Here is a 64,550-nt window from a genome sequence, read left to right on the forward strand (position 1 = left end):
ACATTTTTTGTAAATTGTTCATTGATTCCTGAGTGCGATTTGAATTCAATGGACAGTGATTGCAATTCATTTAGGGCCTTCGTTAGAAATCCATCAGGTGCTGTAATTGTTGGGAATAAAAGAACAACAAACCTCTCCAAAAACACCACACAACCTTCTTCTTTTGCTCGGATCATATCCATAGCTATTCTATCTTGACAAGAAATAATTTCAACATCCTGTTTACACAGCCTTCAGCTGTCTCTCCTGTTTTGCCTGTCATTTAAAAAGATTAGAATCGATTATAACAGGAAGCAGTTTGTATTCTAGCAGACATATCAAATTCAAAAACGCATTTTCTGAAAGGTTCCCCTTGATGAAGTGGGCCAATCGGTGTCAGGGCATCCTGGATGGAGAGGGAAACCAGGGCACATCTTTCCTATCCAGTCAATAGCAATTATTATTAATTATTAAAGCAATTATTCCCCATAAATCAGTTCTGTTCAGCAGCAAGTAAATGTTCAAGGCCTTGTATCAAGTTCATTTACAATCTAAGTTGCAAACAACATCATCTATAAATAAATAACTCAGGAGCAAATAGGAAGTTATAATTTCTATTCATCAAGTTATTTGAATTGATTAAATAGTTAAACACTCCTTTAACCCTTCATGCAAATTATTCCACAATTTCCCACATTCACAGAATTAAACATTTGTTTGTTGATTATTCACACAGTTTTACTTTAGAAATCCTTCTCCCTTCTGTGATTTTTGATTTTGTGAAATTTACCAGGACATACTCTTTCAAGCTTTAACCCAACAAACAGAATTTTTATTGTTTAATCTTTATCTCGTTCCCTCTGTTGAAGTAACCCAGCCCCCTCAAACATTTATGAAACAGGTTCCACATAATTGTATTTTGTTAGTTGAAAGCAAAAAGATGAGTTAATCTCACCGTTTGATGTTATGGTTACGGGAATAAATTTATTAAATTCCACCAGCACATTTTTGATGTGTTAGCTTGAAATGAAATGTTAAGTCAAAAGATATCCAATCGAACCTATTCGTATGTTCTTCCTCAGGTGCTTTCTGATTTCTCCGAGGTCTCTTTTGGATGATTGCTCTCCTTTCCTACAATGTGATTTGTGCCAAAATCTGCTTACCTTAGATTTGCCCTCATCCAGAGTTCCATTTGTTTCTCCTGTTGGTTCTTTGGTTAGAGCCTCCTGTGTGTTATGAGACAAAAACTTCACAGCAGATTAAAATCTTTGAACATGTCAGTTGCTCTCTCTGTGAATCCAGACTGGGTGTACACCCGACTAAAGAGAGGAAGTGAAAGGTCAGGGCATGATTCTTCCTGTCAGCAGCTCATGGGGAGTCAATCCCATGCACTCAGTGGGTGATGATCAGATGTAAAACATCACCAAGGGCAGCGCATCCAGCCACTACATTTTTGTATCAGCACAAACTTTAGCCAATCGTTTTTTGATTGTGTGATTAGCTCTCTTAGCCAACCAGGTGAATGTGTCAAGCACATCTCTACATCCTTCCACTCTGTTGTCAGTACCCATGAAATCAATAACAGTTTCCTTTAGGGCTTGTTGGGAACAGGAAATGCTCCAATACCTGTTTTCATGAGAATCTTATATGTACAGGGGTTGGACAATGAAACTGAAACACCTGTCATTTTAGTGTGGGAGGTTTCATGGCTAAATTGGACCAGCCTGGTAGCCAGTCTTCATTGATTGCACATTGCACCAGTAAGAGCAGAGTGTGAAGGTTCAATTAGCAGGGTAAGAGCACAGTTTTGCTCAAAATATTGAAATGCACACAACATTATGGGTGACATACCAGAGTTCAAAAGAGGACAAATTGTTGGTGCACGTCTTGCTGGCGCATCTGTGACCAAGACAGCAAGTCTTTGTGATGTATCAAGAGCCACGGTATCCAGGGTAATGTGAGCATACCACCAAGAAGGACGAACCACATCCAACAGGATTAACTGTGGATGCAAGAGGAAGCTGTCTGAAAGGGATGTTCGGGTGCTAACCCGGATTGTATCCAAAAAACATAAAACCACGGCGGCCCAAATCACGGCAGAATTAAATGTGCACCTCAACTCTCCTGTTTCCACCAGAACTGTCCGTCGGGAGCTCCACAGGGTCAATATACACGGCCGGGCTGCTATAGCCAAACCTTTGGTCACTCATGCCAATGCCAAACCTTTGGTCACTCATGCCAATGCCAAACGTCGGTTTCAATGGTGCAAGGAGAACAAATCTTGTGGTTGCGATACAGCTTTTTCAGTATCGACAAGAACGGTGCTCGTTTTGTCTTCTGTCAAAATAAGGTGAGATCTTTCCATGTAATCCATGCAACATTTAGTAACTACTCACAGTTAACTCCATAAAAGTTATAATAAATATCCTTATATTCTTATGTCTAATCTATGCAATAATGATTAAAACACACAGTTGAAGCAGTGAGGAGTGAAACAAGCATGTTCTCATATTCTGGAGCTGAGAGACTGGAGAGGCCTGTGTGGAGCCACATATTATCTGCCACATGGTTATCTGTCTTATCTTTTGCAAAAATATAAACAGGTTTATCCAAAGAAATGATGTATGATGATTTTATATTCTTTCACATGTATTGAATAAAATTAGTAGTCTTTGATTAACAAGTTAAAAGTTGTATGATTGAAATGTGGTTAAGAACTGAGAATTAGAGGAAAAACATTAATGTTTGACATTCTCAATCAGCTATATATGAAAGAAATATAACATTAAAACATGAATAAAGAGAATGAAGTGATGGTTTTGCCACTGTGTTTTATAGTAAATGCTGGAAGCTGAAGAATGAAATGTGTAATACTGTGTAAAGTTTAAAACTGAGCAGATTAGGGAAAGAACTGTAGGATGACTAGGAGAGACGAGAGCCAGCTGCATGCTGACAGCGACGGGAGGATGCGACTACAGACCAGCGTGGCTATTATTGGCATCTCCAAGGCTGAGAAGCAGAATCAGTAGGTCACAATGACCATGACTAAAGTATTGAGCAATAATCAAGAAGCTGAGCTGAATAAGTTGCGCAGTAACTAAGAAGCCTAATAAGGGCCTGACCAGGGAAAGAATCAAGCGCTATAAAAACAATGCTGAGAGCAGAAACGGGGTTGTTTCCTCGCAGAAGACCAGCGAACAAGATCGGACGGAGAAAATAAGCTAGGTTGGAAAAGGAACAGACACAGCCCTACTGATCGACTGCATTGAAAAAGAGGATCAACCCGTGGGCCCAGAAAGGACTGTGCCTCAAAATTAAGAATCTGATTTCATCTAAAGCCTTTTTATCCAGACAACAGAAGTTAACTTGATCGGTGAACAGCTGATTGCTCTAAGTTTCAGGCTTCTGGAAGTCCTGAATCAACTTCATTTATGTCCCTGGGTTTCCTTCAACTCTTCAGCCTCTGGAAACTACTGTCTTCGGAGACAAATAGCAACAAAGATCCTGTTTAACCATCGAAGCCTGGAGCATCAGTGCCTGCCACTTAAAGGAAGAAACCTGAAGATTAAGTCGTATTCCCTTCAAGAAACCACTCGTTACCAGAGGGGTTTGTAAACTGAGTAGAGACTTTCTGTGGTTTTGTTTTTAAATATGGTTTTCTTGACACTCCTAAAAAATGGCCACATGTGAAGACTTCAGCTTTTTCTGTCAACAGATTATAGCACTTGAACTGTGTTGGTCATCTCCATGTTTGACCAGTTTATATTTGTAACTACAACTGCTCTGAAGTCTAAACCTGTTTTAAAAATAGATATTTTACATTTTCTGCTCATTTATAATCTAATTCAGTTTAAGTGTCCTAATTTACTTCACACTATGCTTGGCAGAATAATGTTTACGAATAAAATCAACACTCATGATCTGAACCACGCATAAAGAAACACATTAATCTGCTCATTTTAAAACTACTATCAACCTGGAACACATAGTGCGCAACAGAGCCAATGAAGAACTGGTTTCACAAGAATCTGTATTCATTTAGCATCTGTGTGTTTCTCTCACATAGCTGACCTTGTCTTTTTGGTCTCCGAGGTAAACTCATTATGCCCTCAGCAGATTGCACCTGCTAGCTGAGTCTCTTCTGCACAGAGTCTAACAAGATTAAACATTTCATCACAATCATTCCTGAGGAGACAGATACAAAGTCCTTGTGTCTCTTTGTGAAGAGAAAATCTCATATTTGCGAGGGAAGGTTACTTCATTATTTCGGGGGCCCTTCTGGATCGGTTTATGTGAAAGGAAATGAACTTGTGTGTGTCAGTTAACGGGCTTAAAGTAGCCAAGCAGAACTGAAGTGCAGATGTTAAGGAAGGGGTGAAGCTGAATAAATTCTTATGCTTATAAAATAAAGGCAACAGAATTAGTGTAAAAAATATTGCAGACATGAGACAGACTCCACCCAACATGAAAAAAAAAAAAAAAAAAATATATATATATATATATAAATATATATATATATATATATATATATATTATAAATGCTAAAACTGAACTTCAATACAGTCTTCATACAGTCTGGCGGACTGAGCTGTGATTTATGCAGATATTTTATTTCCCTGAACTTTACAGAAATGTCTCTCAGCAAGTTTTATTTCCCCACCCACGTCCACCTACCATCAACTGGGAAAAGAAGCCTCAAACCATCTTTGGTAGGAAAAAGCAAATACATTTGGCAAAGACAACAGGCCAAACCACAGTGAAAATGCATAATCCTCCCCGAGTTAAAAACAAATACAGATTAGGGTGAATGCCCATTGCAAAAGCCACTGGAAAGTCCAGAGTACGTATAACAACCTGATAGTCCTTAATACTCTTGTCTTGTTTAATCAGAATCAGAATCAGAATCAGAATCAGAAAAGCTTTATTGCCAAGTACGTTTTTGGACATACAAGGAATTTGTTTTGGCGTAGTCGGTGCAATACAATACAAATTAAACAGTATAAACATATCTACAATATAATATAAATATATGTGCACAGTTTTAAGTGAGTGAGAGTAAGTATAGAGCAGTATAAGATGCAAGAGCAATACAACAGTGCAGGTGATCATTGTGCAAGTATGGCAGTGCAAGTAAAGCAGGAGTCCAAGCTGAGCATTAATGTAACGCATAGAGTTACAGTTTACAGGTGTCCTGTCAGCAAAAAAAAAGGGGGGTGGGGGGGAAGGGAGAGTGTCAGTGTGGTTTCCGGGCTTTGTTAACAAGGCTGGTGGCAGATGGGGAAAAAACTGTTCTTGTGGCGTGAGGTTTTGGTCCGGATGGACCGCAGCCTCCTGCCAGAGGGGAGAGTCTCAAAGAGTCTGTGACCGGGGTGGGAGGGATCAGCCAGAATCTTCCCTGCCCGCTTCAGGGTCCTGGAGGTGTACAGTTCCTGGAGCGACAGTAGACTGCAGCCAATCACCTTCTCTGCAGACCGAATGACACGCTGCAGCCTGCCCTTATCCTTGGCTGTAGCAGCGGCGTACCAGATGGTGATGGAGGAGGTGAGGATGGACTCAATGATGGCTGTATAGAAGTGCACCATCATAGTCTTTGGCAGGTTGAATTTATTCAGCTGCCGCAGGAAGAACATCCTCTGCTGGGCTTTCTTGATGAGGGAGCTGATGTTTGGCTCCCACTTGAGATCCTGGGAGATGATGGTTCCCAGGAAGCGGAAAGATTCCACAGTGTCAATTGTGGAGTCACAGAGGGTGATGGGGGCAGGTGGGGCTGGGTTCTGCCTGAAGTCCACAACCATCTCCACTGTCTTTAGAGCGTTGAGCTCAAGGTTGTTCTGGCTGCACCAGTCCAACAGATGGTCCACCTCCCATCTGTACGCAGACTCGTCACCATCAGAGAAGCTAATAACAATGTATGATACTATATATACAGTCAATGGGCTTAAGTAAATGAAAGGTAGATTTTGGTTTGGCCCTGATTCCTCAACCTGTTCTCATTTTACAGTAAGCTCCATTTTTCTAAGTGTCAGAACATTTCTGGGAAAGTCACTGATTCTGCAACAAACATCTGACTTTTGTCCTCTTTTGCCCATCTATGATCTCTTCTACCTTGGTCTCCTTCATTCGTCTTATATCACACAGTGTGAAGGAGTTACCATTAACATGTTATATCATCAGCCTCGCACCATGTTTAATCTCACAGTGTCTGCTGGGCTTTAAGCAATCGTGCACTGCTCACTAATACAAAATAGGCTATTCTGGAAAAGCTGTTGTTGGGAGAAACATGGTGGCACACAAGTAACATTCCTGGTCAAAGTTAGAGTAGAAACTGAAATAAATTGTCTAAATGCAGCTATAGTTTTTGTTTTCTTTCCTTAAGGGGTAATTCATCACTGTGGTTAATTACAGATACGCTCAGTTTGCCACTTTTAAATCTCTGGGTAGGGTGCTGGTCTGATAGATCTCCAAGGTAGTGTCTCAGACAATCTTTCACCTAATTTCCTCCTTCTCTGTGGGTAAATGACCATATTTTTCTTTGCCTCACGTTTTCATGTTGGACATTTTGGAATTGGCTGACACTACTTTTGTCCTGGATGACCACTTTGTTATGCACTGATGCCCAAGCTTGTCTGGTTTATGCTAGCCTTTAATGTGAGGAATCCAGCAACACGATTAACAGACCAATGCGTTTCGAGGTGTGACGTCCATGAGGTCACACGTCGAAAAGCATTGGTCTGTTAATAAAGTTTCTTTCTCAGTCCTTTAATTGAGGAACAGTACTTCTCCATTCACCATTTACCTGGGATGCAGAGGAAGTTGTGCTAGAAAATTTAGGATTTTTATGCTTTTTTTGTGATTTCATACTTTTTACATACTTCTCGACTGCAGACAAAGAAATGGATAGAACCACTCTTAACTACAAGCCCAAACACAAATGAAAATGAATTTTTTTTTAAGATCTTTAAGCATTTTAATGCATCACATGCAAGATATTGGACAAAAAATACTTTTTTTTCCTGGTGCACCATGCTTTAACTCTTAATAATAACTCAAAAATGCTATGTGTATATGACTTTCCCACTATGCAAAGTTACCATCTATTCGTAAAACTTAAAACAAACAAATACCATGTCATAAAATACATGTCCAAAGTTGTCCTCATACATTTACTCCTCCTCCTCATCTTCTTCTCACAAATCCCCCCCCCCCCCCCCCCCCCCCCCCCCTTTCCTGTTTGCCTTTCTGCTGGGCTGTGTTAAAACCTGCTCCACGTTTGCCCTGAAAAAAAAAAAAACAATAAAACAAGGCTTTTTGTTATGGGAAGCAATTCAACAACTCCACTGTTATCAAGTTGATGGCGGGAGGGAAAAAGCCCGGGGGTTTGTTCGCTCTGTGGAGGAACAGGCTTAACGAGAGAGGTGGAACATAGAAAGATAAGAGCCATGAATAACGATGATTACTATGATGCCTGAAATTAACTTGGATGCAAGCTTTAAGCTGCAGTGTTTATTGCCTGAAACACAAAGGATAAGAATGATTTAGAGAAACTCTCATGAAGTGAAATTGAAACAGGCTGACTAGAACAAGGAGTGGGCGAGCAAATGAAAAACAGCAAAGAAAGAGACGTTGGAGGTAGAATAAGAGAAGCCACGTAATTAAAGCTGACAAGGACATGAGATGTGAAACCCAAAATAGACCAATACTCCAAACAGACCCTTTCTTGTATAAGTGGGCATAAAGAGGGTGGTCAAAGCCTGTTCCTGCAGGGGTAAAACGTCACATGTTAAAGAGGTGAAAGGTCAGGCTGAAAAAGCCCTGCAGCAGTGAAGTGATTAGAGAAAAATGAGACATAGCATTAAAAGTAGATGCTGTTCATTGATTTTTGCAAATACAACTTAAATTCCCCTCCTGCTTCAGAGAAATTCTGTCAGCACTGCGTTATCTTTGTATTACAAGTGGCCATTACACAACCTTTAAATAACAACTATAACAGTTGTTAAACTCATTAAAAAGGTGATTAAAGATTATAGACCCATATATATATATATATGGTGCAAGGAGCGCAAATCTTGGGCTGTGGACAATGTGAAACATGTATTGTTCTCTGATGAGTCCACCTTTACTGTTTTCCCCACATCTGGGAGAGTTACGGTGTGGAGAAGCCCCAAAGAAGCGTACCACCCAGACTGTTGCATGCCCAGAGTGAAGCATGGGGGAGGATCAGTGATGGTTTGGGCTGCCATATCATGGCATTCCCTTGGTCCAATACTTGTGCTAGATGGGCGCGTCACTGCCAAGGACTACCGAACCATTCTTGAGGACCATGTGCATCCAATGGTTCAAACATTGTATCCTGAAGGCGGTGCCGTGTATCAGGATGACAATGCACCAATACACACAGCAAGACTGGTGAAAGATTGGTTTGATGAACATGAAAGTGAAGTTGAACATCTCCCATGGCCTGCACAGTCACCTGATCTAAATATTATTGAGCCACTTTGGGGTGTTTTGGAGGAGCGAGTCAGGAAACGTTTTCCTCCTCTAGTATCACGTAGTGACCTGGCCACAAGAAGAATGGATAAAAATCCCTCTGACCACTGTGTAGGACTTGTATATGTCATTCCCAAGACGAATTGACGCTGTATTGGCCGCAAAAGAAGGCTCTACACCATACTAATAAATTATTGTGGTCTAAAACCAGGTGTTTCAGTTTCATTGTCCAACCCTTGTATATATACCTAAAAAAGCTGCAAATAGTGCCACAGCTATTTTCTTTTTTGTTAGTTGAGCTGTAGTCCTGCATGTGTCATCATCATGCTTGCCGTCCGTTCACCTGACAGGGAGTCCATATCCGTCTTTTGTCGCCATCTTGGCAGTCCCTCACACAACTAGTCACTGTAATGGGTAGTTAACACAACATTAAGAATCTATTGTCCAAAATGTTAGTGATGTTTAATTCAGCAAATGACTTTTGAAACATTATTTCATTAAAATTATGTTTTTTTTATTTTCCCTCTGCTTTGCATTATGAGCTGTATGTTTGAACATGTAGCAATTGTTGTTCTTGCTCTTCCTTATAACACACTCGGGTTCTTAAACATATATTCACACTGAATTGTGTTATCCCTGCATTGTAATTTTATTAGGGTTTTAGTTTTATTCTTATTTTTTACAATTTTTTAGCATTGTTCGGTAGATTTCCTTGTTCTTTTCATTTTTACTTAGTAGTTTAGCTGAATGTGACTGGCCTAGGTAAAGTCTTTTTTGTTGGTAGTACTGTTGCCTTTGCAGCAAGAAGGTCCTGGGTTCGACTCCCGGCCAGGGGTCTTTCTGCATGGAGGTTGCATGTTCGCTCCGTGCATGCGTGGCTTCTCACCGGGTACTCAGGCTTCCTCCCACAGTCGACATGCCTGTGAGGTTAATTGGTCTCTCTCAATTGCCCTTAGTTTGAATGAGTGTGTGCATGGTTGTTTGTGTGTTGCCCTGTGATGGACTGGTGACCTGTCCAGGGTTTACCCCGCTTCCTGCCCATAGACTGCTGGAGATAGGCACCAGCTTCCCCGGGTCCCACTATAGAAGAAGTGGTAGAAAATGACTGACTGACTGCTTTTAAGACCTTAGCCTTAGGACTAAGGAAGACATTTTGCTTTGTGTTATTTCTGGCATATTAACATTTATGTGTATTGTTGATTAATCAACTATATATATATATTATTGGCAGGGTTTTTTTATGGTTGTGCAGTACTACTCTACTATATTGGTTTTCATACTAGTTAGTTTTAAAACTTAATTGTTCTTGATTGAGAGAATGTGAATGCTTACAAGCAGCCGTGTTGTTTTTCTCTCCATATTTCGATCAGAGCTTTTAATCTTTCCTCACTCCACGTTTGCCGGCGAGCCACTTCTATCTTGCTGCATGTGCGTTTATTTTGATTCTGTTTACCCATAATGCACTACGTTCTAGTCCACTTCAGGCATTTGATTCACTTGAAGCAGATTTAAACCTGTGTTTTTTAAGGCAGACCACAAACATTTACCATTTAAGAAAAGTTTTATTACCTTTAAATCTGTTCATTGATTCTGTGTTTCAGATACATGAGCAACAGCAAACCTTTTCAGTGATTGCTTTCATGCATTTAGATGTTATAGTATGTGGCTTATAAGCAAAGAATCCTCAGTGTGGTGAGATATGTCCTGGCTGTTTTTCTACTGGAGGCCTGAAAATGTAACCCCTGCTCTGCACATTCATGTCATCTCCTATCACAACATGACCCTACCTGGCCTCGATGCTTCGTTGTTTGCAGCAAAGACAACAGAACCAAGTCCCGTGTTTCGCTGTTTCTTAACACATCTCGTTACATCCTTTCATTTTTATGGTCTTTTACTATATATATTTTTTTTATCACAAAGCAAAATTAAAAGGAAGCTTGCTGTGTAAAATGATACATTTACAATTAAAAGGTATTGAAATAAAGGATTAAATGATAAAAGCGATTTTTTCCATTCTCTTTTCTGCTTTGATTGTCATTTTAATTTAAGTTAACTACTATTTGCAACAGAATTGATAAAAGTTCTGGTTTGCATGCTTAAAAAATAATAGTAATTTACTGGGAGATAAAAAAAAAGAGTGAAATCTTGGGTGGGCCTGCATAAGTTGTGTGAAAGAGCTGAATGTTAGCTTCTTCCTCAGAGAGGATGGAAATAATTAAGGTCTCTGGGTAAGATGACTCCAAATGCTTGTACGAAGAGATGAACAGCAATTACAGCTAATTCAATTAACTGTGTGCATTTTAGAAAATACAACAGCCATTTGCAGATTAGATTTTTTTCTCATGAGAGTTAGGAACAAGAGCTCCTAAACCAGACAGCGTAGAAAGGCATTTTGTTCAGACCTACAAAGTTAACCTAGGCTAAATCCTGTCATTCATTTGGCATAAGAGCAGCGCAAGTCAACATAAAAAGAAGGGCAATTTTTTTTGTCTGCTTTATACTAGTCTATTTGTGTTTTAATATAACTTAAAGAATAAAGCTCCAAATGAAGTCGTCCCAAAAAATATCTTCATAGGCAAATTTAAGAAAATGCATCAAGATGCAGTGAAAAAAAATCAGCATGCGGGAATTTTTTCATGAGACTCATTTTAACTTAAGATGTTTGTCAATAGCTTTACAGAGAATGGCTGTCATTTGTGATTATGAGTGTTCATCCTCAGAGCGTCCAGATGGATTATCATGATTTTTTTACCTCACATAATCACTATCCCAAAGTGTTAAAGGTGATGTTCCTTTAATTTCCTGTTAGCACAGCCAAGAAGACAAGGTTTCTACATTTTTTCTATTTCATGCTCAGTCCCAAATATCAGCAGGGTTCCCAGTCAAGCAATTTTTTGATGATAGGCATCGGGAGGGAGCTGACTTCACTTAAGTCACACCACTGCCTGCTTATGATTTTTATGTCAGCTGCCGTTAATAAAGTTGCTCTAGAGAACAAGTGTCCTCGCAGGCTGGTGTCCTGCAATGTTTAGGTGTGTCTCTGCTTCTACACACCTGAATCAAATAATTGAACTTGAAGAACTTGCCTGCATACTGAGGAGGACATTTAGCCATTTCATTCAGGTGCGTTGGAACAGGGACACATATAAAAGTTGCAGGACATCGTCCCTCAAGGCCTGGAGTTTGTCACCCCTGCTCTAGAACATTGTGACGGAACCAGCAGCCAGTGTTGCTAACAGGTCTATGGTTTGAACTATGGAACTTATGCACACATATTACTCACTTTAACCCTTTTCAGTAGGTACACCCGTTAAGCTGCATGTTAACACAGTAAATGAGCCAATCACATGGCAGCAACTCAGTGTATTTATGCATTTGGAGGTTAAAAACAGTTTACTGAAGTTTAAACTGAGCCTTAGAATGGGGTAAAATGGGGATTTAGATGCCTTCAAATATGCCATTGTTGTTGATACTAGACAGGCAGGTCTGAATATTTCAGAAACTACATGCCTAAAGCTATTTTAATGCACATTCTCCTGGGTTTCCCTAGAAATGCCCAAAAAAAAAAAATATATATATATATATACATATATATATATATATATATATATATGTATATATATATAGCTAAAGAGCAGTGGTTGTGTGGACAAAAATACATTGTTGATATAAGAGGGCAGACTGGTTTAAGATGATACAGCTGCTCAAATAACCACACTACAACCAAGATATGCAGAATACAATCTCTGAAAGGCACTTGTCAAATATTGAAGCTGATGGGCCAGAAAAGACAAAAAGAAGAAAATCTGCCAAATTGTTTAACAAATTACTTAAAAATGTATCTTGCTACATATGATTCATCAAAGAAGCTGCTGACCTGTAACGTCTGTCTTACTACAATCCTACAGCAACACCAGGGCCAAGAATAAGGTTCATGTTTTAAATTAATTTAAATACATAATTCTGGATACGAATAGGACCTTGTTGCCTTCTAAAATGTGAATTATTGCTGTGTAAATAAACTGCTTTGGTCTAAATTGTTGTGCAGGTTTGTGCTGTAAACATGCTCTATTTTTAAACATTGTATCAGTGATGAAGAAACTTTATCGGGACATCTCTAAACCATAAAACTCTTTGCCCAAAGAAAAGCTCTAGCCCACTGTTTCTTTATCTTTATTGCCTCTGCCTTATCTTCACTCCAACCCCCTTCATTGAGACTTGGGCTGCGAGAAAGCCCAAAAGAAACCAAGAGTGAACTGTTTCACTTAGTAAACATCCACCATCTTAAAAACACTCGTACTCGTACTTGCACTCGTCATCCTCCGCTTTATCCAGGACCGGGTCACGGGGGCAGCAGACTCAGTAGAGATGCCCAGACGTCCCTCTCCACAGACACCTCCTCCAGCTCCTCCGGGGGGAGCCCAAGGCATTCCCAGGCCAGCCGGGAGACATAGTCCCTCCAGCGTGTCCTGGGCCGTCCCCTGGGCCTCCTCCCGGTCGGATGTGCCTGGAACACCTCCTGAGGAAGGCGTCCAGGAGGCATCCGGTATAGATGCCCGAGCCACCTCAACTGGCTCCTCTCGATGTGGAGGAGCAGCGGCTTTAAGCTCCGAGCCCCTCCAGGATGGCCGAGCTCCTCACCCTATGTTGGGTTGTGTAATGAGTGATCACCTCAAACCAACAGTCAGATTCAGAGGAATGATACAGAGACTCTTTCTACTCGCAGCAAGGGTAATCACACTGATCTGCAGTGGACTACAGAGGTGTGATTACCGACGGAGTTTATTTTATACAGCAAAGTAAACAGACATTTCAGGTTACAAAATAGGGGTGCGAGACAGGTCAGGCAGAGTTAGAGAGTGGAAAGAGGAACAGCTGGTTCTGCTTTCAGGTGTTGTGAAACCAGCTACACATAGACCAAAATAACAAGTGAGTGCAGAATGTTTCAGAACGCTGGGTCACATCTGCATCTGACATTTTAGAATACACAAGAAATATATATGTGAGTGATAATAACGAATATTAATGTATATACATTCAACCTAACACCCTATCTCTAAGGGAGTGTCTAGCAACCCAATGGAGGAAGCCCATTTTAGCTGCTTGTATCCGAGATCTCGTTCTTTCAGACATGAACCCAAGTTCACGCCATAGGTGAGGGTAGGAATGTAGACCAACCGGTAAATCCAGAGCTTCGCTTTTTGGCTCAGCTCTCTCTTCACCACAACGGACTGGCACATCAACCCCATTACTGCGGCAGCCACACCTATCTGTCTGTCGATCTCCCACTCCCTTCTTCCCTCACTCATGAACAAGACCCCGAGATACTTGAACTCCTCCACTTGAGGCAGAATCTCCCCTCCAACCTGAACAGGGCAAGCCACCCTTTTCCGGTCGAGAACCATGGCCTCGGACTTGGAAGGGCTGATCTTCATCCCAGCCGCTTCGCACTCGGCTGCGAACCGCCCCAGCGCATGCTGCAGGTCTTGGCAACAGGGGGCCAGCAGGACCACGTCATCCGCAAAAAGAAGAGACGAAATCCACTGGTCCCCAAACCAGACCCTCTCCGGCCCTTGGCTGTGCCTAGAAATCCTCTCCATAAAGGTTAGGAACAGGACCGGTGAGAAAGGGCAGCCCTGTCGGAGTCCAACATGCACCGGGAACAGGTCCGACTTAGTGCCGGCAATGCGAACCAAACTCCTGCTCCGCTTGTACAGAGACCGGATGGCCCCTAGTAAAGGGTCCCCGATTCCATACTCCTGGAGAACCCCCCACAGGGCACCACGAGGGACACAGTCGAATGCTTTCTCCAGGTCCACAAACCACATGTGGACCGGTATGCAAACTCCCATGAACCCTTGAGTACCCTGTAGAGGGTATAGAGCTGGTCCAGGGTTCTATGGCCGGGACGAAAACCACACTGTTCCTCCTGAAGCCGAGGTTCGACTATCGGCCGGACTCTCCTCTCCAATACCCTGGCATAGGCCTTACCAGGGAGGCTGAGGTGTGTGATCCCCCTGTAGTTGGAACACACTCTGCGGTCACCCTTCTTATGAAGGGGGACCACCACCCCAGTCTGCCAGTCCAGAGGCACTGTCCCGACCGCCACACAAAATTGAAGGGAATTTTAAATACACCTCTAAGGGAATTGAGTAGTAACAAGAGACAAGGAATGCAATCAACCGTCTGCAATTAATTTTCAATCAATAAGCTCAATCTGGTGTCTCATTCTTTTCATTAAGAGGTTTTGTTTTGTGTTACGAAATTCAGTCACTGTGTTTTGCACATGCAGGCCACACTACCCTGGAGACACATGAGAATTGTTAAATTGGGAGCACAGTATTTTAAACATTTAGCATTTTAAATATTTTAAGGATGGTGCATTCTTTTTAGTCAGTCAGTCATTTTCTATTGCTTCTTCCATAGTGGGTCGCGGGGAAGCTGGTGCCTAGCTCCAGCAGTCGATGGGCGAGAGGCGGGGTACACCCTGGACAGGTCACCAGTCGATCACAGGGCAACACAGACACACACAGGACTAACGACCATGCACACCCAGTCACACCTAAGGGCACTGTAGAAAGACCAGTTAACCTAACAGTCATGGTTTTGGACTGTGGGAGGAAGCCAGAGTACCCGGAGAGAATACACCCATTCTTTTTAGAAGCACTAAAATGTTAAAGTAGTGTGTTACTTTGCTTGATGTAAGGACATTTTACAACATCATATCACTGATATCACTGATATCAGACCATCAGTTCTGCATTACACAATTTCCACATTTTCCAATGTCTTGTCTATGTTTTCTCAAGTTTTGTACAACACCTGCTACTGGCTGAATATTTAATGTTTTTTATTTGTTAGTTTTAAAAACTAACCCTGGGCTTTAAAGGGTTAACCCATGACACTGTAGTTCATGAAATCCTGTTGAGAAGATTGCGTGATCTGGTTGGTCTAACAGGATCTGTACTAGCATGGTTCTCGTCTTATTTGTCTGGTAGGAGTCTGGTAGGAGTTTATTTCTGACTCTGCAGATTTGGTGTGTGGAGTGCCCCAGGGTTCTGTGTTGGGACTTATTCTATTTTTGTTGTATGTTCTTCCCCTGGGTAATATTTTCCAAGAGTTTGCTGATGTCTCCAATCATCTTTATGCAGATGATATCCAGCTATATTGCTCCTTTAATCCCACTGAGATTCATAAACTGGACTCTTTAAAGAACTGCCTTGTGAAAATTAAACAGTGGCTTGGCGATAACTCTCTGCAGTTAAACTCCGATAAGACTGAGGTGCTGGCGATTGCTCCAGATGATGTCGTTCCTGGAATCAACCAGTATTTGGGTGACTTGAGCTCGTTTGCTAAACCAGGCCTAAGAAATCTGGGCGTGAGAGTTGTCACTTGAGCATCATTCAAAGCAGCTCACTAGGAACTCTTTCTGACTTTTAAAGCTCTCCATGGTCAGGCTCCCCGATACATTAGAGCCCTGTTGTGTCTGTATATCCCTTTTCGAAAGCTAAGGTCATTGAATCAGAATCTTCTTAAGGTCCCTTACACCCGTTTTAACACTAGAGGAGATCGTTCCTTCCAGGCCGTTGCGCCAAAGCTTTGGAACAATCTCCCGCTCTCGTTACATTCTCTTGATTCTGTGGAAGTCTTTAGGAGCAAACTTAAAACTTATCTCTTTTGCAAATCTTTTTAACAGTTCCAGTGCGTTGGATGCAGTTATGCTACTATAGGCTTGTGACTATTATATTTACCACTACCCTCATAATGATGGTTTTTATTACATTTTTTGTGCCTTTATTTAATGCAAAGTGCAAAGTATGTTATTTGTAATATATGCATACTCACACACAAACACTGAACTGGGGGATTTAGTGCTTTGTAGTCCATTTAAGCCACTATCAAGTCCAAAAATCTGTCTGCAGTTGGATTTCAACCCATTCATTTATTAATCTGCATTCTTCTTTCCAATCATCCATCAATCCACCCATGGCAAGTTTTGACTGCTTCCATTACAACCAAATTGTTCAAATAAATTATGCTTCTCTCCCTTCACTTTGTTTCGGTTCTCTCTCTTTCCTCTCAGCACCTGGCAGCAGTCTATGTGAAACAAGGTCTCTAAATAAAAAGCACATTTATGGGCTGATGAGCATCACTGACTGTAAAGTTGGAATTTGTTTTCCTTTTGAACAAGTGATTTTAGCAAAATATTTTCCCATGTTGACTGCGCTGACAAGGTTTTAGGTTCAGTTTGGTTACAAAATATCAATACACAGGCAATTAAAACAGCTTTAACATGTAAGGATTGTTTAATTTTGGGTTATGAGGTAAATTATGAGGTACACTAATTCAATTGCTTTGTAACACAAATAGCAAATCAGTCAATCACATTTTAGCAACTCAATGCATTTAGGCAACTAGATATGGCATAGATGAAGTTCAAGGTAGGACTTCAAACCAAGCATCAAAGTAGAGAATATCGAAATCTAAGTGTCTTCAAACATGGCATGTATGGCCAGACATGTTGGTCTTGCTATTTCAGTAACACCAACCAGTGGGATTTTCACCCGCAACTATCTCTCAGCTTACCTAGAAATGGTCTGAAAAAGACATTTTGATAAGACAAGTTGATAGATAGCTAGTTTATTCTTAGAGTTAATAAAATGTTTGTATTATCTCTCATTCAGTGTTTCTTTTTTTTTCTACTCGGTATACAAAATGTCTCTGCAACACTAATGATTTAAACCTTGTAGAGGTTTTTTTTTAAAGTTTTTGCATTTGGTTAGCTGTCTCAACATAAGAGGGCTACTTAAGAACTACTGTCTTTCTCACTTTAAAATAAAAGCCTCAAATGTAAATAATTCAATTCAATTCAGTTTATTTATATAGCACCAATTCACAACACATGTCGTCTCAAGGCACTTCATAAAAGTCAGGTACATACAGGGGTTGGACAATGAAACTGAAACACCTGTCATTTTACTGTGGGAGGTTTCATGGCTAAATTGGACCAGCTTGGTATCCAGTCTTCATTGATTGCACATTGTACCAGTAAGAGCAGAGTGTGAAGGTTCAATTAGCAGGGTAAGAGCACAGTTTTGCTCAAAATATTGAAATGCACACAACATTATGGGTGACATACCAGAGTTCAAAAGAGGACAAATTGTTGGTGCACATCTTGCTGGCGCATCTGTGACCAAGACAGCAAGTCTTTGTGATGTATCAAGAGCCACGGTATCCAGGGTAATGTGAGCATACCACCAAGAAGGACCAACCACATCCAACAGGATTAACTGTGGACCCAAGAGGAAGCTGTCTGAAAGGGATGTTCGGGTGCTAACCCGGATTGTATCCAAAAAACATAAAACCACGGCTGCCCAAATCACGGCAGAATTAAATGTGCACCTCAACTCTCTTGTTTCCACCAGAACTGTCCGTCAGGAGCTCCACAGGGTCAATATACACGGCCGGGCTGCTATAGCCTAACCTTTGGTCACTCATGCCAATGCCAAACGTTGGTTTCATTCCCTTGGCCCAATACTTGTGCTAGATGGGCGCATCACTGCCACGGACTACCGAACCATTCTTGAGGACCATGTGCATCCAATGGTTCAAACATTGTATCCTGAAGGTGGTGCCGTGTATCAGGATGACAATGCACCAATACACACAGCAAGACTGGTGAAAGATTGGTTTGATGAACATGAAAGTGAAGTTGAACATCTCCCATATTATTGAGCCACTTTGGGGTGTTTTGGAGGAGCAAGTCAAGAAACGTTTTCCTCCACCAGCTGACCACTGTGCAAGACTTGTATATGTCATTCCCAAGATGAATAGACGCTGTATTGGCCGCAAAAGGAGGCCCTACACCATACTAATAAATTATTGTGGTCTAAAACCAGGTGTTTCAGTTTCATTGTCCAACCCCTGTACATTCCAATTAATCCTAATCATTGAACAGTGCAGTCAGATTCAGTTATTTATTCAAATTGGATAAAACGTTTTTCTGTCTAAGGAAACCCAGCAGATTTCATCCAGTCAGTGACTTGAAGCATTCACTCCTCCCGGATGAGCATGTAGAGACAGTGGACAGTCACTGGCGTTGACTTTGCAGCAATCCCTCATACTGAGCATGCATGTAGCGACAGTGGAGAGGGAAAACTCCCTTGTAACAGGAAGAAACCTTCAGCAGAACCAGGCTCAGTGTGAGCGGCCATCTGCCACGACCGACTGGGGGTTTGGGAGAACAGAGCAGAGACACAAAAAGAACAAAGAAGCACTGATCCAGAAGTACTTTCTATGGGAAGGAAAAGTAAATGTTAATGGATGTAGCTTCTTTAGTCGTTTCACCTAGAAAGAAAGAACAGATAACCTCTGAGCCAGTTTTCAAGGTTAGAGTCTGAAAGAGAGCACATAGAGTTAGTCACAGTAAAAGCTCAGTCAATTGCCATGTCTAGGAGAGAGAAAGGGTTAAACACTGAAAGACAGGGCCATGTGGCTCATCGGTAGAGGGTGAGCATTAAGTTGTTGCCAGCAGAAGCTTGGACGATGCCCTTCTCCAGAAAGGTGTCACAGGTAGACACAGAGTCAGGCCAGGTGTAGCGTCTAGGAAGAGAAAAGAGGGAGAACATAAAAACTGAAATAACAGCAAATAACTCAAGATTGGAGATAAATGGACAACTTTTTTGACTACTAAAAATCCGTTTAGTATGAATAACCTCCATATTTTACTGCAATAAATATGTTTAGAAAATCTGGGATTTTATCTTTCATTGTTGTATTTTCATTGCACTGTGTGTAACATGTGCACAAATAAGAAACTATACTATATAATATAGCAGATGTCACAGATTAGCGGACCAGGGTCTGGATGCATACCCACGTGTCGGATCCAACCCAATTTTTAACATTTATATGTTACTGCATGTTGTCCAACAGTATCTAACTTCACTTGCGCCGCATCTCGTGTTAATATGGTGTAGCCCTGCGGAGCGTCTGGCCCAGGGCTGCACATGATGCAAGTCAGGCAATGAGCTGCTTCAGTCAGGGCTGCTGCTGCGACCCTAACTGCAAGGCATTTCCTTATTTACTATGTAGATATAAACATTTTATTCCTGCCGGCCGCCGCGTCTGACTTTTAAACAAGCGGGCAGCTATGTGGGTCAGCGACATTCTGGTCCACATTCCAAGCTAGCTGGTGGCAGTAATGCACCACATCGTTGTATGCCAACCGCCAGAAAACGACAAAGAAGAAGCTATGCAGAAGAAGCTGTGGCAGAAACACTTTAAGATGGAAAAGAAGGACAACTTAAGAAAAAGGTTAAACAAATTACCATGCCTGCCACAAGCAAAACAAGGAGAGCAGAACTGTTCTACCAAGATGTACTGACCCGCTAGACTGTTATTCAAAGTGCATTTAATATTGCTACTTAAAATGAATTTTCTGTTCAGCAGATGATTTTATTGGCATGTGAATATTTGATCAGTAACAACTGTGTTAAATAAATGTTAAATAAAGATGAAATATAATATTTTTGTCTCTTGATTTAAAATGTTCAGACCCCAAAGTGTTTGAATGAGGGAGAGAGTGGACCTCCTCCTATTTCAATTAGGGCCCCCTGTAATATAGTATAGTTTGTGTATAGGAAGTATGTATTAATTAACTCTGCCCACATATCAAACAACAATCTGAAATAAGTCAATAAATTATGTCAGTAAAAGTGCATCAATTACAAAACAACACAGATAATAACAATAAGGCATTTTAATACTGTTATTTTTTTTCTGCATTGGCAAAGTGTATACAGAAATGCTACAGCTGAAACTGAGAAACAAAAAAACTGGGAAGGTAGTGTTAAGCATGTTAAAAATATTACAAACATAACCTGCTATTTTCACTAGCCAAAGAATATTGACATTATTCCAGGTACATGCACGTAGAGGAAACTAACTGTTTCCTCTACTTACATGTAGAGGAAACGACGGTAAGCTGAAGCTGATGATGGACGAACTTGATGTATAAAAAAAGAGACAGAAATGTGACAAATGGACAACATATAAAAAAAGCAATTTAGGATATATATTTTTTCACAAATTTGACTCCAATGTAGTTCATGTCTCTTTGCACCCACTTTATGGTGTGATAAAATAGAGTGTGGTCAGACAAACTAAACGACCCTTTTGATCTTGAAACGCACATCAGCATGTATGCAAAACCACAACATGTGTCAGGGCTTTACCATTGTCACAATAGCTTCTCTTTAAAACCACATAATTGTGCTCAGTAATTTCTCCCCCAGGGAAAATAGATTAAGAACAACAGAAACACCAGAAGTTTGTCACAGTCTCACAGTATGTCAAGCTATTCTTACTGTATTAGGGTTGTTGTTGCTCTGTTATGAAAAGCATAAACGTTATAAACTGAATAGATGTTATATATGTTTAATAGAGAAGCAATTATTATATCAATAAAAACTCTCCATTGCAGCTCTTTTAACCCTGCTTATTGGTTTTCACAGGGGTTTTTTTTGTGAATTGCATTCTTTGTGTGATGTATTTGTTGTTTTTTTCCTCACCTAGTTCCTTCAAACTTTCAAACAGGTAACAGTTTATGTATGAGTATCCCCAATCTTTAAAACTCGGTACGCACATCCACCTCTGAGTTAAATATCCCAAACTAATCACTAGTCAGTGGATAAAAATAAAAAAAAACAATGTCTGACGCAACCGTCCCCCAGTCCTTGAGTGTGTGACGCCTACATTCGCTTGGTGAGTTTCTTGTATGCACACAGAATTAGACATTCTGTATCTGAAGTAAATATGTATTAAAACTGAATATTAAGAGGTTTTAGTACATATTTTATTGATACTGGGTGTGTGTAGAAAAAGTGCTGTGAGAATTAAGCAGGTATTTATCTTTATACTAACTGTAACTGTAACTCTGGAAACTTTAAGTGATGTAAACAAAAATTTAAAAAAGTAAGAATAATGAATGTTTTTAAAGGGCAAATGTCATCAGGTTTTTGAGCAAAGAAAACTGAAAATACTAAAAACTTGAACATAGCCCATAATCAGCTTTTCCATTGGACGAGTCATTTTGAAAGTAATTTTAAAAGCACTTCTTGGCACAAAAAGCAGTTGTCTCTTTACAGCAATTTTACGTTTTATTAACCCTGGTGGAGCGAAACATCTGCTGCGTTCAATCAATAATAAGTCTGTCTAAATGATCCTCCTGTATGTTTTGCGATGATAATTAGTTTCCACTGCTACCCATTTTCTTTGTCCATGTCTGAGCCAAATGAAGAGTCTGATAATATATCAGCATTTTACCTTTGTTTCCATTCACCATGTGTGTAGTATTAGTTTTAAGTGACTTTTATGGTAAAACAGCATTAATTTGTTGGGACACTAACTGCTTATAGAGTTGTATGATGCAACAGACAATGTTATCAGAGTAACATTTTAGCAGCTACATTACTGTAGTTCATTTAAACCCAAGTAAAACATCGACTGATTATGTGGATTAAACTGAAACTTGCCCAAGTGATTGTATGGCTCACAAATACAAAGTGCTCTCATCTGGTAAAACAGTTGTTAGGAGGCATATTCTGCTGCCTTTGCGCCTGTATGAATGCTGGTCAGAACTGGAGCAGAAATTTCTAATCACAGTTTTTCTCACAAGTAGACATTTGCCACTCTGGTGAATTACAGACTAACTATTTATTCTGGCTCATCATAGAGCATGTTTAAGTTCCTCGTATGGTGCCGGTTTGTTAGATCCCTAAGCTACTGCTCCCAGACAACGTTTCTCCTGACGTCTGCCCATTCAATAGATTAATCACCTTATAAACTGTCACTTGATAAACTTTAATTTGAGCTGAGTATTTGCAGTCCCGCTTTTGTCTTGGGTGGCAATGTGGCCCAAGTTCGCCTTTTCAAACCTAACATGAATATATTTCTGACTTTCAGCTGCAATATCAGTTGTTGGTTTTTTGACAATTTTTTACATTTGTTCTGAATTTCGGACATGGTACTTATTGTAGTCAACATGAAATATGTGACTAAACAGAACTGAAGGTAAAGGAAAAGAAAAAAGGAAAGTTGATGAGAAATGATTTTTGCCCTTTAAGCAGGAACAATTATTGTTTCATCTCTTAACAATAATATTACTTAATGACTATTTACAACAAAGACATGGTAAAAATACAAAAATTCACAAAAAGCAGAAAATCCTTTTGTAAAAAAGCCTCTTCTTAATGGCACAGAATAAAACAGGTAATGTCCATTTTTATTAATCTTTCACAGTAAATTCAATTCCAGAGAAGCCAAAGCCTCTGCAATGGTGGAAACAGTGGAAAAAAAACTGTAGAAACTGCAGAATCTCAAATCTGTATTTGAAGAGAGTTGAGTTTTTTTCCTTAAATTCTGCAGTGTCGTCACTTAAATACAGACTTTAGACAGTTGTTATAATCTGTAACAGTTTGCAAAGTTTCCAAAGGTAACTTTTTTTGTTGCCTCTCCAAATCACTGTTAACCTTACGGCAATCATCACGTAAGAAACAAACGTAGTTTTCAGTGCAATTTCTTTTTTCCCCATGTAGGTATTTGAAAGTCCATTAACATTAAAGTTTGTGATTCAAAAGACGTCATGTCTTTGAGCCTCTGGCACTTCTACAGTTGTAGACACTTTTTTAGTTTCATGTTCCCATATCCAGCAACGAGATTAAAGTGTTTCTCTTTCTTATAAACAAGGAAAAAACAGTAAAGAGTTATAAAAGGTCACTGCAAGCAGGCACTGTTCACTATGAAGACTCTTCCACTTGAATGCACTTAATTTATCGATTGGATTAGATGTTCCACAAACTCTGTTCAATGAATTTCAATCACATCTTCTTCATTGTCCAGTTGTGGTTAAGCACATTTTAAATATGCTGTGGTCTGAAATCCATCATTTTGAGTCTCTTAAATAGCTCATTTGCTCAGTTTTCCATCATGTGCACAACAGAGTGCCCTTTCTCAGAGTGGACATCTGATATGAGCATAAAAAAACAACTGTTAAGAGAGCTATGGCAGGTTCATAAAATCAAGATGGGAACCCCACCTAAACTTTGCTCAGCAATAGAAATAAGACGGCTTCAGTGATGATAGATTGTTATTTGATGGGCAGTGTCCTTGCATCAAGGGTGCTTCATAGTCCAAACTGCCATTCTGTCGCAGCAGTGGAGGTGGTTCTGAGGTCTGGGAATGATCTGCCTCTGGCTGTTTGAGTGGTAGTGTACCACTGACTCCATTCTCTAGACAAACCTTTATACCGTCCAAGTCCATTGCCTCAGGGACCGTTGGGCCTAACTCTAGCTCCATTCCTGCATTTGCCTGCCTTTTCTTCTGTACACAGATGATTGTAGCACCCACCAAAGCCAACACCAGTACTAATCCTAGGACCGCCATGGCTGCAATGAGAATCTTTGTCATAGGGGTCTCTGGATCCACCAGAGGCTCTACAGATATAGTAGGACTAGTGCGAGCCTCTGTACAGGGACCCATGTCTACAGAGCTGTTACCTTTAATGCTCATCTTTTCACCAAGGGGACTGGCACAGACTGAGTAGGTACAGTTTGGTCTCAAACCACGTAAAGTGTATTCAGGGTAGGATGTTGGTAAACTCAATATCATGGGGCGACGGTCAGGGCCTGAAAGGTTACGGTAGGTCAGCCTGATGCCACGGATGTTAGGCCGTGTCTCAATGAAGCGGTGCAGGTCAAGGAGTATTGATGTGGATGTCACCTCTCTTGAGCTGATTGCATCAAGTTTATCAGGCATCACAGAGGTTACCACAGAAACCTCTGTTGCAGAAGGCTGCAGGACCTCAGGACTCTCTCTTCCAATTTCACAGTAGTGTCCTGATGTTCCTGATGAGCACAAACAGGTGAGGCCATTTAGGTCAAAATAGCAGGTCCCTCCATTGAGGCAAATGTTTTGTGGGCATAAATGTAACTCATTTTCTACAGCAGTAGAGCTAGAAGAAACTGGAGGCTCTGATCCAAACGGGGGGTTGTCTGTTATGGAGGAAAAAGCTTCATCACTAGGTGGTGGAGGGGGAGGAATAACATAAGTGTGGGTAGTTTCTGTAGAAGTTGTGGGGACTTGGGGAATAGGGGTATTTTCTACAGTGGAGCCAATAGATTCTGTTGTGGTGGGTGGACAACCAAAATCTTTGTGCTCTAATGCCGAAAGCATCTTCCCAGCATTAACGAGAGGAAAATGGCATCTGGTTTCCTCTGATCTCTTCAAATTGACTCCCTTCTCTTTTAGCCACACAGGGAACCAGGCTAATGGACAGAGGCAGTTAAACGGGTTCTCGGCGATGGTCAGTTGTGTCAACTTGGAGAAGCTTTCAAAAAAACTTTCAGGAAATCCTTGGAGATTGACTCCACTTAGATCCAGTTCTTGAAGTGCAACCAGTTGCTGAAAGTCACTCACCCTTAGCTCAAAAAGTGGGTTAGCAGCCAGGCTTAGTTTGGTAAGCCCCTTGAAAGATTCCTGCTTTAGGGCTTCAGGGACTTCATTTAACTTATTCATGGATAAGTCCAGCTCATGAAGGTTTCTCATGGAGGCTATGAGATCCTCATCCAAATAGGGGAGCCCCAATGAGGACAATTTCAGTGCTTCTAGATGGGGAGTGTGGAGGTCTGAAGGTTGCAAGGTTGGGATTTTATTGTGGCTAAGGTCTAAAAGAAGTAACTTGGGAAAATTAAGGAAAGGCAGAGATGTCAGCTTGTTTCCTTGCAGCTTCAGCTCCAACAGCATCTCTAAACCTTCAAAGGCTTCCCAATGAATACTCTGAATGAGGTTTCCATGGAGATATAGCCTCTCCAGCTGGACCAACCCTGAGAAACTGTCTTTGGAAATGTGAGTTATGTGGTTTGCAGAAAGGTCTAAGTTCTTCAGTTTCGACAGTGACTGGAATGCCTTGTCTGGAATTTCAGCTAACTTATTCTGGCTCAGATCTAGTGACACCAACTCGACGATGTCTTTGAAGTGATCCTGGTTTAAGGTCACAATATCATTTTCGAAGATGTACAGATATTGGGTGGAGACAGGGACACGGGGTATTGTGCTGGAATGCCCATTAAGGCAAAATACTGAGTTTGGAGAATTGCACATACAGGATTTTGGGCAGTCATTGGAGAACACGCCCTCAGAGGCGAGTAGGAGTAATACGATGTAAAGGAACATCATGGCGACAGGCCAGCGCTCTGAAACACATAAAAAGGAGAGAAAACATTTGGTATTATTGATTTGTTAGTTGAGCTGATCATATTTAAAATACATTTTAAAATAAGCCTGAATGATACACTGATGTTGTGTTTATGTCAACATTTTTAGCATTAAATACAAGTAATTTTTGCTCACTATAGGTGCAGCTCTGGACCAACCAAGGTAAACTTTCTTCATGGTTGGGGACTTAAGTATTCATCTGGTTGATGTGGATTCTCCGTTCAGCTTGTTCAGACTGAATATTATTTAAAATTAATAAAAATAAATTTTATTCATTGTTTAGTTATTATCATTTGAAAAAATAAAATAAAGTGACGGGTAAAAATAGATTATGCTAGTTTTTGATCCTCTCAGTCAAAATGACAGTCAACGAAAAACTGAAATAAATAAACAATACTTGTACTCGTCGTCGTCCGCTCATTCGGGACCGGGTCGCGGGGGCAGCAGACTCAGCAGAGACGCCCAGATGTCCCTCTCCCCAGACACCTCCTCCAGCTCCTCCGGGTGGAGCCCAAGGCGTTCCCAGGCCAGCCGAGAGACATAGTCCCTCCAGCGTGTCCTGGGCCGTCCCCTGGGCCTCCTCCCGGTGGGACGTGCCTGGAACACCTCCCGAGGAAGGCGTCCAGGAGGCATCCGGTATAGATGCCCGAGCCACCTCAACTGGCTCCTCTTGATGTGGAGGAGCAGCGGCTCTACTCCAAGCTCCTCCCGGATGGCCGAGCTCCTCACCCTATCTCTAAGGGAGTGCCCGGTCACCCTACAGAGGAAGTTCATTTCAGCCGCTTGTATCCGGGATCTCATTCTTTCGGTCATGACCCAAAGTTCATGGCCATAGGTGAGGGTAGGAACGTAGACCGACCAGTAAATTGAGAGCTTTGCTTTTCGGCTCAGCTCTCTCTTCACCACAACGGACCGGCACAGTGCCCCCATTACTGTGGCAGCTGCACCGATCCGTCTGTCGATCTCCTGCTCCATTCTTCCCTCACTCGTGAACAAGACCCCGAGATACTTGAACTCCTCCACTTGAGGGAGATGCATATGATAAAGTTTACCGAGATTTAAACGGGGACATTTGCCCCTTTTAAACTTCAGACATTTAGTTTAACCTGCTCCTGACTGTTGAAGTCAGAGTGAACACTGTGATAGGATCAAAAGAGCTGTCTGAGGTCTTCAGAAAAAGTATGTAGCAGTGTGAGAGTCTGGTAAAGGATTTAAAGAGGTCTCAAAAGAATTTGAAATTATTATACCGTTTGGATAATACGTATACAAGTGGAGACCATTCAAAACAACTGCCGACATACATAGGTTTGGGCTTCAAAGCAAGTTCACCATGCAAGCAGACCACAACATGCTGATAGAAGTCAGAAAAAAACTCAGGTCACCGGACCTTTAGCAGGCTCTTGCAGATATTAAAACTTAAGTGCATAACTGTACAACAAGAAAGGGACTCTGCAAGTTTAATTTTCATGGGATGTGTGCAGAGAGAAAACCAGGAGGGCGTTCCTAAGTAAAATACCATATCATCTGTAAAAAAAGAAAAGCTGAAGCAGAACTGGACCGGGCAGACCTAGACATGACAATGGTTTAAAATATATCAAGATATCTACCAAGGACTGGCTAAAACTGAAACAGGGAAAGTTTAGGGGAGAGTCAAGGCTGTGATGAAACATCTCAATGATTTTATTTTAATCATGGGTAAAACAAACTATGACGGGGTAAAACATTCCAACCTCTTCCTCAGATACAGCATGCACGTTTCTCAACTTTTAGTGAGTAAAACAAGAATAATTTTTGTTAAGATTGAAACAAATAATTAGACATCAAATGGAGATAAGTTCTTCTGAAAGAGCAGAATATTTGGTGGGGTATCTCACTCAAGTCACCAATGACTGAAATGAAAATTATCTTACCAGATCCCATCTAGTCAGCTTTTAAAACTGGAATGTTATGGGTTAAAAATTCAAATCAGAAACCGTTTTGTCCGTAGGCTTGTTTTTACAAATATACATTTAACAATACTGTTTAAACATTCTCTTAAATAAATAAATTAATGAATTCATTCATTTATTTTGCATGGACAGTGAAAGTGTATCCTGTCTCTTAATGTCTCTCAGAATGAAATCGTTTAGTTACATGGCCTGGTAAGTCTAAAGTTTATTCCTTTGGACTTAAATGAAAATAATAAAAAAATAATATTTTAAATGTTCTTTTAATCATTACTAATTTAACCTTATGCAAAGGTTAATATATTTGTGTTGATTTGCACTCACACTTTGTCCCCAGATCCGCTGCATCGAGCACTATAGCCTCTGGATATGATAGACCAGCTCTACCAACTAAGTCACATTGCTCTATAGTCTGCATATTGATTTTAAATAATTATATTTCTTACACTTATTTTTATGTTTCTGTAACTGATGAAACAGTTTCCAGTAGTTTGAATTGAAAGTGGATTTTAGTTTAACTTTTTAAAATCCTTTGTATTTATGACCTTAGTTTTCACCAGGAATATTCTATGCTCTTTGGTGCTCCAGTGTCTCCTCATCATCATTTACGCAATTATTTCCTCAGTACTTCACAACATTATCTGTTAACTACATTTCATTAATATTTTTATTTTAATCCCACATTTAGCTCATTCATTTTTTTGCCATTTGTTTTCTTTCCCTTCTGTATTTATCCTGTGTAAAGAACCTAGTGCCATCCTCGCTTTATGCTTTATAAACAAAAACTTTATAAATAAAAACTGATTGATAACTACACAAATTGTCATAATTTAGACGTACATCCGAAAGAAATCTAAACACTTGTGCTTTGTTGACCATTACTGCATGCTGTCACTTATTGAATTAAACAGCTCATTGGTTTCAGCCCAAAAGAGAGCTCAGTGCTGAGATGGAAATAAATTTAGCTTACTAGACTTTCATTATATGCAGTCACTTACTGTTTATGGAACATTAGAGCTGCTTGCCAGTCATTTCAGGATCCCACAGTATGACTGGCACACTGCCTCAGCGAGTAATTTGATGACAGGAAAGGAGAGGAAAGATAATTTTGTGTTAGTATCAAAACAGGAAGAGCAAGGGTAGAAACTGGGATGCTATCTTATGGGATTGAGTGGAAAAATTTTAAAAAAGTATTTTTATTTGTCATTTTATGTATTGTAGTGTTACTTAACCCATAACTCCAATTTTAATCCAGACTTTTAAACGTACTCTTCAGATACACAAAATAGAAGATTTTGAATAACCAAACATGAAATATAAGTCATTTGAAGGGGCAACAAAGAGCTTTTCTCTTAAATAAAATCAACACTTCAATAATTCTTTTAATACAATCTTTGGTGCCACTTTCAGAGCTCAAGCAAACAATGTAAGTGGTTTTCAATTTGTCCACAAGATGTCAAGATGTCAACATAAATTTTGGGCTAACTCATCTGACTCATTTGATAGCCACAGTTTCTCTGGAGCTTTACATATGGAAGGCCACTGCTCTCATTTTGGTTAGTTATTTCAACTTTGCACCTGCAATTGACAATGCTGAACTTCCCATAGACAAGTGTGAACAGAAACCCAAGTGAGTGTCATGGAAAACAATGTCCTGGTAATAATATTGTTTTAGGCCCTTTCAAAGGGATGTTATCAGCACTGACTTATTTGTGTTACTGCATCAGAGGCCAGAGGAGCAGAGAAAAAGGTCAGATTGGGATTAAAACCCAGTGTTTTAGCCAAAAGCCTACAATTATTTGACAGTGTTTACACTGTGAAACAGAATTACAGTCACATTCAATTCAAGGGAAAGTTTTGAAGTGAACAGATATTTAATAAATAAAGTCAGGAAACGTCTCCCAGTGGATCATAAACTGCAGTTTCACATTTACACATCACCAGCAGATGGAGTGAGGCCAGTGGTTATTTGTTATTTGTGTCTCCTCCTAAACTCCTTAAATAAGCCTTTCAATGAAGGATTTACTCCCTCTTTTGCAACAGACCGATATAAAGAGACATGGTTGACATGAACTCTATTACACTATTACTAAGTCAATTGAACACAAATAATGAGCTTTAGACTAATTTAAACTGATATGACTGAATTATAACTTTAACAAAAATCATCCAGTTTAAAAAGCTATGTGGTAAATTTCTACACTGATTAGTTTTTACCCTGGTAGATGCACCCTTTTAAATCTTATGTTGGCAGGATTGTTTTATGTGCATTTTCACGTTAGTCAATAATTAATCTATACATGCATATTATAAGGTGGTCACAGCAGTGAATCCATGTTGCTTTTTCTACCACACTTTTTCCTTCCACTCAACCTTCCATTAATGCCAAAGCATACATAACACCTAGCTGAACAGCCAGCTTCATTGGAGGCAACCTTTTGTGTTAATGACTTTCTGTTTGCTGCCAGCATTCTTCGATTGCTAAGGCAATAACATCGCTTAGACATGACCTTTCTGTTTTAAAAATCCTTTTTTTGAATGTTCTTTTAAACTATAAGCCACAATTATTCACTCTGCATATGACTAATGAATGTATATACTATATGACTTTCACTTTTTTATTTTGAATTGCAGAAATAAATTAACTTTTTGAACATTTTCTAATTTCCTGACACCTTTACCATGAAGTTGCGAAACTGGTCTTTTTTTGGTTTTTCAAAGATTTCCAACTGGTTGTGGCAAATTTGGTTAATGTTGCTCAAAAAGTGTAAATACTACACTTTTCATATCATATGTGTAAAATAAAAGAGAAGCCTTATGGTCTAAGATCAATGAATGTTTGCAACCTGCAAATCAACACAGAAACTCACAAAAGCACATGGTATGACCATATCTCTCAAGATGCATTTTGGACACGTCATCAGTGACAGCACCGGAGTCACAGGGGATTTGGGTTCTTTCAATTCCTGCCCCTCACAGACATATTCCTGCACATGTTTGCACCAGCACATGCATAAACTCAGTTCACCGCACAGCTGGATTCTGTTACCCACAATTCACTGCAATCCCTCACTGTGAAACAGAATGAGAGACCCACATAAGCCTTCATCCTCCCCCAGTGAGAAAACAGAGGCAGTGGGAGAACCGAGAATGAAGTCTCCATCTATAGTTCTCCGATACCTTTCTTTAAAGACGTGGAAGAGAAGGAAAACTAGAAGCACAAAAGAAAAGAGTTAAAGGAGATTCCAACTGTGATTCACCAAACGAAAGCAGAACAGCTAATAGGGAATATCTTGCCAAGAATTGGGTTTTGTACCAGCTAGAAGCATTACAATGATGTAACATCATTCACCTAGTTGCTTGTTGTGAGTTTTATCATAACAAGCAACTAGGTGAATGATATCACTTTACATCATCTTTAAATCACTACAGAAGAACTCAAAATTAGCCATTAAAGAATTTCAGGTTTACCATTAAAGGAAAGTACAGAGGTGAAAGGCAAAGGATGGAGAGCCGGAGACAAAGAAGAAAAGCTGGGATCATAAATTGTGTTAGAGGGTTTACTGGGAGGTTACTTCATTTTCTTCCAGAAAGAAAGTGGACTTGAGTTATTGGGACCAAATTCCCAAAGTGAAATATCCTGTTACGTCAGGCCTGTAAAGCTTGCCAGCCAAATCTGTTTAATGACTTCAATCTTCCTAAAACGCTTAGTGTGTAACGGGTGTGTAAGGGTATAAAGTGTGTCCAGTATACGTGTGTTGTTGGACAAGAAGGTTTACACATAAGCATACATATATATATATACATATATATTGTGGCATCTGTATGTGTACAGATGCCACAATAGCGCATACGTTTTGAGCATACCAAACATTTAAATCTTATCCCGATGAAAAAATAGATGGAGAAATGCTGCCAAAGTTAAATACCCATCTTACAAATCTCATATTTGATTCAAATAGCTCTTACAGATAAGAAAATAGCTATAAATGTTAATCCACCATTTAAATGTAAAGGTACCGCTTCAAAATAGTAAAATGTTAAGATAATTTGACTCAACCCTGCAAACACTTTGTGTTTAAATGTTTCAAAGTTGGGTTAAATATATGGAAAACAACAGAGGTCACAGGCTAGACCACTATCAGTGCATCATACTGTGGTTTTAAGACCTTTCAATGAGATCCCAGCCAATGTACCGGAGTTTTATTTATCTGTATGAAGCATAGCGTAATGCAGTGCCCACCCTCTACCCCACCCCCACCTGTTGCTGTGCGCTGCTATTGAGCTGGCTGAGAAAACTTGACAGGTATTAGTTGTGCATGACACAAACTAATCTATGGATTATGCGTTTACAGACATTTGTCTGAGCAGCTTTTTTATTTGAATAGATGAGTAGACAGAGTCATTTAGATAATACCTTGTTGATGGTTGATGACTCATTAAGCATCAGGTCTTGTGGCTAAATGTACTCTTTGAATTGCATGTTTAGAGGTGGAATAATGTAATGTAGATCAGACATTCAGAGGTGTTATTTTAAGACTGCAAGGAACGGTTGCTGGTGTCAGAGTATATCAGAGTTTACTTTGGTATACTGTTCCTAAGATTTTAAGAGATTTCATATAAATGGCAGTGAAAGTGTTGGTGTTTTCTTGCACTATGTGGAACATTAAAGTAGTGCCCCTCCCCCATCTGTTTCTGTCAACTGCTGGTTGAAAAATAAATGCAACACTTTCCCCCTCCCAAGAAAGACAAATTAAGCTGTTTGGTCGAAAAACACGAATATTCATGGTGTGAAAACTAAACTAACGATGGCTGGAAGCTGTTAGTCTATTATATCTGTTGTTAAGAGACCAACTTCAGACTCACAACCGGAGCAGACAGCCCGACTAATTAGCCAAACTACAATCAGCTTGTTATACTAGTCAATCACTATACAGAGCAGTGCTTTAATTCTAAAAGCTCAGTTAACTCCACGCAGAAGACACTTTAAAAACCTGAAAAAAATTTGAAATTACATTTGTGCTAAATTGAAAAGATTTGCAAGAGAACAAAAACTGAATGATTTCAATTTATAAAATGCAGCACCAACCCAATTTCATCTGTTTTTAGAGTTCCCTTAATCTCACACAGAAAATGTTATAAACATATATTCAGTGGGGAAAATAACATGCCTTATGCCAAATCAATCGCAAATAAAACTGGTCAAAATGGGAAAGATAAGAGAACCTGGCATTTAAAAAAAGACAAATGTGTTGATCTTCATACGTCAGCAAAAGGCAACCAAAAAACTGCTTACCTATAATTGCACATATCTACAGTTTAGAGATGAACATTTATCATATTGTTTATTTTTATCGTAAATCTTTTTTTTATTATGATAATACATTGGAGTTAGCATGACAACAATACAAATTAAAAATGTTTGAAAACACCAAAAACTGTCTGTATTGTTGGAATGGTTGTTCTTACTTTTATCTTGTTTTTGGACTATGGGAGGAAGCCAGAGTACCCGGTGAGAACCCATGCAGGCAGAAGGTAAACGTGCAATCTCCATGCAGAAAGACCCCAGACCGGGATTTGAACCCAGGTGAGTTGAGAGATTAAATTCACCTTAAAGAGGCAGGTATGTAAGAGCCCGCACTGATACTAAACACAGTTCCTCTCAACTTGTTGAATTGAAGCTAGAATAATTACATGCAAGATTTGATGGCAACTACATCAAACTGGATTGTCCACTAATCTGTCATCATTTGACTGCGGTTTCAGTCAGTGACTTTGACGCTGTGGTTTTTCTTTTGTCTAACTCAGGTATGCCAACTTTGCTTCTGCTATGATGATAATGCAGGCTAGCATTTAGGTGTGCTGCTGCTCTTTGTCAGACGGCAGTGTTTAAGCTCAGGTGTTTGTGAATGAGCGCAGCCCAACCTTACTGCCCCAATAAAAGAGTGAATGCAGTGACAAATACAGTGTTAAAGGAATGCTTGTGTTCTTGTAGCTCTATTTGTGAGGACTTGTTCTTTTACTCATCTTACATGCTGAGAGGGAAAAGCCTTCAGGCAAATGTAAGGCCTGCCTTCAAATGCCAGCTTGACACTGACTTAAGTTCTGTCTTGAGAATCACAAACCCTTTATGCGGCAACATTTCCAAGGCTGATATATTTTTAATAAAGTCTAAGTGAGCCCACATCTTCATTTTTGTGACAAAACTGATCTCCATGACCCCGGCTGCATGTTGTTGCTTCTTTGCTCTGGAAATGTGAAGACTGCATGTGTGTCTGTGCATGTGTGTCATCTCATCTCATCTGTCTGTCAGCAGCTGGATATAAGCATGTCACCTGCAGTGGGCTGCGCGCAGGTGTGCTGGCAACAGACACCACCCTGTCAAATCCAACCTTTCTCTAAACATGTTCTTATTGCCTGTGTTTAATCCTTCCCGAGTGCTCAAAAATATTCCAGTGTCTTGAAGGTTGTTTTGAGTTTTATATCTTGCATTATGTGATACTGTCAGCAGAATAATACATTTTAGAAGTGACGATGGCACAGTTAAACAAGAAACACATAACATTTACAGGTTTTCCCATCTGATCCTATGTGAAAATAACTAAGCACCATCTGTAATACGTGAAAACATTAATTTCCATGTGTGAAATAAATGTGGGAAAATGTTCACATGTGAAAGGTTTTCCTATGCATTTCACATGTTACTGCATGATAACACGTCTCTTGTGCTCACGTTAATTTTCACATGTGAAACACATGGGAAAACATTTCACATGTGGACAGTATTCCTGTGTTTCTCATGTTACTACAAGAAATAATTTCAACGTGATTGAGATATATATCTCAATATCTCAAAATCTCAATATCTCAATATCTCAATCACGTAATTTCAACATGTGGTGGTTAAATAAACTCATGTCATCTGTTTTTGTTTTTCCGTAATGGACCTAAGGCTACGTTCCTCTTCAAGTATTTATTTCTCTCTTTCTCTAATAAAACTCTTAAAACTGTAATATGGTGACATTTTACCCTGAAACACTACGGACTGTTATTTACCCTCCTCAGGTCTGTCGGTTTCTGACCTGTCATCACTTCTCGTAATAAACTATTCCCATCTGGGAAAGACATCTCCTCATCTCCTCTGAAGACACTGACTAAAGCAAAAGTTCATCACAGATGTTTCTTTTTTTCTTGCTTTCGTTTTGAACCTAATGCACATTATAGTTTGTCAACATGAAATATATACAGGTGTCACTACTATGAATTTATCTTTTACCCCTCTCCATCTATCTGTTTAGTCCACCAACTGATTATTGGCTGATGATTACCTGCAGGATGCCTATCCAGCAGGGGCCCCTCCATGCTTGTTTAGACCAGGTCTCAGTTTCCAAGTTCGGGCCTCTGGCAAGATAATAAATAGATTGGACTGAGGGGGATGAAAGGGGGTACATGAAACATTTGCCCTGGATTTGTAAAAGCCTAGACAGGCATTGTAATGTTTTTTTAGTTTTTTTTAAACGTGGACAATCGCATTTACAGAAACAAAATTAAAAAGTAATAAAATTTGAATTTTTGTAACTGACTTTGAACTTCCAGTTTATAAATTGTATTTTTTTTGTAATGTACCTTAAGACGACACTTGTTTTGAATCGGCGCTAACATATATACTGCATTGATTTGAATTCAATCATCTGTAGTAGAAATAAAATACTGATTCATCTAAACTAGATACCTCTACATTAAACAGATTCTTTTAAATATGCCTTTATACATTAATAAAACCTTTACTTTCATAACAAAGGGAGCATTTTCAATGTTTCTTGGTATTAGGACCACGTGAGAATAAACACAAACATGAAAAAAGGCAATAGCTTGTGTGGTCAAACCTGGACTGGAATAATCTCCATGGATTACATTAGTTAGTGCTTTGTGGAAGCTTTACTTGTGAAAAACATGGGTTTATTTTTTGTTTTCCGTTCAGTATTGTTGTCATAAACCAATCGTTGCGTATCATCTTGTCACTTTAGCTGTTTACAGAAAGGGGGGTTGCCATTTACTTGAATTCACTAGTTTGTTCCGTAGAAGGAGAAGTAAATTTTAATTCAGTCAGATAAAAATAATGTGGAATATCTTCAAAGAGAGTTTTTATTCAAATTCTACTACTGGAACTAGGGCATGGTTTTAGAAAAGCATATAGTTTTGATATTATTGGTGATAACTGTATCTGTTGCTATAAATACACATTTTCCTAAATCCTCACTTCCTTAGCTTCAAATCCATTCTGTGAGTTTGAGTATCTTGGGCATGATAATCTGTCAGGTGGGGGTATCTACTGCAGTCAGACTTCATCAAACAATATCTGAATATCTTATTGGAATGCAAAGTGTGAATTCACAACACATGGAATATGCTGTTAATATAAAAACTACTGCACTCTGTTGTGATATTTACATTCTGTAGACTGATATTATGATGGAGAAATTCTTCATTAGTTGCTTTGTGGATTGCTGTACTATGCAGGTCAGGTTCTAGGAGTTCACATGTGGAATTAGGAAAACAGTCCATATTTACTAAAGTTCATTGTACCTCTTATAGTAGAACTCTATAAAACTTGATTCTAATTTCTCTGGTGACTCATCGCAAACCACAGACCTAACGTTTGCTTCAATCACAGGTCGCCATCAAATCCTTCCAACTAATTTGCACTGGAAATTTACACGCATGGCAGACTTGTACCGGAATATCAGGAACAGTCAGAGCTGTTATTCAAAGTCACACGTCTCCATATTCAATTTGTCCGGCGCGAACGAGACTTTACACCATAATGAATGCTGCGCCTGCTGAACTCTCTTAATCTCCTGCATGCACATACACACACAGACACAGACAGAAAACGAAACAGTCCCAGAGGTTTTTACCAACTGCCCCCTGCAGCTGTAACACATCATTAACCCAGTGTGTGGATGGATTTACTGCTGAGAGACCTCATAGGAACTGACACACACATATATGCACATACTCATGATTGGATTACAACAGAAAAAGCAGTTTACCCTCTAAAAAACATGAGAATAGTTTGAGAGTAGAGCCATCTTCCTGCAGAAGGATGTTGTTTTGTCCTGTGTGGGGTGGCTGTTTATTTTGTCACTTATCTATTTGCTCTGACTCCTGACAGATCCCTTAAAGTAAACACACACTTACACACATGCTCATTCTTGTCTCTGCTGGAAAGCAAATCAATTAGCTGCGTTGTGTTTGTTTGGTTCTGTTAAAGCTGGTGACCTTGACTGGTTCATGACCCAGAAACAATGGCTGCTTTATTCACAGCAACAGAAAAAGAATCAGATTTTTAACTCTTTGGGTTGCCGCTCAGTGCTCCTCAGAGCTGCTCAGAGTCTGCTCCTTAGAGTTTACAAGACCGGGCCTGTTCCTTGACATTATTTTGGAGTTTAAAAGCAGCTTCACACATGTGGAAAGTGTCTTTTGAAGGGCAATTGTGGCAGGAAATCTTTGAGTCTCCAAGAGACAGAGAAACATGGAACCCATTGAAGTTTGAGCAGAGTTTATCATCTTTTGAAAGATGTGTCACGACCAAACAAAAACAATCCCTTGGACAATGGCAGATACATTTAAGTATATGCAGCTACTATTTAGATCAATGATGACCTCATTGCTTAAACACACACAGACACAAACAAACCTATCACACCTTATCTCTGCTACATACCATTAATCATGACAAAAGCCAGGCACTCCCTGTTTGGCACTTGCTTTACTATCAGCTGATAAACTGATATGTGCTCCCCTTAAATGGGAAATAACTTATATCTCAAACCTAATGTTAAAGTGACCTTAATGCATTAACATTATTTTATTACAAAGATTCCTACATCCCTCCCCAAAAAATACCAAAGTTACCCTATGAAAGATTTAGTTGCTTCAGGTTAGAGGTCATGATACCATTATGTTTGCTCACTCTTTTTTTTTTCTTGGGAATGTGGCTGATGTTCAGCTGAAACGCGTAAAAACCAGCCAACTTTATTCATTAAGCACTTTATAAACAGCAGGCAGTGACCAAAGTGCTGAACATCAAGATTGATAAAAAAATCAGCAGATGAAAATATCAGATCATTGGAGACGTGTTCTCTGGAGGGACGACTCCTGCCTCTGTCTGGTAATCTAACGGATGAGTCTGGGTTTTCACAGTTGCCGCGAAAAGGAAACTTGCCTGACTGCGTTGGGTCAAGTATAAAGTTTGTTGCAGAGTTGATTATAATGTGGGGTTTTGTGGCAGGAGTTGGGCTCGGCCAATTAGTTCCAAGTTTTCATTCTTCAGCATACTAACATATTCTAGACAATTTCATCCTCCCAACTTTGTGTGAGCAGTTTAAGCATGGTCCCTTCCTGTTCCAACATGACTGCACCAGTACACAAACCAAGGTCCATTGTGATATGAAAGAGGGAGTTCTCTCAATGACAGCAGAGACTGTGTGCAAGACCCTGTCGTCTAACATCAGTGTTTGTCCTCATAAATGGCTTTCTGGAAGAATGGTAAACAAATTCCCTTAAACACATTTCTAATCCTGGTGCAAAGCCTTCCCATAAGAGATGAAGCTGCAACAGGTGGGCTGACATCATATTAAACCAAATGGTTTAAAAATGGGATGTCACTACATTTCATATGTGTGAGTACTGATGAGTAATTACTTTTGGCAACAATGTACTAATGTACCAGTATTGGTCAGTAGGATGACTGCAAGTGAATTTGCCCCTTTGCTAATTCGTACCCCCGATTTCTTGCCATTTGCACATTTAAAGACCATTTATCTCCATATTCATGAAAATACTTAACTACAACGAAAGAGGAAGGTGAATGGCCTTTAAAATGGTTAAATATCACTTGTAATGTAATTCAATTGTACATTATAATCTAAAAACATTTTTATTTCAGTCTGTTCCCACTTATTTAGGTTCTGATCTCTGTTTAGGGTGGTTGACTCTTACGAAATATGTCAGATAAGGTCCCCTGATCTAACCAAGAATAACTCTACGTCAAACATACAAGCAGTAAGCAACGGTGGTGGAGAGGCATTCCTCTCCTGAGCCAACAACGAAGTTTGTGCGATGTATGAAAAATTACAAAGCTGGTGTGAATGCCCTAACAAAGCATCTTGCAGAGCATAGCTCCGTACAATAACAATGTCATGGCATTTTCCCGACATTTTTGAAGCACAGGCCGAATCAAGGACTGATTTTTACTATTTTAATGTGAGCAGAGCCATTGTTGACAGTGCTTCTAAAGACAATATCGTAAATAATGCCTGTGCTGGCAATATTTATGGCTGCTGTGTCAGGTGAAGGGAAAACTAAAACTTTTCTCCTGAAACAGGTGGGCATCGCACAGAAGCTGAGAATATTGTCTTTATTATTTATTGTTTAGTATTATTTTATCACATGTTCATGGGGACAGGTGTGGATAGTTGGAAAAATATAAATATATATTTTTATTGCCTTTTTTAGCTAAGGATGTTGCCAAAAATTGCCTTTTCGGTTTTACTTTTTATTGCCACATTTGTTTCCATCGCTATAAAATAAAGCAGAATTCAAAGTTGAAAGTTTTAGGTCTACAAATGCTGATTTGCAAGTGATCAAAATTTACTATTTTCCCTTTCTTGTCTCTGACCAGTGCTCACTCAGTTTTACAGTGGATTTTGTTTTCAGTTTTCTTTTATATTACATTCAAAACTACAACCATTAGCTGCAGCAGCAATATCTGCATGAATCTATAGTTGTGTTTAATGTCTGAATTACAACAAGGTTTACCCAATTTGTTTTATATTTATCCTTTAAGATAACTGAAATCAGAAATGTACAGCTCAGACCTCAAAATGATTAGATGTAAGGAGCTACAGGGAAACTGTCCAGATATCTCTTTGTTCATTCAGGCCATGAGAGAGTGAATTATTCAGCAGTCGTATGCAAATAATTAATGACTGATCCTGGCATGGTGCCTAGAAAACACAAGGAAAAACTGTAATCTTGTCTTGTTATATCATAGCTGTTAAAAGGAAAAATTAGAATCAGCTAAAATCAATGTCGCCGGGTCAAAAATTCTGATCAGTGTGTCTCTAAAAAGTTATTAACATAACATAAGCAGCTAATTTTTTTTCTGGTCATTATTTGTTCTGAGATGCTACAACAGCAGGTTTTGCTAAATATGCCAAGTCTGAATTTCCAAAGGATCAGCAAAACAAAATTAATACAATTTAAAGTCATCAATCTGAGCTACAAATAAGCAAACTGCAGCCAGTCATATAACCCTGCAGTAAAGGTTCAGGCATTAGTGACTAATAGACAGTACTGAACAAAAAACTGAAGAAAAAAGCACTTTTTAAACTCCACTGACTCTGTGCTGCCGGTGACAAAGCTCCAACCAATGTTGACTTTGATCCCGAACATGCCATTCCATATGCTTTTGGTTAAATCACAGGCCTCGCTGCACTCTGTGGGGTGAAACTGGACTCCGACGTAGAGACACGTGAAGGAATGGCGACGACACGCTTGACTGCAGACCAGGCGCGGACACACGCCTATGAAAAGAGCCTTGGGGGCTTTGGAGGGATTTAAGGAGGGAGGAATGGGGAGAAATTATGTTTTGTTTATATAGATAAGAGGGCTGCATACTCAGACACACATGCAATTAAAAAACACACTAACAAAAAGAAAGGAGCACCAGACACATGACTACAAAAATGCACTTAGTGCAAGTGCAATTAAAATAAAAAATGTTTGCATATTAGCTGGAAAGCCACAGCTCTGCTCTCCAAACTAAACAGAATCCCAACAAATCTAAAAAACAAGTCTTTATCAGTCCTGGTGGATCTAGCCATTTTTCAAGCTGTTAATATGTAGTTTTTTTCAGTAAAAGGGATTTTATAACCAAGTCACATCAAAGTTTTTATTCCTAATGCACTTTAGTTTGCTTGACACTTATGACCCCAACCTAAAGCAATGCTAAAAAAGTTTGGAGTTAAAATAAAAAATTCAGATAAAAAAAAGTTTCTATTATTGGTTATTATATGTTTTTGTTTCTTTTTGATGCTCAAATTTGTTCAGTCATTGTTTCGAAAGTTATTTACAACCCCAATTCCAATGAAGTTGGGACATTGTGTAAAACGTAAATAAAGACAGAATACAGTGATTTACAAAATCTGTACAAGCAAATTAATACAATACACAGAAATGTTCCAAACAGGTGTTTTTTGAGCATTCCTCAACTTTCCCAGTCTCCTGTTGTCCCAGTCTACGGTTTTGTGGAACGTGCTGCAAGCATCAAATTCAACAAGTGCGAATATTTGAAAAAAAAAACAATAGTTTATCAGTTTGAACATTAACTATCTGATCTTTGTAGTGTATTCAATTGCATATATGTTCAACAGGGCTTGCAAATCACTGTATTCGGTTTTTATTTTCATTTTATTTACATTTAATGTCCCAACTTCATTGGAATTGGGGTTGTATGAAAGCCGTCACCATGTTTCTTGCCTGATTCGATAGTCTTCATGTTTTTCTAGGCAGGTCTGAACTGTTCTCTTGGTAGTTAATTATTTTTGAAAAATTACAGACATGAATATTCACAAACATGTTTGTATCTAATGTATAATTTAATATAATAAATTGTATCTTCTGAATATATTTTCCCCTATTTTCATTGACCGTGCTTCCAATTCCCAGTTGGATTCTTGCAAGTCTAACAGTTTATGACTTGTGGTTAAATCAAATGATATCCTGATAGTAGATATTTATTAGTTACATAACCGCATTATCTCACAGTGGACAAAGAGTGGGTCAGTGAAAAACGTTTTTTTAAATCACAGACTTTTAAAGCGGATATAAAAGATCCCCAAAGCGGATAAGAATTTATGCATGGTTGGTACAAAATGTCACATGGCTGAAATTGTGTACAAAATTAACACAACTGCAAAATTACAAAATAGTTTAAAATTTTTTATTTTAAACTGTTTTTTACGTCCTTTTGTTTCTTTTTAGTGCTTTAATTAGTTCAATCATTATTAAGAAACTATTTAAATTAGCCGTTACCTTGCTTCCTGCCAGGCTAGACAATTTCTGATACAGATCAAGATATATGTTTAAAAAAACTAGTGTTTAGTATATTTATCCAGGCAGGCCTGAAGTCCTACATTTCAAGTAGAGTCAAAACATTTCTAAGAAAATTATGATACAGCCGTTGATTAAGAACCTCTTCCAGTCACTTTGAAAAATGGCAGCCAATAAGTTTTAATGAGCAAAGAGCTCTGAACTGGCTATCAACCCAATCAAGACTCAACACAGATACACTAAGATTTTTTCCACAGTGACTGAGGCCGGAAAATTGCTCTGTTAATCCGCGCCGCATCAATTTGTATAATATGTCTCATCTGTCACACTGGGAGCAGCCTGGTGTGTTTTGGCCCCTATCAGAGGCATGGAGTAATGTTTCTGCAGCTGACTGACCTGGTGACTGCTTGGTTTGGACCTACACTAGACTGTCTTTGTTTATGGAGTGTCTTGCATTAGCCAAGAGCGATTACAATGTCCTGATGTAATACACATGACAAACAGAAACTAACACTCGTCCTTCTTTGGAAGCTGGAAACAAAGGCTGGCAGGTATCTAAACCTTAAAAAGACAGCTTCAGTTTTGCCTGTGGCAACAATGTAAAAAACTGATGTGGCTTCTATACCACAAATGAGAGCGATTGCAAATGTTCTGACAGATTTTTGGCAACCTTTTAGTGAAGATCTAGTTATCAATGTGGGAAAAACAGGTTTGCAACAATGTTTACAGTTTCAATCAAGGCCATAGGGATACGATCACTTAGATTGCCAATGACTTAAGAATTTAAACTTTTTAATTAATTTGAGAGATAAAACCAGTTCCTTGCATATATAAATCCAGAAATAAATGTCTACAGGAATATGCTTCAGTTTTGCAAATATAGAGAATTATGCTGATTTACTGTCAGGACGCAGAAACAGCAGGCTGTCCTGAACTGCTTTACACCGATATAATTTAGGCTAAGTATTGTGTATCAGGATCCCAATCGGAATCCTTTTAACAATGTTCTCACATACTTCCAGAATGGTGTTATAGGCTGTGCGCTTCGTTTTGTTAACACATGTTTGAGTTGTAATTGTTCTATTATTATTATTCTTTAAATATTGATCATAAGTTCATTTCAAATGTGTGAAATATATTTTAATGTCTCATCTTCTGTATTTTTAAATACTGTTTTAAATTATTTGATAAGCCAGGATGTAATTGAGATATTTTTCTGGCAAATGTTAAACTTTGCTTTACAGGTTTTGTTAATAGAAAAGGTCATGCTGATACTACTGTGTTTTCTTTGGCTCCGACTAGTCATTTTGACTTTGAGTCACCCTCTCCTCTCTTTAAACGAAGTGTGTCCAGGCATTCGGTATGGGATGCCAGTAATAACAAAATTTGAGAATACTGTGTTGGGTTATGGGACCAGTGCAAAATGCTCCATGGTGTCTTCTCTTAGGTCATAAAAGAAAATAAATGTTTTACGTTTTGAAAGCTTAACTTTTTTAAAAAGACAGGTAGCTGGCCCATATCTAAACTTGATATTGCCAAATGGCTTTTCTTGGAGAACTCGGGACAGAACTGGCATCAAAAAGTCCTACCTGGGACATGCCTAATTTAGAATAAACTTCAGTTTCACAAATAAATCTATCAAAGGTTTTTGCACGTACACTCCATCCTTAACACTTTAATTTTCTTGAGTTTCTCCACATTTATGATTTCCACTTTCAGCACTTCTAAAATTAAGTCCTCTCTTCTACCCTATCGTTCTTTAAAGTTGCTGTTGACTAACTTTTTATCCACGTTACAACTCTCTGAAGTGCCATTTGGTTCTCATTTGTGAAGAAGATATTCAAATTAAAAACACCTCAGACATGCCCGCTACCACAGCTCACTAAACTGGTTTCAAAAAGAACAATGGTTTCTCAAGCCCAGTCAGATTAAAGTGATGCGTCTGACACCACAAACATAGGAAGAACAGTAATGAAAAGTTATGCATATTGCTTTCATCATTTACCACACAAAACTGCTTATGGACATAAAATGTTTTCTTATTCTCAGATTTTGCTGAACAAAGTTTTTCAGTCTGCAAATACTCTTTAGGAATGAGCAGGAAATAATCACAGTTTTGTTGACACGAAGCTGCGTGTTGTGCATGCACAAAGTGTCATGCAAAAGTATCCGTACCCTTTAGGTTTAAATTTGTTTAATGTTATAACCGCAAACTTTAAGGTATTGCATTGTAATGTCATTTGATAGACCAATACAAAGTATACTTATGATGTTAACAGATAATGAAACCTGTTTATCAAATGTTTTATAAAAAATGTGAAGGTATGGTGTTCAATTGTAGACAATACTTTGTATAACCACCTTACATTTCAGTTACCGTTTTGAGTCTTTTGGAGTATGTCTCCACCAGCTCTCCTTATCTAGAGACTGAAGATTTTGTCCATTATTCTTTGAAAAATAGCTCAAGCTCAGTCAGAGTGTATAAAGAACCTCAATTTTCAAGTCTGTTCACAAATTCTCATTTGTTTTGCAGTCTGGACAACGACTAGACCATTCTAACATAGATACGCCTCGATTTAAACTATTCTGTCTCTGGCTGTTGGTTAGAGTCATTAGGTATGTTTACATGCACAACATTTCTTAAATTAAATGAATCCGAATGCATTCCTTAATATATGGCCGCAAAATCAAATAATCCGATCATGACGTGCGTTTCCATGTACCACGCTTTATTCAGAATAGAAGAACTTTGACATTCACAGAGTTGTCACATTTCCCTAAGACAACATCTGAAACAAAAGCAGAACAAACGCAGAAGCGTGCTGGTTGTGATCGACCAGAATGGACCTGGCTCAGGTTCTGAGGGTGGTTGAGGTGTTACTATAGTTAAGCTACAGGCTCAGCGTTTTGCTTTGATCTGTTTCTCTTCCAGCCATCATCAGATGGTGGGCTTCCACCCAAATCTAAACACGGCAAATCTCTAAAATGCACAGTTTCATTACACAGTCAGAAAGGTCATTTATTTGTTTTTAGCATTCGATGGTAAGTTTGACTGATTGTAAACCTCTTCTGTATCTGTGTTTCTTCTGCTTCACTGGCTTCTCTGTGGGTCGACTCGTTCACCCTTTGACCTCTGACCTTTTAATCCACAACCAGCTGCAGCGAGGCATCACAAGAGGACTAAGTGATTCTACATGCAAGTGCTTCAGTGTGCCAACAGGGTGAGAAAACATAAGACAACTGAACAATGTCAAATTTCTTCTCTTTATGAAAATCCTTGAAGTCTGAATGTTTTTTTCATATGAATTATTATAAATAGATTAGCGAATAAAAAAACTGATTATTTAAATAACAAAGTACATGGTGTTTCATCATAACAATGCAGGACCAGACTGAGTCACTAATAGCTCCTAAACTTCGATTAAGATATGTCTAAAATTATGATTTGTTCAGAACAATATTATCACACTGTAACGCAGATAACAATACAGCTGAGTTGATATTGTTATGTTGTTACACGTTAGCTCATCTTGCGGGTCCCTTACTAAATCTCTTTCTGAGTATTCCTACTCCTTAGACCTTTTCACTTTTGTCAAGTTACAGCCACTGATTTTAATGTTTTCATTTGGATTCGATGTGATAAATTAACACAAAGTAGCAAATAAGGTGGAAGGAATATGATACCTGTTTTGTTTTTTTTCAAATACAAACCTAAAATGTTTGCTGTGTATATATATTCAGCCTCTTCTAATCTGACTCCCTTAAATAAAATTCAATCGAACCCTATACATTCAAGGCTACCACAGAGTCGGGCATACTTGGCTCCGGGGACGTCCGCGCGTAATCAAGCGGACGCAGAGCAGACGTCCGCTGGACATGTCCATATAAAGCTCAGTTTTTATGATCACATATGCATCAAGCTGTTTTTAATGTGACACACTGCTCCAAACAACCAGTACGAGGATGCGCAATGTCAATGTCACTCTCTGCGCCGCGCAATCAGGTATACTTCCCCTCTTGCATCCCTAGTCTGGTTGTGTATGTACCACCTTCTTTTCTTTTGTTTTTCCAAAGCTACCAGACAAATTAGCTCTACCTCCTTGTCTGATGACTGAGGAACACACCAGTCAGATCAGGGAGAAAGGTGTGGAGAAATTTAAATAAGATTTAGGTTATAAAACAATATTCCACAATCTCACAGCGTGCTGTTCAATCCATTATCACTAAATGGTAAGGGTATGTAAGAGTATGACACACTTACGAACCTACTATGACATGGCCATCCACCTAAACTGAATGCAGCAAATAGGCCTGTGAGAACTCTGGAAGATTCACAGCTCAGGTGGAAGAATCTGTTGACAGGACAACTATTAGTTAAGCACAACAAATCTAGTCTTTATAAAAGAGTGGCGAGAAATAAAACTATTGTTAAATGAAAGCTAATAGAAGTACTGCTTAAAATGTACCACAAGCCATGTAGGGGGCCCAGCAAGCACAACCTATAGGCAAAACACTACTGTGTTTTTAAAACTAACATCACCCTGAACACACCATTACCACAATGAAACAAGACGGTGGCAGCCTCATGCCGTAGGAAGAGTTTTCTTCAAATTAATCAGAACATATGAGAAGGTGAATGGAGCTCGATACTGGGCAAACCTGGATGTTCACCTTCCAGGCTGAACACCAACCCTAAATATACAACCAAAATTTCAATGGAATGGTTTAAATCAAAGCATATTCACGTGTTAGAATTGGCATAGTCAAAGTCCAGATATCAATAGAATGGAGAATTTGTAGCAAAACCTGAAAACTGATGTTCACAGACACTCTGCATCCAATCAAACAGTTCTTGTGCTCTTTTGTCAAGACAAATGACCTAGAGACACACCTCGAAAGCCTTAAAATGCCATTACTGCAACTGGTGGGCTGAATGAATAGTTTAAAACATGCATCATTTTCATTCACCTCCCAAGGACGCTCCCTTTTGTGTTTGTCCCCTACATACAGTATATATCCCTATTAAATAACATCTGTGGTTATGTGAGAAAATGTGAAAAAGCTTACTGGATATGAACATTTTTGCAGTGCACTGTAATCTGCTATATATTATTGGCTTAGTTATAAATGACCCAGCAGGGCCCTTGCAAAATGGGTTTAAAACCTGAGGCCTCTGTGTCTCATTAACATATCACACTTCCTGACAGCAGGAAAGTGCAAATGATCAGAAGAATGTCTCTTAGTGTGCCTGTCAGAGGTTTCCAGCATTGCAGGTTATCTTCTGTCACACAGCAGCTCACCTTACCTGTCGGGCCTTTTGGGTTTGTAGGAATATCATAGATTCAGACAACTGTCTTCTAAAGTGCTTTGATGAGGCTCCGCAAACCTAAGGGAGCTGTCTATTTACCACCTGAATGTGTGTGTGTGTGTGTGTGTGTGTGTGTGTGTGTGTGTGTGTGTGTGTGTGTGTGTGTGTGTGTGTGTGTGTGTGTGTGTGTGTGTGTGTGTGCGCTAAAGTGTGCTTAGGGGGCCCTGGTCTATTGAATGAGCATGAAAGGGTGTATGCCTAACTATCTGCCCCTTAGGACAAAACAATAGCGGGGCTAAGGAGAAGTGGCGGTGAAGGGTGGGGTTTTCTTTAATCTGTCCTCCACCATCTCAGACCCATACGCCCTCAAGTAGTATTGTTCCTCTAGACAGAGAGTTTTCTATATTACAAACATAAACTGCCACTTCTAATTCAAACTAAATGAACAACTGCTTCTCTGAAATTCTTAATAGCTGTAAAATTAAGTCACAAGTTTTAATAGCTGAAAACTTTTTTCTGCTGGATATTTTCATCTTTACAATCAATTAAATTACGTTTACTAGAATAGACATTAAAGTAATCTGACCAGAGATATGCTGTTGAAGGCATCTTTGTCTCTGAGTGTCTCCTGGTACCACAGAGGAATGTTACGAGGTGTATTTTTCTGACCCAAGCTTTTTACCTTGCTACAGACCCACCATGTTTATAGATGACACTGTGAGGATAACTTGGGGGAATGTACTTAAAGGCATGCTTCATGGGTTAGTAAAGGAGTAACAACCCCCTAAACTGTGCAGGCAGAGGTGCAGAGGCAGGGTGTGAGCTCAGACATTGCAGAGGCTACAATCTGGTGAACAATTTAAGCTTCAAGTTGGAGTTTAAAATTCCTTTGGTGTCAGGGAAGCTTGTAAAGATGTAATGTGAGATATTTTAAGACTATGAAAACAGAAACCAAAATAGGTTGATATTTTAACACAAACTATAATAGAGCAAATTCATGTTAGAATTTGATTATGTCGACACTACAATAGGCTGAGGACAGGGTAGCATCAACTCTCCCTGCTGCCAATTTTCAGGTTTACCTGCCCTTACCAGTGATCGGCTGGTATAAAACTCAGAAATCTGAACTTCTTCTAGTAAGTGAATGCACCACACTAACAGCTCACACTAATAACACTTTTCAAAATGGACAAATTTGTTACTGAAAGAGAATGACTCAACGTTTTCAGTATTTTCAGTGTAAGGTGTTTGTATTTGCTACAGAATAGTGTTTGCTTATTATACTTACTAATGCTAACTCTGCAGCATGTGATGCTAAAGAGAGTTTAAAATGTCAAATCCGAAATCATTTTATCTTTGTTTTAAGATAAAAAGTGAAATTCTATTTTAGAGTGTCTAATCTTTAGCAAACACTTGATGATGCTGCCTCTGCTTCAACCAACCATCCCTCCGTTATCTACACGTACTTACACTAGCAGGGTCACAGGGGGCTGGTGCGCATCCCATGCAGCATGTTGGGGCAAGAGGTGAGGCACAACCTGGAAAGTTCCCTGCATGCAGAAACTCACACTCAAGGGCAATTCAGAGAGACCAATTAACCGAACATACATTTTTTTGGACTTTAGAGGAAAGCCGGAGTACCTGGAGAAAACCCATCCATGCACAAAGAGAACATGCAAGCACCATGTAGAAAGACCCGAGGACCTTTTTGCTGTAAGGCAATGGTGCTAACAACTGTGCCCCCATGCAGCCACCTCTTCTCCTGATATAAATAATAAATCACTGCTCTCAATAGGAAGGCAAGAATAAAAAGATGTGAATGCTGTTAAATATAGTTGCTAGAAAGAAATCAGTACCAGATCAAATTGGTATTGGCAGATTAAAGTTTTACAAAAACATTTGCCACAATATTTTAATTTGCGCATTAGTCATTTTAAAATAACTGCACTTGATAATTAGTGTATTTTAAAAACAAAAGCAACTCAGAGCACAAACTCTACGCATGATAATTTGGCTGTTGCAGGCAGGGAGTCCATATATTGGTTCGCAGGTACAGTGGAGCCAAGTAGAGGAATAAACCTGCATCTTAATGTATTCAGACACTTCTTGCTTTTCTCTGTCACTATAATACAGCTATGGCCAAAATAAAACCATATATGTTGTCTTTAATTTAAATAAGTGATTATGTTGTCCGAACCATGATTTAATCAACCCCAAAGCCACAATTCCAAACATTTTCCCTATTTTCCTGTTTTCAGACAAAAACTGACACAAACTTTGACAACCAAAGCAGGAAAATATGTTCATGAGAGCAGCCAAATTAAAATATGGCTAATGCAAGCATAGAGAAAAGGTGAGAATGTATTAAAAGTAAACAACATGGCAATAGGTTGCAAATGCGTGTGGCTCAGAAAACTAGACCTTTAGTGGGTAAACATGAACAACACTGCTGAAAATAAAGAAAAAAAAACAATCAGGAGGCTAAAAATGAACCTGTCAATACAAAAATGAACACTTTTTCTATTGTCAGTATCAAACTAATTCATCTCCACTAAACCACATTACCAGTCATGTGACTACTGGCTCCGGCTGATCAAGGTGGGGTAGATCTGAGACATCTGGGACATCATGGAAAATATTTTTGTTGTAATGTTGTAACCAGATCTTTGAATGTGCAGAATGTTAGTGACTTCCTGCTCCATGTAATGCCAAATCTAGTCAAAAGCTTAACCAGAACAGCAGAGGGAACACGTGAAGCTGGAAATTAGATTTATCTAACTGCAGCCAAAAGATCCTTTATTAAATCCTGACAGCCAAGAAAAACTTTGCACCTAAGATGTAATGAAAATAGAAATTACAACATTTATAAGGAGGCCTAACTTAAGTTACAGGCATCAGAAAAATGTCACCCACTTTAGTCACTGATGTTACTTTCCATCAAGAAAAAGCGGTACAGTGACAGAAATCTGACCTGAGCAGAGAAGCCAGCTTGTGTGTATCGGTGTGTGTTGAGCACCACAAGGCACACTTAGGCTCACAAAGAGGAGGGATTATTAGTTAATGTGGCTGATAGCAAATGAAACCTTACACACACACACACACACACACACGATACAGAGCAGAACCCCATCTTCTTCACCTTGTACCTCCTTAACTTCCCTCATGGGGTTATTAACTCCCTGATTGGTGAGCTTTCCTTTCAGTTCTGTCCTGTTTAGTTGTCATGGTGGCATGACCCGAACACTTATTAGCTGACCCTGTGGGGTTAGTCCAGCTTTGAAAACATGGAGGGTGAGGGGGTAGTTTGGGTTAAGCCTTCACCTCGAGGGGTTCACTGCTGCATCTCACAAAAACCTTAATTAAATTGCTGAGACACCGAGGCAGGAATGTTTGTTCTTCTCTCCGCCTCTACCTTTGCCATCCCTCTGCCTCCACCTTTCTTTGCTTTTCCCATCCTCATGTTCCACTTTAGGCTTTCTTAGTGCATCAGACTCCTCACAGATTAGACAGGGCAACAGTGTGAGATCAAAATAAGACTGCTGAGCCTTATTAAAAACCAGAAGTCATGCATCAGAGGCATTCCTTACTACCAATAAATCACAAAACAGTGTAGATTTAGAGGACTATAAATAGTGATTAATAATGTATTTTATCATCTAAAAAATGGCTGGGGCACAGGATTCAGCAATTATGAATTAACAGCAAATTACCTAAACAAAAAAAGTTAATGTATATCATAACTTTATTTTTATTATTATTTCAATGCTCATTTACCCGTTTAGTATTTAAAAATTGTAGCCCGGAAATTATCCTACACAACAAAAATACCATGACATTCTTTTTACAGCAGTTTAAATTACAGCTGCACAATATATCAAATAACAATCATCAACACAACTTTCCTTGTGTGCAATAATCCAAGTACTGTCCGCATGTAATATTTTGTACCTTGGAAAGTATTCACATTTTGCAAGCAAATATGTTAAGACAGCTAAATGGAAAGAGATAGAGACTTTAGTGACCAAAAAAGTGATGCTTACCAAAAGCAGTGCGGCCATCATGGGTTCAAGTATCGCACAGATTAAAAATATATGTCAGGTGTTTTGCCATGAAGGGCAGTTATAGTCCATCTAATTGGCCAAATATATGATTGATATACAGAGCATAAATACATGAGACTTGAAATACAGCACTGAACCAAATATTGCGTCCAAAGTTGCAATTGCGATATTGCATATATTGATATGTGATATTGTTTCCATTATTATGCTTGGATTATGGGTTTTCTATCAGCTGTAAACTATAACCTTTGAAATTAGCATAAATAATTGCTGTAAATATATCATTCTTTGTGTAAAGAATCTTAGTGTGCATAGTTGTTTGTCCTGTGTGTTTCTGTGTTGTGTTGGCCTGCAATGGACTGACCTGTCCAGGGTTTACTCCGCCTCTCGCCCTTAGACTGCTGGATATAGGCACCAGCTCCACCGTGACCCAGTATGGAAGAACCAGGTATAGAAAATGCATGGATGGTGGGCCAGTCATTTTCCTCACTTACAGCCAAATTTACAACTTGTCTTTTAAAGTCAGAAGGTAGTCATTGCCTGCTATAAACAAGAAATGACAGAAGGATATATTCAGCAGACATCTGGCCTGGCTGACAGGCTCCCTCGGTTGCCCTGCTGGGCATCGCAAACTAATCGTGCAAATTAAAGATTCCCGCATACGGTGATAAGACAGCCAGAGGTCAGGCTGGAGCCGTGGAAAGAAGGCAGATAACAACCTCATATCCGAAAAATTCAACACTAACACTGCCTGAAGAAGCGATAGAGATAAGAAGTAATCCTGTTTCCACATATCTCTGCAGGGGACCCTCCTCTATCTGAGAGCGCCCGCTGGAGCAAGTCCTGACCCGAGATACTCACCGTGCCCCGGGTGCGGAGGAATGCGAGGCACCGCTGCTGAAGTCCCCGGCTAGAAGTCGGTCTTAGACATGCGAAGCAGACTGTGCTTTCACAGAGCCGAACTGTTTTCAGACCTTCAGGGCGTTAAACTTTACCCAAGAATTGATTAGTTCTTAACATAATGGATATCGCAGCCTCCTAATTCATTTGATGAATTTTACTTCAGCTTTACACGTTAAGAAAAGTGCAACCATTTCAACTGATGGACAAGAAAAGAGCTTGTCATTAGATTCGGTGTGCGCTCAAACTATTTCAGTCTCAATAGAAGCGCAGTAAACGTACCTTGGCAAAGTATAATCCAGAGCCCGCTGGAATGCAGCTTCAGATCAAACTTTAAGATCCACTTTAAGAGCGGGTTTCTCAATTTAAAAACCTCTGAACGAAAAAAAAAAACCTTCTCGCAACACAGCAGAGTTGACTCCAGCACATCTCTTAAAGTGAGCCAAGAATCACTGCAGCGCACTGAAGACTCAGGTCCGCCAGACTTCAACAAAAAGCGCTCAGTGAAGCAAAGGAGGCGAGCTTTTTTAAGAGCTGCGGAGATGGGGTGTCAGCTTCACGCAGCTCTGCGGAGAAGTAGGAGGTGCGGGCAGCAGGGCGCGCGTCCGTGCGCGTCCCCGATACTGCGCAAATCCATGCTTGTCCGCAGTGTTTTATCTCCTCAGAGATAACTGCATTACAGAAGTATTCATTAAAACACAGAGCAACCCATGTTACAGCTGTTGTCAGAACTTTTTTAATATATGTCACTAAAGCTTTATTATTTATATATTGCAGGAAGCAATTTTAAGCAGATAGATAACACACATCCAGTTCAGACCACCACATTAATATTAGTCTTCATTTTTGCACAGGAGATATATGTCTTTTGGCTTTTGTTTTCTATCCAGAGGCACACCGCTTCAAAACAAGGATCCAATTTCATGTAAACTTCAATGTATTTTATTCTGATTTTATGCGACAGAATAACAGAACGTATTTCTGCATAATTGTAAGATGGAAGGAAACAGATGCAGGGATTTTAATTGAAAGAAAAACAACAATAATAAATCTGGAAGTTGGTCGTAAACCACTAAATAAAATTCGGTGCAATAAATTGTCTCCAGAAGTCCGCTAAATAGTAATTAGTCTCTCACCTGTGTGTAATTTAATCTCTATAAATACAGCTTATCTGTGAAGGCCTTAGATGTTTGTTAGTGAACATTAGTGAACAAACTGCACAATAAAGACAAAGAGATACACCAGACAGATCAAGGAGAAAGTTGTGAGAGAAAGCAGTGCGTAGGCCGAGCAAAGGGTGTATTTATCAGAGAATAGTCAAGAGGCGAGTGGTAACTCTGGAGGAGCTGCATAAATCAGTAGCCATGCCTGGAGAACCTGTCAACGTCATAACTATTAGATGTGGAAAAATGTTGTATGTCTCAGAAGATTAACACTGCCCATCACCCTTAACACACCCTCCCAGTTGTCAACATGGCAGTGGTAGCATAATGCTGTGGGGGTGCTTTTCTTTAGCTTACACAGGGGAACTGGTCCTGGCAGAAAACCTGTTAGACGCTGCAAAATACTTGAACCTGGAGGCGTTCACTTTCCAGCAGGACACCAACCCACATCTACAATGGCACGGTTAATATCACAACATATGCATCTTTTACAATGGCCTAGTCGAAGTTTAGATTAAATTCCAATTGATAATTTGCGACAGGACTTTAAAATTGATGATGACAGACATGCATGAAATCTAAATGAGCTTGAGCTATTTACAGAGAAAAGTGCTAATGCATCCCACACTATTCATGCTTTTTTAGTAAAAATTTATAAATAAACAAAAACCCTGTATCATATTCCTTCCACTTCACAACTATGCACTACCTTTTAGAAATATATCACATAACATCCTAATTAAATATAATTGAGGTGTTTGGATGCAACATAAAATGTGAAATAGTTGAACAGGTATAAGTGATTTTGCAGCATATCTGAGAATTTTACATCTCAAACCAAAAAACATCTTTGCACTATAGACCAAAGTTGGTTGGGAGACTAGAATATCATCAATATAACAATATTAATTTGCTAAGTTGCTGCTGGCATTATTCAGATCCCCCTGTGTTCATTTTACAGAAGAATCATTATTTAAAGATAAACCCCACTTACCTTTCACCTGTTTTTCTCTTCCAAACATCTTGTGTCAACTGTTCCAAAATTGATCCCACCGGTCACATTTCATTTTATTTCCAGTGCAGTCTGCAAGTTTGCGTTTCCATTTTAAGCAGTTTTATTTATACACAGTCTTGGGAAAGTTGCTGCAGGTGTGCTGCTAACCAAACACTTCCTTCTTTCAACTAAGGTTTATACATGCTGAAGAGGGAGACACTAAATACTTGTGTATATGTGTCTGTGCTGTGTGTGCAGGAACACACTGAAATCTGAAACTTGCATCAGTTATTATCAGCGCTCAGCCTGACAGAAGGGTTTCATCAGCGTCATATGTCCAGTGGAACATATCATGCATATACACACAGACGTGATCACGCAAACACATGCATTTAATCATGGTGTTTGGATCAGTTAGCTCACAGCTGCTGATGCACACATGAAAAAGCTAAGAGATAAAAAATTAGACAGTCAGTAAGGCCATAGTAGCATGCATGGGTGGCGTCCAGATTAAATCATGTATCACTTAAAATAAAAACACAAAGATATCAGTTAGTCATAATGATTATTTTGTAGAAAGTTTTTAAAACTGTAACACAGGGGAGAGTATTCATGGTATTGTGGAGTACGCAACCCTCAAAATGTGACATTTCACCTTTTTTATTTTCCCTTCAGGTCATGCACATAGTGTCATCTCCATTATTCTAGTTTGAACCAGAATAAATCTTATCTTTGCTGAACGAGAGCCTAAGACCTTGGGTTGTTCCACAACAAGGTCAAGAGTTTCTCTCAGTCATGCACACATACTTTGTTCCTGTCTAACTAAGAAATCTACACAGTTCGGATGATTTTATGATTAGTTGCAGATGTAACTATTTATAATGATTGTGTCAGACGTTTAAAAGAATCTGGTGTTTTATTTAATGATGTGAGCATATTCCCTGAATGATTTTAAATTGTTTTGCTTTACAATAAGAGATTTTAACGTGTAAATGTGTTTTTTAGTGCTGTTTTTGTGGTTTAGGGACCTTAGAGGTCTGTCTGAGGCCGTGTTGGAAAACTTCTCCTTTCATTTCAAGTTGGTTGAGGGCATGTCACTCCAGAATTCATGTAAGTAGCCGACACATCATCCCAGAGATTGGTCTCTTTCCGATTGGTTTAACATCTCTGAGGTCACTGACACTTGAGGAGTTTGGCATTTTTCTAGGATAGCCATTTCATTGACACTTTAGTAAGATGGTGAAACCTTACTGCCCGACTTAAGCTGGGGACACACACTGCACGATTTTTTGCATGATTTAATACCTGATTCCAATTCAAGAAAATCAGCATCAGGTTGCTGTAGTTGTTGCCAGTCAGCAGGGCGGGTTGGAATAAAAAACTGTTAGCGTGGGAGGAAGTGAAGACTTGAACTGATCCAACCTCAGTGGCAATCAATTTATTGAATTTATTTTAGGTGGATCTAGTTTGAGTTTAGTTCATGTATGTAGAACATACATAAACTAAATTATAAAAAACACATCAATTAATTACAGTCACGTAGTGATAAAAATGAAGAGAAAACAAACAAATGAGAGATTTTATGACACTTAAGACTAAAATAGAGTAAATAATTAACCTAAACCCAACATTTCAAGTATTGAGCATAAAGGTAAAATGCTCTTAAATTAAAAAGTTTCATCAACAAAATTGGTTTAATTGATGAAACTTTTAATTTACAACTTAATTTTAAAGAACTGGCATTTCTGAATGATCTATTTTTCAATCAGAACAAATCAGAATATAATAAAAGTTATTTATCATAAACACTACATTTATGTAGTCCAGTCCGAACATTATTTAGTTATCTGATTGGGATAGCAATGTTGAAGCCTGAACATCCTCACACAGCTCCAATAAATCATCAGTCCATAAAAGGCCATAAAATAATAAAACAGCTACACACACATAAATCCCTTCAATCCTTTCTTAGGAAACAGTCACAAATATTAGCTGTATGTTATTTGTTCCCATTACAAGCAATAATAATAGATTAGAATAAAGCTAACATTAAAACTCATTACAAAACCCACAAACAACCTCACATGAATCAACACGTGTTACAAAAATATAGTCAACATCATCCAAACCAAACTTTTATTTGAGAAACGTACTTGTTTAATACATTTAAGGCATTTTACAATGCGCCTCTTTAATTTTATGCTGGAGTGGAATAAAAATATAGTTTGTACTCTCGGAATATTCGTTATTACTGCCACGTATTGGTATTTTTGTTTACTCTTCTTGTTACTCTTCTTGTTGTCCTCTTAGGTTTAATCCGTTCAGTTGACATCAGTTGGTTTGATAAATCCTGTAGTCTGTGATTCCTCAGTAGATCCACTTGTTTAGTGTGTGATCCTCAGTCTTCCAGTTGTGAAATAAAACTCAGCTGGAACCAGTCTGTTAGTGTGAACTCCTCCTTTGTTTGAGCTAGATAGATAAAAGAGACCTTCCCACACAAGGTTTCTGAGAGTCTAAAAATCTCTAAACAACCATTAGGATTGAAGTAGTTGAATTATAATAATTTGTTCATTATTTTAGACATTTACCTATTAGTTGTATTTAGCAGAAGTAGCCATTTGTTATTTCATTGTTAGTCTTTGTTTTTGTTGTTAGTTCAGTTTTATTACTTGTATTAATGATCAGCAAAAACGTGTAAACATATATTAGTATAATTCATATTTGATTTACACTTTTGATTCCTTTAGTGGCTCAAAGTGATTTTCTGTTTCAGAATCAGAATCAGCTTTATTGCCAAGTTCGTACATACAACAAACAAGGAAGTTGACTCCGGTACACTTTGCTCTCTGGGTTGCTTTTGTTTTTTTGTTTTTTTGCGTTATAAGATATATTCTGCAAAAAACAAGAAGACATCTCATTGCTAAAAAATAATTGTAGCACTGAAGAATAAACCTCCTGGTCTTTTGAAATGTGGGATAGGAATCCTTAAGTTGGAAGCTGAATACCTCAGATTACTAAACTCATTCCATGTTTTCTGTTGGATTTAGATCTGGACACTGTGAAGGAAGAAGGCTGATTTTTGCAGCGACATATTTTGGTGTTGTTTAGAGCATATGTTTTAGATCATGATCCTGCTACAAAACCGAACAATGACCCATTTGTCTGCAAAGTCTTCAAGATTTTTCTTTGAAATCTCCTGATATCTCAAAGAATCGGTGGATGCAGGGCCCTCTGACAAGGTTCAAAGGACCTTTGGAAAAGAAACAGGCCCACAGCATCACAGATCCTCCACCACACTTAAGAGTGGGCATGAGGTGCTTTGCTGCATATGCATCTTTTGTTTTACTCCAGACCCACCAAAGAACTCCATCTTAATCTCGTCTGACTGAAAGATACAGTTTTAGTTAAAGTCAGAACACATCTACCTTCTTACTTGAATGCCATGTTCTCTTGTCTTTCCTAATTTCAAGAGTAACAGAGAGTATTTAGGCTCTTTCACATCACGTGTCAATCCCAAGAAAATAAGAAGCCGTTCAAACTCTCTAGACACTCTGATAACCTTAAAAAAGTAAAGTATAAATAACAAAACGTGTACAGTGAATTAAGTTAAAAAAGAGTTTAATTTGAAATTTGGTCATCAAACATGACAGTTCACCCACTGTATGCTCTATAACTCAGCAACCTTCGGTTCTGTCATTAAGGTCCCTGGGACAAGAGTAGCCTTGTAGCTATAATACGTATGTTTGTGTGCTGGCATGAGTGTGTTAGTGTGAGAAAGAGGAACAGATTCTGACAGGACTGCGAAAAAACAAACACAGCTATCCAGATTACTCACAGGTATGTTTGGTCTGCTGTTTGCAATGAAACTCTAAAGTGGGATTTTCTCATGGGAAGAAATCAATACAACACAATGATACACTGTAATCAAATTCGTTTTTAGACTTAGGGAATCAATAAAAAAAAAAACAAAAGCATATTTCAAATGCCAGTTTAGAAAGACTTCTGAGATCAAATTAATAAAAGCATACAGACCATAATAAACAGTGCAAAACATGCATGTTCGACTGGATTAGACTGTGAGAAAAACACTATGTGTGTGATGGCTCAGTGGAGGAGGGCTGTTGAAAGTGGGCGGGTTCTACTCTGTTTATGTGATTCACACAGTCAGGGTTGTGGAAGGCTTGACCCTTCACAGACTTCCCCAACATAACGGAAATGACTTATTTTACATGTAGAACCTTCTCTTCTTTCCTTCAACCAATGAAACACCTTTGTTTCTAAGTTTAAATGGATTTGAAAAAGACAAAACCAAAGAGAAAGAAAAAGTACTTAACTCTGCATTTGTTTGCAAAGAGTAGATGGTAGTTGCATGTAATTTTGTTCATGAAAGCTCCTCAGCATATGCTTATACAATGACCCAAAGCTGCCTACACATACAGTTTTACAACATTTACGACAATAGAATAGTTCCTTTAATGAAAGCCGGTGCACAGAAAGGGGGAAAAATGTTGCAGCAGAAAGTAAACATGAAATAACGCAAAGGAATTCAAGCCTGGAGTTACTCTCCCCAAGGAAGGCAGTCAAATTTAGTGTTTGGGTCTGAGCCAGGAGAAATAAAGGAAGGCAAAAACAGCATGCAGGCTTTTTCCCTCAAGTTCTGTTTCCTTATCTCTGATCTGTTTTGTATGAGTGTTTCAGATTTTGTGAAAGTTCTGTTAAATCATTAGTAAAACCATGATACCCTCTTAACATCTTGTACATGTACATATGTAATACTATTGTCTCAGTCCTGGCATAAAAGTAGTACATTTATTCCCCAAAACTTATGACATAGAACATATATGCATTCACATGTTTCTATGATGGTGTTTACGGCAAGGTAAGTTTTGCTCTTCGCTAAAGTTGTGTAAGTGCTATTCCAAGTCAATGCAAAGCAGAGAGAGCCCTTCATAGTGTATTTCTTGGAGGCAGTTGCACAGTTCCAAGAAGATTCCTCAGCAATAACTTTATCATTCCTTTGCATACCTTTCCTTTCTAGTTCTGTTCTTCTTGAAAAGCATGTCAGATTATTCCATATAATATTATTTTTTCACATTTGTGTAAGGATTATTACTCTGTAAATATTATTTAATATTAATATTTTATCAAATAATATTTTGGTCTGTTAAGGGTTGTCCTGTGAATACCAGCCCAGTAAGGCGATGGTATTAGGACAAAATAGAAAGGTGTGAGACGAGCTCTGGCATTATTGAACAGCATAAACTCTGCACATATTCACACAACTTCTTAAAATACAAGAATTTATTACCAAAAATAAGTCAACTCAAAGTCAAACATATTTCAATCAACAAACTCTTTACTATGCAAAAACAATCCAACTAAACTACAAAGCAGAATTAAAGAATAACAAAGACTAATGGGCTATGTACAATATAAACATGTTGATTAAAGATGATTGAAAACCATGAACAAAAGAGTAATGCAACATTACCATGCAATGTTTATGTTTGAGAACCAAGGATTATCTTGAATAATCTGGAAGTGAAGTTAAGTTAGTCTTGGAACCAACATAGGCAATAATCAGCATACCTTTAGACAACCATAAGATCAGATAAAATATTATTTTAATAAAATAATGTTTTAAGAATGATCTGCTGAATAAAACCACCCTTCTGGATGACTAATTCTCAACGGGGTCTTATTAGCTGCCTTCATTTATTGAAATAATATTTAAAGAAATATTATTAAGGGAATATTTTGGAAAAGAAAAAAATCTTTCTGGAGAAATGGGCTTAATGCTGTTTCATTAGTTGTCAAATTTAGTAAAATGATATTAGGGAAACATTTACTGGATTGAAAACTAACCTTTCTGAGTAAATATTATTTGGCAGCAAGCACGTGTCCTTAGCTGTTAGCAGTTGAAGTTAACAGAGGAGGCTGATAGCTTAGCACCAGAATCAAACACACACCTTTAAAATACCATCAATAAAAGGGTTAAAATGCATAAGCGCGGACGGCGCGTTATGATCAATCTTCTGTGTTAAAATCACCCCTTTAAATAAAGTTTGTCTTAACTTTAAAAACATACAAACAAAGAACACAAAACTGAACACATGTGCTGCAGATAAGTCTGCTAGCACCAAGATAGCTGAGTTCAACCCAAACAAAACCAAACTTCATAAAATGAAAAACGTTTAGATCATTTCAATCTAAATCACTTCTATATTATTCTGCCCAAACACTTAACCTCATGAACCATGCTAATGAGTTGTCCGGGGGAAGACGAAGTTGGAAGAGAGCTCTGAGACCAATGGATTAGCTTCCAGCTGACCTCCGGAACAGTGGGTGGGCAGCCGCTCTGCCGGGCCGACCAAACTGCACGTTACCACAGTGATGCGGCTACTTGTTGTCCTTCTCTCAGTCAGGGAAAACCGCTTCACTCGGCTTGTAGAGACAGCTTCTCTACTGGGGACTTCTCTGGGACAGTTTACTTCTGCAGGCCTCAGAGAGAAAGTAAGCAATGCTTATACCTTAATTTACCCCTTTTATGAATGTATACCGGATTCTTTCAACAGTAATTAATCAGTACTTAACTTAGCGCATATGATCGATGATCATATGACACCCTTGGATCCAGTTTGAAGAGTTTGTCTTTTTGCCAGCAAGGAGACATTAGCGCGCTGTCTTACCGATCCCGGTCCCGCCAAGAGGAACAGTGGAAGAGATCGGACCATTGGAAAGGGTGGTGCTTTTATACAGCCAGTGGCATCATGGGAAGTCCGCTGTGTCCCCCAATTCCTAAGTTGTGCCGGATGTAGGTTTATGCAGTTTATTTTGAAAGTTCCAGAAAAGTCCGTACCACATTTCCTGTTGTAACTCATGGCTGTGGGTCCCAACATTTGCAATGGAGTGTGTTGCCCTGCGATGGACTGGCGACCTGTCCAGGGTGAACCCCGCCTCTCGCCCATGGACTGCTGGGGATGGGCACCAGCTCCCCCGCGACCCACTATGGAATAAGTGGTAGAAAATGACTGACTGACTGACTGACTGACTGTATTGATTTATTCAAGGGTATAGAAATACTTCTCTTTTACCTGATTTCACACTTCAAGAGATAAATAATCAGAACACTGGATACGATTTAGTACGAAAAAATAACAAATCACTGAGCAGACGTACAAGGGGCAAGGCTCAGGCTAGAAATGTTCCCCATTCTTTCAAAATAACTCCTTATGTATGGAACTCCTCATAGCTATGTGCAACAATGGCTTTCTTCTTGCCCCTTCCATAAAAGCCAGATTTGTGGAGTTCACATCTAGTAGTTGTCATGTCAGGAGATTTTGCCATCCTATATGTGGATCTCTACAGCTCCTCCAGAGTTAGCATGGACTTCATGGCTGCTTCCTTGATTAATGCTTCCATTGCCCAGCCTGTCAGCCTCAGTGGACAGCCAGTTATTAGTTTGTTTGCAATTTTGGAAAACTATTCAGTTTGCCGTTGAATAATTGAAAGGTGCTCCGCGAGATGTCCAAAGATTGGTAAATTCTTTTAAAAAGTAACCTTGATTTAAACCTCTCCACATCTTTCTCCATGACCAGTCTGGTGTGTTGCTTGGTCTTCATTAAGCTATTGGTTTTTTAATGTTCTCCTTCAAACCTCTCAAGCTTTCACAGAACATCTGGATTGATACTGAGATTGTGCACAGGTAGACTTTTTTTTTTTAGAACTAGGTTACTTCTAAAAATAGTTAGTTGCACTGGATTTTGTTTGATGGCCATCGAATAAATCTAAGAATATATCTTCCCTCCTTCCTTATTCCTTTCTTTCGTTCCTTCCTTCGTTCCTTATTCGTTCCAAAAAGCTTTTTCTAAAATGATCTGCCCTGTTATAAAGTTTTATAACATTTTTAACTTCACTGCTTACTATAAGATTGATGCAATGTCAGATAAAAGAAGAATCATAATGAAAGGAGGCTGGATGACAAAGAAAGTGTTTTTAACTTTACAGGTAAGGTAGGTACAGAGCGTAGGGGAAGAATGAGAAGAGGGAGACAGGTGGGATTTAATTAATAGACCGTAAGTGAGAAACTGGCAGGAAGGAAAACAACAAGGAAAAGGAGGCTGATTCTGGAGGGTTAGGGGCTGGAACAGCCATGGGAAATAGTGTTTCATTTCTGCAACAGACTCTGCAGTCGTTATCCTCCTCAGTGTTGTGTTCACATAGCCTTTAACCTTCCTGTGAGGACCACAAGCAGATGTCAGTGGTGTTCCTCGCTGCCGTTTTTACTCAGAGTTGAATGATGGAAATGCAGAAGGAAGAAAACTCTACAGACAAAACAGGCATCAAAACCATTATACAGAGAATTAATAGAAAAAGTAGTTTAAAACATAAAAGGTAAAATGAAACAACTATGCATGCCATTAAATACAACACCACTATAACTCGCACGCACCTATGCAAAAACAACAGCTGACAGGCGATGTGAAAACAGGTGGGAGTAAATTCCAGTCCTGATTATAGGGAAGTGAAAAAGAGGGAAGGATCCTGGTGAAATGATGAGTTATTAAAAGGAGCCACACTGACTTTAGAGCATGCAGGCCTGATTTACTAAATGATTCGTTCCTGTTTAGTTTCAGATTGTAACCCAAACTATTTTAAAGATATTGTCAGGTCATTACTGCTTTATGTCACAGTATTACCACTTTTATAATTAAGCCGCTGTACCACTATAGCATCATCTTATTGAAAATGATCAAACCTGCGATAAATAAAATTTTTCCCTACAGTATTAAACTTATTTGGACTTTTTACCCAGTGACACCAATTACTGTCTAAACACAGTTCTCTCTGGTTCTACCAGGTAATCACATGCTCATTGTGTTGGTGTTTACATGACGTTACCTCAGCATATTATTGTTATTAAACTATTGACTCATGGTTTTCATCTATACTTAGCTGCGATGTAAAATTCATCTGTAGCTTCTGATTCTGAGTCTGTCCCAATACCTCTGTCACACTTTTGAGCAGCTCCTTTTGCATTTCTATGGCATTCAAAAATACACAGCACCATGGATCATAAAATCCATACTGGTTTCTATAGCGGGGTGGTTAGGCCAGAGTACCTAAAGAACCCACGCATGCATGAGGACAAAATGCAAACTCCATTCAGAAATAACCCTGGACAGGATTCAAACACAGAACTTTCTCGGTGTGCCCTTGCACATCAGTGCAGCTGATTTAACTAAACAAATTTGTAAATAACTATTACCATATGTGGACTGGTGGCTGTTTCAGATTGGTTTTTTAATATTATTTTCTGAAATTTAACAATTTATGTAATTTCAGAGTGAACTCTGCTGCGGTTCTCTTCTGGTGTGAATACAAACCTGCCTTGACACGAACAAACTACAGAAAGCTTACGTCTCTTTGGACTTAACAAGCCACCATGGTACCGAACATTATACTGAAATCTTACCTGGACCGAGCTCTGTTGCCTAGCAATGCAGTTGCCTTTGTGTTGTAGCTCGGAGCAGAGCACAGCGTCTCCTTTGGCTTGCGGCAAACATTCTCCGGCGGGGCTGTAATAACGACACAAATAGGTGCTGCACACAGGACTTCCACAGTTGTTTTCCTGCATTTCCCGGTCTGTGTTATGTCCTGCCCCCGTCATTTCTGTTCATTGGGATCAATGATCGTCACCTGCGTGGCTTTGTTTACAAGTAATGTGTGGTGTGTTTCTGTGAGTGTAGGTATGCATGTGTGCAGTTACATGTACATATGTGGAGGTACATGTTTGTCTGTATGTGTACATGTGTATATGTATGTATGTGTGTATATATATATATATATATGTATGTGTGTATGTGTATGTATGCGTGTGGGTATTTATGCATGTGTATATATGCATGTATGTATGTGTATGTGTATGTATGTACAGGTCCTTCTCAAAATATTAGCATATTGTGATAAAGTTCATTATTTTCCATAATGTAATGATGAAAATTTAACATTCATATATTTTAGATTCATTGCACACTAACTGAAATATTTCAGGTCTTTTATTGTCTTAATACGGATGATTGTGGCATACAGCTCATGAAAACCCATAATTCCTATCTCACTAAATTAGCATATCATTAAAAGGGTCTCTAAACGAGCTATGAACCTAATCATCTGAATCAACGAGTTAATTCTAAACACCTGCAAAAGATTCCTGAGGCCTTTAAAACTCCCAGCCTGGTTCATCACTCAAAACCCCAATCATGGGTAAGACTGCCGACCTGACTGCTGTCCAGAAGGCCACTATTGACACCCTCAAGC

At 39.0% G+C, this 64,550-nt stretch overlaps 1 protein-coding gene across 2 annotated transcripts; it reads right to left on the minus strand.

Annotated features, from left to right (window-relative positions):
- Positions 1-20,212: 20,212 nt before the first annotated feature.
- Positions 20,213-52,609, minus strand: LOC124868747 (vasorin-like). Of its 2 annotated transcripts, none has more exons than XM_047366283.1 (2): positions 52,356-52,609; positions 20,213-25,718 (listed from the first exon to the last, which is right to left on the minus strand). In XM_047366283.1, the coding sequence occupies exon 2, from the start codon at positions 25,699-25,701 to the stop codon at positions 23,575-23,577; it is 2,127 nt and encodes a 708-aa protein (XP_047222239.1). In that variant the 5' UTR covers positions 25,702-25,718; positions 52,356-52,609; the 3' UTR covers positions 20,213-23,574. The 2 variants fall into 2 exon arrangements, with proteins under 2 accessions (XP_047222239.1, XP_047222240.1); XM_047366284.1 differs by lacking the exon at positions 52,356-52,609 and adding an exon at positions 28,685-28,719.
- Positions 52,610-64,550: the final 11,941 nt, after the last annotated feature.

This window comes from Girardinichthys multiradiatus, chromosome 5, assembly GCF_021462225.1.
Source record: "Girardinichthys multiradiatus isolate DD_20200921_A chromosome 5, DD_fGirMul_XY1, whole genome shotgun sequence".
Taxonomy (NCBI): Eukaryota; Metazoa; Chordata; class Actinopteri; order Cyprinodontiformes; family Goodeidae; genus Girardinichthys; species Girardinichthys multiradiatus.

Coding starts and splice junctions, on each gene's coding strand:
- LOC124868747 (XM_047366283.1), bottom strand. CDS start 25,701: ATGATGTTCCTTTACATCGTATTACTCCTACTCGCCTCTGAGGGCGTG.